The following is a 65,780-nucleotide window of genomic DNA, read 5'->3' on the forward strand; positions in this document are numbered from 1 at the left end:
TTTACAAAAAAAAAAAAAAAAAAAAAAAAAAAAAAAAAAAAGTCTATTGGTCCATCCTCTTACTCTAAAAATAGAGAAAATAGAGAGCAGGTGAAGCATCATCTTTCTTTGGAGTTTTCTTTAACTGTATGACAAGGTTTCCTTTTCCCTCCATTTCAAGGTCATGCTTGCTACAGGGATCCCTTAATCCTTGTGAGGTGAGCTTCCATGCCATGAAGATTCTTGGTAAGTGATCAATAGCTTGCTAAACTTAGTAAAAAGGTTATATCTTAGTTTGTGCATATATAATCCTTAGACATAAACCATTCACCAAGTCTGGGACTAGGAATGGATTCAGCTGCACCTAGGCTCATTACCTCTTTGGTTCAAAGAGTTTTGAAAGCAGGGGTGTCTACTCTGAACCTTGTGACTCAATGCGAGGATCTCCCTCATGGCATCTGTCTTACCGTGTCATCTATGCAGTAAATAATTAAGTGTACTTTGCCATATCAATTCTTGTAAAGTCACTATCTTATTTATGATTAAGCTTTGTTAGATCTTTATATTTTAACAGTAAATATAGTACTGCTTCCCTGAGTGAAGTGCATAATTTCATCTCTGACATCTACTAAGTTTCAGAATTATAGAAGACATGTCCTGAAAATGCAAATGTAAGCACTTACATGCAAATTACTGTCTTCAGTCAGATGCATTTTAAAGTGTTTCCCTGATACTAGAAAATAATTTTATAAAATGGGATGCACTGCACTTTTAAGTGCTTGAAGACTACAAAGACAGAGGTGACCAAATGCTTTTAATGGCTACCAAGTCCCTTTTAAGATATGCAATTTTTTAGAACTGCATTTTAAAATTAAAAAGAAAATTACATATGTGCCAAAATGTATGATGTAATGCCTTCATCAAAAGCAAAATTGCAACAGAGAATAAATAAAAATCTCTTTCATTGCAATCTTTATTTCAAAGTACAATGGCAAAGCAGAAAAAAAAATCCAGATTCAGGAAACTGATATGAAGAAAATATATTCACTTTATAAGAGATCATATATATCACTGAAAAAAATGAAGCTGACAAAAGCTGTTTAGGATACAAATTATCTGCATGAAGAATAGTGTATACCGAATTAGTAAGTGCAGTGTGGGTGCATGCCTGGGGAGACTTTTATAAAAACACTAGATCTCCCTGTATCTTAGAATGAGTTTTGTCAACACTTTTGTGTTTTCAGAACACTTCTGGCAGTAGAGCTCCTGGTGCCTGGGCCTTTCCTGGCATGAATAACAATTCTCTGGAAAAATCTAATGGCAGCTCAAAGAGCTCAAGCTTGGATATATTTTGAGTTTCTTTCCTTTCTTTATGCCTTTCTTTTATGGTTGTAGCCCTCTGTGAACTTTCATTCCTGCATGGAAGGCTTGTGCCCATGCAAGGATCACTGGGGCATCATACCAAACTGCTCAAAGCAAAACTGCAGGTAGTCATATTTCTTCCATTTACTGTGTTTGTCTTCACTGAGGATTTCTGGCACTGAGGTGGGTAACAGAGAGGCTGGGAGACTGAATTCCAGAGTTCTAGTCTGGGTGCGATGACACAAGATGCACCTCTAGCTTTGGGGTGTACCCCAACCAGCAGCTCTCACTTGCATTTTCCAGCTCAGCCCTGTGATGGACCTTGCCAAAGGCATTTCTCCACAGCATGCACCTTCTTTGTACAAAATATCTCCTTCCTACCAGTGTACTCAGGATCAGTACTCAGAATGTGCAATGCCAGGAGGTGGTGCCAGGACCATCCAGGTGAATTTTGCCATTTATTGCAGCTCCATACCAAGCTGACCTTGCCAGCTACTCTTCTTCTGGCATTGCCACCCTCAAGCTCCATTTCCACCTGAGACAGATGGGAATAATGAGCTGCAGGAGGACAGACCCTTCTGAGCAGCTGCAGGTGTTGCCAGGATGTGCCTTCCCTGTGTCTCAGTCTGAGCAATGCGTAGGGCACAGATTCCTATGTTACAGCCCCAAAGACATTATCACGTCCAGCAGTTGTGACTCTCAGCTGAGGTCATTGCCCTGAGTTCTTAAGAACATAAGAACAGTCTTGCAGTTCAGAGAAAATGTCTATTTAATCTTGCCATAAAAAAATGCCAGAGACAGAACATTCCTATGCCCCACCCGTGGTCCCAATGGTAAATTGTAGCCACAGTAAATGTGTTTCATGGTTGGACTCAACTAGCTTTAATAAGGGTAGTGGGTTCTCTAAGCAGAGACTTACAAGGAAGTTTTGTGTGGGAACACTGATGCACAAGGAAGTCAGCCCCACTGTCATCAGGAATGATCCCTTGTGCCCCAGAGCAACACAAGGAATCACAGAAGGCCCCAAAGACTCTCTTCATTGCCCTCAGACTTCCTGTTGAAACTTCTTTGCTGCTTGCCTGAAAATCAATAATGGGTGATAATCTGAGGGCTGCACCAGGGAAGGAAGCTGTCTCTTCACACCTCTAACCTGGGCCCCAGGGAGGCAGCAGACTTCCCTATGAAGTGGGTCCAGTCTGTAAATTGGGCCTTATGTTCCCTTCAGAAGGAAGTCTTCTATGGCAACTACCTGTCTTTTTTTTTTTTTTGTTTTTTTTCTTTTTTTTTTTTTTCTCCTTGGTGGGAGCTGTCTAAAGCATATGCTGGAGCGAGGATTGTGCAAGATCACAGAATCATTGAAGTTGGAAGGGACCTCTTGAGATCATCTAATACAGTTCCCTTGCTTAGGGAGGGTCAGCTAGAGGAGGTTGGCCAAGTACCATGTCTGGTTAAATGCTTTTATGTCAACATTGCCTTGAAGTGAGAGGCAGAGAGAGATTCTGGCCCCATGTACCATGTCTTTGTGGCTGCTCTGCCCATTTTGACTTGGGTTCTCATGGAGGACAAAAGTGGCTTAATGATGGTGTGTTCTCTGCCCCCCGCATGATATTAGTATGTCATTGTCATTTGTGATGTGGTGGAGCACATGATGTCCTGTTCATACAGTCCCACTTAGCTTGTCTTCCACTATATGCATCTATCCCACTCATCTTCCCCTTCTCTAGCCTGAACAAGCCAAATTACTTCAGCTGCTTCTTACACATCTTCCCCTGTAGACCCTTCACCATCTTTGTAACAGTTCATTGTAATGTGCCATCTAAACAGTGGTACAGCCATGGGGTGGTCTGAGCCTCTCCTACAGAAGTAGCCAGCCCTGGACTCCATCAGCTGCAGGGTATGTTCCCTGCTGTCAGATGCCCCCTGATGCACGTAGGTCAGGAGGGCGATTATGGCAGGCCCAGGAAACATTGTGTACCAAGGCCAGTTGGACAGGAAGGACGAGCAGAGACAGAAAAATTCTGAGCAGCAGTGGGAGAGAAAGGATGAAAGCATTCAACAGGTGGTGGCTGTGGGAAGTAGATGGTGCCCCTAGGGCAGAGCTAGCACAGGTGTGTGCAGAGTGAGCAAGCACCTTAGCAATGCATTAATGCAGTAAGCACAGCTCACTGCAGGGGGTCTGAGTGACAGCTGTGTGGTGATACAGCCTGACTCTGACACAGAAGTGATATTTGCCACTTGCCACAGCAGTCCTAGTGTTGCAGTGCTAGGACAGCACAGCAGGTGGGTGCAACCCTGCCTAGCCCTAAGGTGACTCTTCCCCCTGTACCTGGGCAACTGAGGCCCTCATGACCAGTAAGCAGGACAAGGCAGGCAGATGGTGCCATGAGACAACACAGAGCCACAGGGCAGTATGGCAACAGGTGTGCAGGTTGCAGAGAAGCATACTACCTGGGGGGCTTGGCTGCTGTTTCCTGGAGCTGGAAGGCAAGCAGGACACACAGATTTGGATGCAGGAGGAAAACACTTGCCTTGTTTAGGAGGTCTAGCACCTCCAGGCCAAGAGCCAGACCGACCTTCATGGGCTACTTCATCCTGCTGTTTCCAAAACCACATTGAGCTGACTCAGTAACCAAACTAGGAGGTACTGTCATGGCTGCAGGCACAGTGTCAGGAGCTACTTGACTGGTTTATGGAGTAAAGGACGCCCTGTGGGAACAGCTCCCACACAGGTAGGACAAGTTCAACCACTGCAGCATAGAGGCTGTGGGGGTGCTGGTGCTGTGGAAGGAGTAGGCTGCCTGCATCAGGCACTGGTGGCCACCCAGGGACAGCATGCCCAACAGTTGGGGCACATGTGGCAGGAGGCCGCAGCCCTAATGCAGCAGGTGTGGGAGCATCAGGCATGCCTGTGAGAAAAATCTCAAATAATTTTCTTCAGACAGGATCTTCTGTGAAGCTTATTTTATTCACAATTGCAATGGCAGACGTCCTGTCAATCTGAAACACATTTTAGTAAACAAATCATAACCTTTTATTCCCTATTACCTGATGCGTGATCACCTCCCCTGTTTCCTCATGGCTGAGTACTTCAGGTTCACAAGCTACTTGATGCTCCTCTGTACCATATATGTACAATTTTTCTTTTTTTTCAACCCTTTAATTTCTCCTTTCTTATGTTTTGAGATGTTGTGATCTTTGTTTTACTGTTCTCACACTGCTCATCCTCTTTTCCTCAAGCTTCTACCTTATTTTGGAACAGTGAGGCCTTCTACTGTCCACTTATCTACTTAGCATTTCTCCTTATTATGACTACAGAACTACCTTGGAATAAAGAAAAATAATTATCTACTGCAAAAAACACAACATTGTTTCTCACATGCCTGATGGAGGAAGCCTCTGTGGCAGCTACTCAGTGCACACGGGAGCATCTTGGCCTTAGGCATGGGGTGAATGCAGCACTGCAGCAGGAATTGGGGCAGCTCCTGGACACATGCTGCAGGTTGCCCAAACACAAACTGGAGGAGTGCATGCAGGAATTGTTGTGGGAATTGGGCTGGCTGCATGACATGGTGCACCATCTGTGGTCTCTGCCCTGAGCTGCCCAACATCTGCTCCTGCTCTGATCTGCAGGCACTGACACCTCCCAGACTGTGCCAGTGTAGGATGTTGGCAAAGTGCTTGTTCGTATCTACCCCTACAGCCACCTCATGCCAGAAGCCCCTGAAGCCCTGAAAAATGTCTCATAAAGACAATTTAACTCTCTCTTAAAAATCCATTACATGTTGGTACTTAGGGGGACCAAAACAGGTGTAAGGGGACCAAAAGCCCTCCCTGGTCATGACAAGCAGGGGCTGGAAAGACATTTGACAGCATTGCCCATCATTTTTGCAATCTTTTGTTTCTGTCTCACCTCAATCAGGAGGCTTGGCTTTCTGTTTATGGTAGTCCATTGTTAAATAAAGCCTTTATCTGAACAACTAACTGGCTTTTATCTGCTTCTGAAGAAAGGCAAAGGGGCTCACTTCTGAAGTGCAATCTTTTTTTTTTTTTTTTTTTTTTTTTTAATAAAAACCTCTGATTTAGGAAACCTTTGAGCATAATTCAGATGGATTATTGGAACTAATACAACATGCATAAAAAGAGACACTGCACTAATTAATGTCTAAGCAGAGCTGCTGAATATACTCTACACCCTGAATCTCTCTTAATCCTGCTATATTTGAATTATGAAATTGACCTACTTAATTTTGAAGAAAGCTGGCCTTCAGGATCAAGCAACACTTCGAGAAATAGACAATATCATGCTTAGTGCCAGTTTCATTCCTATTATCACAGCCAAGCAGCATCTCAGGCTGATGTCAGCCTTAGAGTCATATAATTACGATGCAGGTCACTGCAATCACTGCGGTCCATATTGCTTCAAGATCTGATCCCAGGCCCTGATTCTGTTCCCAACAACAATGTAGCTGTATGGTTAAACATCCAAGTTAGACATCCAAAGGGACCTGCACGGGCTAGAAAAGTGGGCTTAAGTGGCTTTATGCAAAAGTGGGCTGAAGCTTAAGCTTCAAGTCTAAGTGGAAGGTTCTGCACCTCGGTTTGGGACAATCCCAGACATGAGTACAGACTGGGGGGAACTCATGGAGAGTAGCCCTGTTGAGAAGGACTTGGGGGGTTCTGGCTGACAAAAAGCTTGACATGAACCAGCAGCATGTGCTTACAGCCCAGAAGGCCAACTGCATCTTGGGCTGCATCAACAGAGGAGTGGCCAGCAGGTCAAGGAAAGTGATTGTCCCCCCCTACTCTGCCCTTGTGAGGCCTCACTTGGAGTACTGTGTCCAGGTCTGGGGCTCCCAGCATAAGAAGGAGGTGGGTCTGTTAGAGTGGGTCTGGAGGAGGGCCACAAAGTTATCAGAGGGCTGGAGCACCTCTCCTGTGAAGAAAGGCTGAGAGAGTTGGGGATGTTCAGCCTGGAGAAGACTCTGGGGAGACCTCACTGCAACTTTTCAATACTTAATGGGGGCTTATAAAAAAGATGGAGAGCAACCTTTTGCTTGGTCAGATAATGACAGGACAAGGGGGAATGGTTTAAAATACAAGAGAGGAGATTTAGATTAGATGTTAGGAGGAAATTTTTCACTCAGAGAATGATTAAGGCACTGGAACAAGTTGCCCAGACAGGTTGTAGATGCCCCATTCCTCGAAGAGGTCATGGGCCTCACTGCCCATGGTAGGGGGGATTGGAACTAGATGATCTTTAAGGTCCCTTCCAACCCAAGCCATTCTATGATTCCATGAAAAATGCCAAGAGGTCTGCATGGATGAACTGGCCAAACTTAAACTGAAAAAGAAGGGCTACAGAGAGTGGAAGCAAGGAAAGATAGACTGGGAGGAATACAGAGACATTGTCTGAGCAGCCAGGGATCAGGCTGGGAAAGCCAAAGCCCTATTAGATTTAAATTTGGCCAGGGACATCAAGGGCAACGAGAAAGGGCTCTATAGGTACATCAGTGATAAAAGGAAGACTATGGAAATTGTGGGCCCTCTTCAAAAGGAAACAGATCATAGAATCATTAAGGTTGGAAAAGGCACCAGGTCCAACCTTTCCTTGAACGCTCCCAGATGGCCTGGTCACCTGGAATGTGGAGAAGGCTGAGGTGATCGATGACTTTTTTTTTGCCTCAGTCTTCACCTGCAAGAGCTCCAGCCACATAGCCTGTGCCGCAGAAGGCAAAGGCAGGGACTGGAAGAATAATGCCCAATGTAGGAGATCAGGTTTGAGACCAGCTAAGGAACCTGAAGGCACACAAGTCCATGGGACCTGATGAGATACATCCATGGGTCCTGAGGGAACTGATGGATTAAGTTGCTAAGCCACTATCCATCATACCTGAGAAGTCATGGTAGTCCAGTGAAGTTCCACTGACTGGAAGAAGGGAAACATAACCCCCATTTTTAAAAATGGAAAAAAGGAAGACCTAGGGAACTACAGGCCAGTCTCACCTTTGTGCCTGGCAAGATCATGGTGCAGATCCTCCTGGAAACTCTGCTAAAGCACATGGGAAATAAGGAGGTGATTGGTGACAGCCAACATGGCTTCACTAAGGGCAGATCTCACCTGACAAATCTAAGATGGGGTCACAGCGCTGGTAGATAAACAAAAAGAAACTGATGTGATTTAACTGGATTTGTGCACACCATTTGACACTGTCCCACACAACATTATCTCTAAATTGGAAAGATGGATTTGATGGATGGACCACTCGGTAGGTAAGGAACTGGATGGTCTGACTCAAAGAATTGTGGCCAATAGATCAATGTCCAAGTGGAAATCAGTAATGTGTGGTATTCCTCAGTGGTCAGTATTGGGACCAGCACTATTTAACATCTTTGTCAGTGACATGGACAGTAAATTTGAGTGGGCCCTCACCAAGTTTGCTGATGACACCAAGCTGTGTGGCATGGTCAACATGCTGGAGGGAAGGGATGCCATCCAGCAGGACTGGGACAGGCTTGAGAGGAGGGCATTTGCAAACCTCAGGAGGTTCAACAAGGCCAAGTGCAGGGTCCTCCATCTGGGCTGGGGCAATCCCAAGCACAAATGCTAGTCTGGATGGAGAATGGATTGAGAGCAACTCTGCTGAGAAGGACCTGGGGGTGTTGGTTGACAAGAAGCTCAACATGAGCCAACAATGTGCACTTGCAGACCAGAAAGCAAACCATACCCTGGGCTGCACCAAAAGAAGTGTGGCCAGCAGAGCGAGGGAGGTGATTTTTCCCCTCTATGCTGCTCTTGTGAGACCCTTCCTGGAGTGCTGTATTCAGCTCTGGGGCCCCCAGAACAATAAGGGCATGGAAGTACTAGACCAAGCACAGAGGAAGGCCACAAAGTTTATCAAGGGGATGGAGCACCTCTCCTACAAAGACAGGCTGAGGGAGTTGGGGTTGTTCGCCCTGGAAAAGAGAAGGCAATACGGAGACCAGAAGCAGCAGTCTTCCAGTACCTAAAGGGGGGCTAAAAGAAAGCTGGGAAGGGACTCTTCATCAGGGAGTGTAGTGATAGGACAAGGAGTCATGGCTTTAAACTAAAGGAGGGTAGATTTAGGTCAGATATAAGGAAGGAATTCTTTATTCTGAGGGTGGTGAGGCACTGGAACAGGTTGCCCAGAGAAGTTGTGGTTGCCCCATCTCTGGAAGTATTTAAGGCCAGGTCGGATGGGGCTTTGAGCAACCTGATATAGTGGATGGCTGGAACTAGGTGATCTAGTTCAGAAGTTAATGGGATGAGGTTCAACATGGCTAAGTGCCTGGTCCTGCACTTTGGCCACAACAACCCCATGTGACGCTACAGGCTCAGGGCAGACTGGCTGGAAAGCTGTGCAGAGGAAAAGGATCTGGGGGTGTTGGTCAATGCTTGCCTGAACATGAGCCTGCAGTGTGCCCAGGTGGCCAAGAAGGCCAACGGCATCCTAGCTTGTATCAGGAATAGTGTAGCCAGCAGGACAAGGGAGGTGATCATCCCCCTATGTTCAGCTCAGGGAAGCTGCCCCTCAATAATGTGTTCAGTTTTGGGCCCCTCACTTCAAGAAGGACATCGAGGCCCTGGAGCATGTCCAGAGAAGGGCTATGAAATTGGTGAAGGACCTGGAATCCAAGTCCTATGAGGAGCAGCTGAGGGAACTGGGGTTGTTTAGTCTGGAGAAGAGAAGGCTCAGGGGAGACCTTATTGCTCTCTCCAAGTCCCTGAAAGGAAGTTGTGGGGAGCTGGGGGTCAGCCTCTTCTTGCAGATAACTAGTGATAGGACAAGAAGGAATGGCCTCAAGTTGCGCCAGGGGAGGTTAAGGTTGGAAATGAGGAGACATTTATTCTCAGAAAGAGCAGTCAGACATTGGAATGGGTTGCCCAGGGAGGTGGTGGAGTCACCATCCTGGGGGTGTTTAAGGAAAGGTTGGACATGGTGCTCAGGGACATGGTTTAGCGGGTGACAGTAGTAGGGTGATGGTTGGACCAGATGATCTCAGAGGTCTTTTCCAACCTTAATGATTCTGTGAAATAACTGTATACTCTGGCAACCTGTAGAACAAATCTATGTTTACAATTATTTAGTAACTAACATTTAACGCTCTCAATTTATACTTGTGTGGAATATGGGACCAAAACAATGCCTTGCAGAAATTTAACATGTCAGTAGCTACTTTTACCAACCCAGACTTGTAATTTAATTTAAAAAATAATGTTTACAGTAAACTATTCTCTGTGAAACTTTATCAGATGGTTTTACTTATGACTTCCTTTAATGTCAACTGTTCTGTTGGTTTGCCTCAGAGATGTCAAACTGATAAGCTGTACTTACACCAACCACTCCGCTTGCCATTTTTTAAATACTGGCAAAATACTGAAATTCTGTTTCATTTGTTTTCCAGAAAAGGGAGAGAATATCTTGTAGTGGTTTTTGTTTGTGTTTTTTTTTTTTTTTGATTGGTTGATTGGTTGTTGTTTTGTTTCATTTGTTTTCCTTAATCCTAAAGTATTTCTTCAGTCTTCCAAGGATTTTTAAGAGCCATTAATAACCATTCAAATAACTTTTCAGGAGATTTTTTTTTATCATTCTCCTTTGTCAGTTTTCCAATACCATATATGTTGAGTTTTTTTAAGCTGTTTTAATGATGCCAGAATGTCCAAAAAACAAGGATGCACCTTTCACAAAGATGACAGGAGCAATTTGTCATTCTTGTCTGCTTGAAGCAGCCCAGCTTTGGTGTGTGGCAAATGAGAGCATTGTAGCACACATCATACACTCGATTATATAGATACATCTGTAAGGAAAAACTACAAGTTGTGGTTTATTTTAATCTCCAGTGGTGAGGACCAGTTGACCAGGTCAGCTCTTCCACTGCTTCACATTCCTTGCAGTATCATTATGTCATAGAATCATAGAATGGCTTGGGTTGGAAGGGACCTTAAAGATCATCTAGTTCCAACCCCCCCTACCATAGGCAGGGATGGTACCCAGTTGATCGGGTTGCTCAGGGCCTCATCCAACCTGGTCTTGAGCACCTCCAGGGATGTGGCATCCACAGCTTCCCTGGGCAACATGTTCAGTTCCTCATCATTCTCTGAGTGAAAAATTTCCTCCTAACATCTAACCTAAATCTCCTCTCTTGTATTTTAAACCATTCCCCCTTGTCCTGTCATTATCTGACCGAGCAAAAGGTTGCTCTCCATCTTTTTTATAAGCCCCCATTAAGTATTGAAAAGTTGCAGTGAGGTCTCCCCAGAGTCTTCTCCAGGCTGAACATCCCCAACTCTCTCAGCCTTTCTTCACAGGAGAGGTGCTCCAGCCCTCTGATAACTTTGTGGCCCTCCTCCAGACCCACTCTAACAGACCCACCTCCTTCTTATGCTGGGAGCCCCAGACCTGGACACAGTACTCCAAGTGAGGCCTCACAAGGGCAGAGTAGGGGGGGACAATCACTTTCCTTGACCTGCTGGCCACTCCTCTGTTGATGCAGCCCAAGATGCAGTTGGCCTTCTGGGCTGTAAGCGATCACTGCTGGCTCATATCAGGCTTTTTGTCCTTCAGAACCCCCAATTTTTTGCCCAACTAATTCTTTGTTGGGATGCATCACTCCTGAGCTTCGAGGGGGTTATCCTTGAATATTAACCAGCTTTCTTGGGCCCTTCTTCCCTCCAGGGCTTTGTCACATGGTACCCTACCAAGCAGATCCCTGAAGAGGCCAAGGCCTGCTCTCCGGGTAGTGAGCTTGCTGTGCTCCCTCCTTGCTACCTCTGAATCCAAAACTGCACCATTTCATGGTCACTGCATCTAAAGCTGCCCTTGAACTTCACATTCCCTACCACCTCCTCCTTGTTGGTGAGAATGAGATCCAGCATAGCACTTCTGCTTATTGGCTCCTCTATCACTTGGAGAAGGAAGTTGTCAGCAGTACATTGCAGGAACCTGCTGGATTGCCTATGTCCTGCTGTGTTATCCCTCCAACAGATACCGAGGTGTTTAAAGACCCCCATGAGAACCAGGGCTTGTGAATGTGAGGCTGCTTCTATCTGTCTATAGAAGACCTCATCTGCTTGGTCTTCTTGATCATGTGATCTGCAGCACACTCCCACTATAATGTCCTCCGTCCCTGCTTTCCCTGTAATCCTTACCCATAAACTCTGTCAGCTCCTCATTTGCCCCCAGGCGGAGCTCCATGCACTCCAGCTGCTGATTGACATAGAGGGCTACCACTCCTCCTCGCCTCCCCTTCCTGTCCTTGTCCGTATCCTTCCATTCCAACATTCCAGTCACAAGAGCCATCCCACCACATCTTCATAATGCCAGGGAGGCCATAGCCCTGCAGGCATGCATACGTCTCTAACTTGTCTTGTTTATTCCCCACTCTGCATGTGTTAGTGTAGAGATGCTTAAGTTTACTCAGTAGCTGGTCTCTGCATCTTGGTCTTCCCAGTTGCTAGTACATGAACACACTATCTCCTGAAGCCCACGGAGCCACTCCGGTTGCTGGTGTAGACATCCTTACAGACAGGCTCAGATTCTACTGTCTGACAGTTGTCTGGGATTCCATTCGTCCTGGTAGCCTGTTTCCACTGTGATCTTGCCCTTTGGCCCTGCTGCTACACACACGCTCACAAACTCTCTCTCCAGTTGGTGACACCACAGACACACTGGCCCTTATGACTTGTGGTGTCACTTCAGTTGCTGGCATTTAGACCTCTCTGCAGACACTTACAAACACGTGCATACAGAATACAGAGTCCCTCAGAGTCTAGCACCCAGGAACTCTGCTGATTCAGTGCGAGGCATGGGCAGATTTGTATGCTGACCAACCGCATGTTTACAAGCAGGTGGCCCTTTTATGCCCTTATTCCTTTGTTTTCCCATGTGTTCCTCCCCACATCATTCCCTCCCTTTCCCTGTCTTTGATACCACCCCTAAACATCCTTTGATGTCATGTGTAATACTTAAATGGTCTTCTCTTGTGTTCATGTGTCCCATAATCCTAGGCATTAAAACCACACTCACCACCACGCCAGTCTACCTCATCTTGGTGGTTTTCATACCTCAGCAGCGGGGCTGGTGAATCTCCTGGGATAGACCGGGGAGGAAGTTGTCTGTTTTTCTGAATTGCCAGTTTGTTTTCCCCTGCTTGCCATTGTGCTTTTGTACTTCTCTGTGCTCATGGAGAGATGCATGACTCACTATTTTCTGTGTGCATGTGTGCACAGGGAGGTCTGAGTGACTCCAACTTTTCAGGTCTTTGGTAGCCTAGGAAATAGTAAGGGTAGACAGGACATTATTCATGTTTCCCCACTTGCTATTGTCTCTCTGTTCGCCTTTTTATGTGTAGTTGAGCTTTTTATGATACAACCTAGCACCGTCTGTTCCTCTCTTCATGAGGAGTACAATTTCCCCAAACCATGCTATGGCACCATTTCTTCCATGTCGTCTGTATGGGAGGATTGCAGGCCATGGAGTGCCTAATGTTGCTGAGTCAGAAGGCTATATCTAGTACACTGGTGTCCAAGTGCCTCACAAAAACTATTTTTTTCTTCAGAAGTATTGAATATGAGAAGAAACTAAGGCAGCAGACAGACACAAAGATGTTATCCAGGCTGAGTCTTAATAAGACTGAAGCATTTCTATTCTTGCTTGTTAGCAGGAGAAGTACTTTTGAAAGGCAAGAGGAAATCTGAGCAAGGGGAAGATGAAGATCTTAAAGACTCTCCTAAGAAGAAGCAGAAGACTTCTGGTAATATAAATAACTGTAATTCCTAGTAACAGACCTTCAGGTACTTCAGACTTCCTTTCTGCCCAAATGCTATCCTCTGATAGCCTCCAACTCTATTTCTGATTCTGTGTATATTGTAGGATACTGATGAGTAGTGTCTATTTTACGGTGGGTGACGATTATTCTGATTTGTCTCTCTTAAAGTCCATCAGAGGGTGGAAAAAAGTAGGAAGTAGGGGAAGAACAGTCTAGGGTAGTTAAACAGTGGTTAATTGCAAAAGGAAGTGTACAAGAGGTGGAAGTAGGAGTACGTAACACAAGACAAGTATAGGGTTACTGTCTAATCTTTCAGGGATAACATTACGAAAGCCAAGGCCAACCTTGAATCTGGGGAAGGATGTGAAAGACAAAAAAAACTTTCTACAAGTAAAGTAGGTAAAACATGCATGCACTGCTGAATATATCTGGTTATATGTACAGACTGGGGGATGAGAGTCTGGAGAGCAGCCCCATGGAAAAGGATCTGGGGGGTTCTGATCAATGGCAAATTGTCAGCAGCATGCCCTTTAGCCAGAAGGGCCAACTGGATCCTGGGGTGCATCAAGCACAGCGCTGCAAGCCAGTCAAGGGAAGTGATAGTCCCCCGCTAGTTTGTGCTGATGTAATCTCACCTCGAGTGCTGTCTGTAGTTTTCGGCGCTATAATATAAGGATATATAGCTATTAGAGTGTGTCCAAATGAGGGCAACAAAGATGGTGAAAGGTCTAGAGAAGACACATGAGGAGCAGCTGAAATCACTTGATTTGTTCAGCCTACAGAAGAGACTGAGGAGAGAACTCATCATGGTCTATAGCTTCCTCAAGGGCGGTAGGAGTAGTGGGGTAGGCGCTGGGCACCAGCAATAGGACCGAAGGGAACAACATGAAGCTGTGTCAGGGGTGGTTCAGGTTGGATATCAGGAAAAGATTCTTCACTGAGGGGATAATTGGGCTCTGGAACAGACTCCCCAGGGAAGTAGTCGTAGCACCAAGGCTGCTGGAGTTCAAGAAGCATTTGAACAACACTCAGACATGATTTGATTTTGAGGTGGTCCTATCTGGAACCAGGAGTTCTATGAATAGAGACAAGGAACTGGTGGCAAATGACATGGAAAAGGCATAGGTACTGACTCCTCTCCTTCAGGCTTTATCAGTTAAACCATACTTCAGGAATCCCCGACACCTGAGACCAGATGAAAAGTCAGGAGCAAGGAACCCTTGCCCTCATGGTAGAGGAAGATGAGGTTAGAGAATTTAAACAAACTGGACATACCGAAGTTCCATGTGGCCTGATGGGTTGTGCTGAGAGATGGCTGATGTCATTCATAGAATCATAAAGGAAAAGACCTCCGAGATCATCTGGTCCAACCATCACCCTACTACCAATATCACCCACTAAACCATGTCCCTAAGCACCACATCCAACCTTTCCTTAAACACCCCCAGGGACAGTGACTCCACCATTTCCCTGGGCAACCCATTCCAATGCCTAACTAGTCTTTCTGAGAAGAAATATCTCCTGATTTCCAACCTAAACCTCCCCTGGCGCAACTTGAGGCCGTTCCTTCTTGTCCCATCACTAGTTATCTGCAATAAGAGGCTGACCCCCAGCTCCCCACAACTTCCTTTCAGGGACTTGGAGAGAGCAATAAGGTCTCCCCTGAGCCTCCTCTTCTCCAGACTAAACAACCCCAGTTCCCTCAGCTGCTCCTCATACAATTTGGGTTCCAGGCCCTTCACCAGCTTCGTAGCTTCTCTGGACATGCTCCAGGGCCTTGATGTCTTTCTTGTAGTGAGGGGCCCAAAATTGAACACAGCACTTGAGGTGCAGCCTCCCCAGAGCAGAGTATAGGGGGATGATCACCTCCCTTGTCCTGCTGGCTACACTATTGCTCATACAAGTCATCCTGTTACATTGAGTGCTATTCGCCTTCTTGGCCACCTAGGAACACTCTGCTGGTTCACGTTCAAGCAAGCATTGACCAACACCCCCAGATCCTTTTCCTCTGCACAACTTTCCAGCCCCTCTGCCCCCAAGCCTGTAGTGCTGCATGGGGTTGTAGCTTTATTGACAATGCTAATGAAAATATAACACTTACAAATAAAATCTGTGGGTTAAAAAAGCTGATCGCAAATGAAAGCAATGAAAAGCTGAATTATAAAACAAAGTTTTCTGGAAGAGAGGCTCAATCAAATACAGTCTCTTATAGAGTAATTGAGACACATCAGTGTTTTACAGAAGACAGATGAGTTCATCATATGCTGCTTGAACTTAAACCCTGCTAACCTGTATTTCTAGAAAACAACCACATTCAAACCCAATTTCAGAACAATTGAAAATATGCTTAGCAGAGCAGATTGCAACTGAATGTAAACAGTGTAATAAGAACTTGGGGGGGGGGAAGTAGCTAAGAACAGAGCAATGTTACTGTATTCTATTTAAAACAGACTACTTACATCTCTTGGTTTCTTTTTTGTGTTTCTGAACTTCAAAAGCCCAAAATACACTGTTCGATACATAAAATGTCAGCAAAGAACAGACAAGACCAACAAAAAAAGAGAAAAAACTATTTTAAATTAAACTAGAAATCTCTTCAGCTCACACAGAAAATTATGTGGAGTTAATTATAACTAAATATGTAGGAAAAAAATCCAATATTGCAAGGCTATTTGAGTTACCAGGATTAAGCAATGTGAGATGCAGAGGCTGAAATTAAAAATAATTCCAAGTAAAGTAAGGCACATAACTTTTAGAGTAATGAATCACAGCAACAACTATCTAATGACTAGCTGGTCCCTTTTATCACTTTTTTTCTACCTTCAAAACTAGATCTCTTTCTAAACATATACTTGCTCAAATAGAATTTGTAAAAGCAAGGCCAAGTTTGGTAGTATATGATTTTTGACCTGGATTTGCAGAAAGCTAGGCTAACTGAACTGTTAACAAAGGAGTGAACAATAGATTCACGAGTGCTTAAGCAGTATATCTTAGCATAGTAGGCTGTAGGGCACTGTTGTATTCATATAGGGTAGCCTGCTTTAGTCCACCTACAGTAGGAAGCAAGTGCTCCTAGACAGATCACACTCCTCAGAAATAGGGAATTGTGCTCGTGCAGAGAGCCACAAACTATTACCAGCTTGAGACAATCCAGCAAATGAAGTGCTGTAGCACTGATGGAGCCGAGTATGAACAGATCATGGATGGGCTGTTGGATAATTATTTTTCTCTATATGTATACATGCCATGTTTTGTGAGGGAATACATTGTTGAGGTAACTCTACAAAATCCACAAGCTTGTGAAGAAGTATACACATCTAGAAAACAGGGCTGGTTAGTAACTCATCAGTGACAGTAAACAGGAGTCTAGACTGACATCCACTAAGAAAAGCCTCCTTTAATTCATGGGTTTATCTTGTTGCCCATTTATTGGGCAGTAATGTAGTAAACGTATGGTCAAAGTACAGTTCTGTAGAATGGAGTACAGAGGAGAAATGGGGTGGAGAACTGAACATGCATGACAACCAAGTGGGCAGGCTGGGGTGTTGTGCAAGTAGGGATGGTGCCAAGAACACCACAAACCAAACAAACAAGAAATCACTTTCTCACACTGGTAACATTTTATTTTGTCATCTTCTGATCTTGGCCCTTTTGCTCCAAGCCTTCTACACCCTGTACAGAAGTCCACGTATTTATAGTTTGAGTGCAGCACTGCACACATGGTGACAACCATTTCCAAAAGGCAGTGTGTAACTACTGTATGTAAATCACAGTAGAGCACTGCATGCTTACTACTTCCTGACTGCTTTGCTTATTACATGGAAGAGGCAGCTCTTGAAAACACCATACAATGTTTCCCATCATCACAGCTGATGTGATTCTGGTAATAACACATACATATAAACCTGCCTATTCACCAGGCATTGCAATGGCTTCCCTGTGAATTTCAGTGCCAGATACCAATTTTGGTAAACAGGAAAAATTCAAAGGGAGGCAACATGTAGCCTATTTTCCTGCCTGCAAAACTGCAAGGAAAAAGTCAAGTTTTACAACTTTCTGGGATAGTGGATCTTTGGATAACAGAGATTCTGTAGAAAATATTCTGTCAAAAGATGGAGTAGCGTTGCTTGTGCTGCTTCTTACTATTTCTGTAACATCTGTTTAATCTCTGGAGCACAGGAAGATATTCCCTGTGACCCAGAGATCATATCATGTGACTTTACAAAAAAATGAACCCTCTTTTGACCTTTTCCACACAGGAAAGCCACTGCTAATCTACCTCATCCATATAAAGGAAGCAGTATTGAAAAAAAAACAGGTGATGTAAGATAAGACATCTACAGTGCTCACTTGCAGATAAAAGGATGCTATGGGAGTGTGGGCATGACGAAGAACAACACACTGGGGCAAGGCAGTTCAGTGGATTCCACGCTGCACCATTACCAACACCGCAACTGTAGATATGCACCATCTTGCAGCAAGTTTGCTTCCCAGTTGAGTCTGAAACAAGCTGTCTTCAGAAGACCCACATAGGCCATCATTTTACATTGTCAGGTGGTCCCCAAAAGGCCAGTGAATCTCCAAAAGGCTGGAGAGTATTTATTCTGCACTGGGTGGGAAAACCTTCCTTATACATTCAATGTCCAGTACTAAAGAAGACAGATACCAGGGGAGTGTCAGGTTCCTGACAAGGGAGATAATGACGTCCCATCACTTCCAAGCAGACCAAAGCTCATATGCTACTGTCTGGTGCCACGGCTAGACATCAGTGCATGAATTACAGACAGTGCTGTGTGCAACAGATGGGAGCAGTAAGGTATTTGCTCTTCTGTGGTATCCTTGCTGACAACAGATAGGACAGCTAAGGGGCAAACTAAAGCCTTTGTGTTCTGCATGGTGCTGCTTAGTTTTCTGTGCATACTGTGCAAGAAAGGTTCCTCCCTTAAAGGGACCTAAACACTGTGCTAGTCAGATGCTTACAAGGAGAACTGCTTAGAAAGAACCCTGGTCTCACCAATCAGGAAGATGACAAAACAGAGCTGCTGTGCTGGAAACCATTAAACAATTAACTAATGTGACCCAAACTGAGACTGCAACCAGAGCAAAAACCACATGGGGTACACAGCTAGTCCCACTGTTCATGGGAACTACACCAGGAGAGGTTGCTTCTGTACCACAGCTTTGGTTCATAGTTTCTCACAACTGACCAGATTCAACAGTTTCAAAATCTAGGTCACAGAACGGAATGAAATCACAGTTCCAAAGGCATTCAGTTGCTTATATTAGTGCTGTGGGTTATGAGACTGACAGAAGTGGGGCTTGTAACTGAAAAGCTTTAGGATTACTCTGTCCCTTCTTCCAGGGATTTATTTCCGGCCTCGCTTGTGGCTGGATTTTGGAAATTTGGCTCTCTGTGCAACTTGGGGCTCCCCCTCCTCACTACTCTCGCTCTCGTTGTCTACCCGCCGTGGACGACCTCTCTTACTTCTCCTCATTTTCTCAGCTCCAGCGCTGGAGAGCTTCTTGGCAGCCAGGGACCCAGTTCTCTTCTTTTTGCCCCGGGTCAAGGGATGTTTCTTCCGTTGCTTCCTCTGCTCTTCTCTTTGGCGGATTTTCATTAGCTTCTCAAAGCTTTTCGTGGTACTTGTGTTCACATCAAACCAATCCTAGAGGGTTAGAAGGCAACAGGTTGGTACTGATGGTGGAAATAACATACAAAGACTATCAGAGCTTATAATAAAGGTGCCTCTGTGGGACAAGGGTTGTTGAAATGTGAGATCTGGAAAAGCAAATGACTAAGACAATTCTCTGTTATTTGAAGTTCTTCCTAAGGTGTCACTGTCTCAGAGGTGTCATATTTGATTTAGAAATTGGCTGACTAAAGTTAGGGAAAATGCTGAAAAGCTGAATTGAACAGCAGCAGCTTGGGACGAGACCTATGACAGGACACAACATTTGCTCCCCAGACCAGCACATAACAGCTATGAACCCAGGTCCCTGTTTAGAACAGTAAGCAAGGAAAGAATATAATAGGGCAGGCATCTAGCATTTCCTTCCCAAGACACCCTCCTCACCCTCAACAAACAGGTTTGAGGACTTCAATTCTGCCTGCCTTACCTCAGCATGCACAGAGTTGATGTGATACTTGACCCCACTCTCTGAAACGAATTCTTTCTCACACAGGAGACACTTGTATTTGCCAGCCACAAAATCTCCCTGGCAACAAAACAAAAAAAAAAGAATACATTACCAATCGCTGCTTAGGAGGCTGATACACCTGTATATTGTACTTCAGTCTTTCTCAGCGGTAAGAAGTAAAGTCTCGTATTCATACTAGACTGTGCTTTATCTGTAGAGCACTGACATTATTGACCAGTTATATTCGCAAAGCATAGAACTGCCCTGTGAGATGTTGTAAGGTCTCGAGCACTGTATTTGGAAAAACGTTCTTATAGCTGTGAAAATACAGGTAGGACTGCAACTTCACTAAAATGCATGCCATTAAGATGCTCCCTCCTTCCTTCAGACAGTGTTTGCAACGGCAACCTCATTAGCACATATGGAAGCACTGAAGTTCTGAGGAATTCAGATTAGATGGCAGGACAACAGCTTGAACAAGGAGATATCTGATGGACAAAGACAGTTAGGATGTTAAAAGATGAGTACAGGAATGCTACCAACCAAGGTACATGTGCCAAGATGAGATTTGAGTCCTGAGACACTGCCATATACAGATTCACAACCCTGAAACAGAAAAAAAAAATACCAAATGTCAGTATCAGCGTCAGCAAAACTCTATTTAGAAATCACTTCTTCCTGGATAAAAAAAGACACTCTCTGGAACAAAATTCCCAAAGGGCTGAGAGAGGTAGAGGAAGGTAGACAAGTTGTAAAGAGAAGAAAGCTTCTTGTAAATAAGACCTTCAAAAGGGACTTAAGATTTCAGTAAGTTAAATGTTTCCACTTTCTGAGCACATTCAGACATAATAAACTGACTTCTGTCACAGTTACAATCACTCTCTATCTAAAGCCTGAGTAAAATCGTAAGAGTTTACATTTTGCCTAAAAGGCAGCAAAGATTCATTTGAACAAAGTACAGGGGCAAGTGCAAGACTCTACAATCTCTCCTGCCCTCATCTTGTATCTAGTGGCATAGAACAGAAGTATTGTATCTAACATCAATAGTCCCAGTTAAAGGGCAACTTTAAGGGCCTAACCCATGTGGGTTAGGTATCAGTCTCGGGATACTAGAACTTGCTCAGCCAGCAGCCCATGATCTGAAACAGAAGGTTAGGTGCAAGACATGCTTCTGGGTTACTTGACAGTGAACTAGAACAGCTGCTTTCTGGGGTCAGCTCCATATAAAACATCATGCTGCAATTCTTATACTTGGAAATGGCACAAGCCTGAAAACTGGGGAGGGAGATCTGAGAGTGGGATAGGGATGGGATAAGTCCTGTCTCTGTATCAAACCCAGATGAAAGCCACACTACTGACCCTTGACTATCTAGCAGTATGCATCACATGCATCGTGTGCACTACTGGTTTCTACCAATGTGGCCATTTCTTCTCACTGAATCTGACTGGTGACCGCTGCACAAGATCGTAAGAAACTATGTGCATATGCATAAGCAACCCTAGACCAGGATGCCATGCGTGAGTCTTTCATAGCCCATTTCAAGCTTTCAAAGTAAAACTAAAGTGCTGTGCCAAAGTTCCTTTAATCTCAAATTTTTGTCTCTACTTCTCCATCCATTCCTCCATAATCTGCTAGACAGCAGGAGCCTATCATTTTTCCACTGCTCAGTCACACCTTCAAATGGACCAGCACCTAGCTGGATGTGAAAGCTGCATCAGTCTGACACAAAGGTACCAGGTCTGAAGGGGACAAACACATCACCAAAGGGTTCATCCCTAGGGCAATAGTACAAATACTAACTGACCATACTGAGATGAAGCAGAACTTGTCTCCCACAGAAAGAGAGACAAACTTCAGTTTCAGGGCTGTGGAAAGCTGTAGGCTCATACAGACCTACCATCTGCCCCCTTTGAGGCTTCAGAAAGACTTAAGGATTACCTGATTTGGACAGTGGACTCTTCGGTACATTTTTATCTCCGTTTTCCATTTGCACAGCACATCTTGACTAAATGTGGGCAGTCCAGGACGAGTGTATTTCAGCTGAGATGAAGAAATGGAATAAAAAGCTGGAAGCAATGCTAGCTACACATTGTGACAAGCACATTCCTTTCTCTCCCATTTTTTTCGACAGGAGTGCTATTTCTTTTCCTATTCTAACAGACAAATTCTCAATAACCAATCTTCTCCCTTCCTACTGCTTTTAAAAGCATAACTGAATCTGGAAATCCCCTATAATACCAGAATGCAAAACTTCCCACACCTTTGACTACAATTCCTTCAAACGTACTTACCCCGTTAAAATCATGAATCATCCTTTCCCCTTGGGTTTCCCTTACAGTCTAAGAGTTGTTGCTCCTGGAGACTGCGTGAAGCCTGACAAGCTATGAAATACCACTGCATGGTGGCAGCAATTTGCAGCCTGATTTGTGAGCAACGTGCTGCCTATAACTGCTTTCACTGCTTGTGCCCATTGAAAATTACAGCTCCTATAGCAATAGGACTTTAAAGTCATTATAACCTACACCACAACAATTGCTAACGTAGCAATACCATAATCTAAGATCAGAGAGGGCAAAACCTGACCTCTTCCACAAGAAATTACTTCTTCAATATTAATTTCCATGGGCCATTAAACACTGGCAACTTTGGGTAGATACCAGTGAAAGACTCATCTGATAGGCAGAAAGACTCAAACCCTGTAGAGTGTTTTTAAGGCCTTGTACCTTCCGATCATCTGGAATCAAGTCCTGCAGCACTTTTCTCTTGGGCCACTCTTTGGCCAGCTCTTCTCCAGCTAGCTCGTGGAGGTAGTAGATTGCCACCTTTGCAGATCTCCTCTGAACTCTCCCTGTATTATTTGGCTCCCGTTTTATTTCCTTCAGGCTTTCTGTTCTTCTCTCCTCGTGGAAGAAAGTGACCTGCAATGAAGGCCAAAAAAAGGTGAGCCTCATTCACCAGTTCCTATTTCAGCTACAGGAAGTATTATGAATTACTCTGCCAAATCCCTCAAAAAAAAAAAAAAATATGCTGAAGCAGCTGTGGTTCACTGACAGGAGTGCATCCCACTGCCAAGACAGACCCCAGAATCTACTCAGGGACACAGCAGTAGGGTTGAAGTAGAAAGTTTCATGCAGCCACTGGTCTGGAAAGGGTAACACATCTTTCGCTGTAAAATTTGCGTGGACAAGCATGGTATTGCCTGTTCTGCTTCAGCGATGGGTCTTCTAAGAGCAAAGAACAGCAGAATAGGAAGCTCTCAAAAGTTACATGTGCATTGGTTTTGGTTGGGATAGATCTAATTATATTCACAGTAGCTTATATGGTACTCTATTTTGGATTTGTGACTAAAGCAGTGTTGATAACACACCAATGTTTTAGATATTGCTGAACTGTACTTACACAGCATTAAGATATTTTGTTTCTCACACTACCCCACCAGTGAGTAGGCTGCTGGCATACAAGCAGCATGGGGGGGAAACAGCCAGGGCAGCTGACCCCAACTGAACAAAGTGATATTCTGTACCATGTGATGTCCTGCTCAGCAAAAAAAGCTGAGGAGAGAAGGAGGAAAGGGTGGATGGGGGGAATGTTTAGAGCCATGGCATTTTATTCTCAAGTAATCATTACATACGAAGCTCTGCTTTCCTGGAGATGACTAAACACCTGACTACTGGTGGAGAGTAGCGAATGAATTCTGTATTTGTTTTTGCTTGTGCACACAACTTTTTCTTTACCTATTAAATTGTCTTTGTCTCAATCCATGAGTTTTCTCACTTTTACTGTTCTGATTTTCTTCCCCATCCCAGCAGGGGTGGGTGAGTGAGCAGCTGTATGGGCTAACCCACAACAATGTTAGCATCGTTCTTCCATGGAGCAAAAGCCAAGCTGCCAAGTTTACTGCTGACAGAGACTTACTATTAAAAACTTCATTCTAGTTACAAAGGAACAAGGACAGAATACTACAGAGATACAGGAAAATGCAGAGATTTGCTATCTCTAATTACCCACCCAAGAAGCAGACAGAAGCCTACGTGAGTCTCAAGTATGAATGGTCTGAATTATCACAATGCTATCCTGATAGCTATGGTAATTTGCACTTACCGGCCCATGCTTAGATCGGAGATGGTAGACAAGACCTGCCTTTGATTTGTATGCTTTCCCACAATGATGGCACTTCATTGCCATTTTCTCCAGCTCAGAAGCAGCTTTCCCACATTTTTTAACATGATATAGGTATCCCATTATGCTAGTGAAGCTGCCTGTGCAGCCCTGTCAATGCAGAAGGAAAAACACATGGAACAAATTCCTTCCTGTTGCTTTCCTGGTAATGCATCATCCCTCCGAAGTCTCTCATGTCTTAAAAACATTAACTAGAATCTTGAAACAAAGCCATCTTTTTCCATCATCAAAAGCATATCCAGCAGAACTTTCATAATATTATATATTCATACATCTGATGTTGTTCAACTTAAGATACTTCAACAATGCAGCTTACCTCCCTTGTACACTTTAGTTTTCCCATACGCTTCAAAACCTTCCGAAGGCGGTCTCGTTCAAGCTGTTCATCCAGTTCTCCTCCCTCCTTCACAACTGGCTAAGGCACAGCAGAAGGATGAAAGAAAAATACAGGATGCTCAGCATTTATACTGAAGGAAAGCTTTTAAAATAATCAAATCCCTGCAACTTGTGATTTTACAAAAGTGTATTTAATACGATGATCCCAGAAAATCTGAATTATCTTTAAGAGGAGTAAACTGTCTGAAAACCACGTTGCAGATAGCTGTGTATGAACAAAGCCTTGAAAAGACATGGTCTCAAACTACAGTTGCTGGTAAGGACATGGTTGGGTATTTCTATAATTACTTTTCTCCCCTTCTGCCTGTGGAAAATATTGACTCGCACCACTATTGACTTGCACCAGAACATGATACTTGGCCTCTTTCATTTACTAGTACAGCTGTAGCTTCAGAAACCACAGTACTGATAACTATGTAAATATAACACTAATGAATTTTCTAAATCTTACCCAAACTCCTGAATAACCTTTCCAAAAGTTATAATGTTTCTTTAAAGTAAGAGCAAAGAAGAAAACCAGAATGAAGCATTTGTAACTTTACAGCAAATAGGTAAGAACTAAATACCTTTTTTCTGCTTTTTTACCTTTGAACTTGGTAAAGAACTAAAATCTCATCTGGTCTGCTCTGGATGCAGAAAACTTTCTAGCAAAAAAATGAAAAGTGCAGTCTAACGAGTAATGAACTTTTTCTGATTGAGAATGCCTTTTATGTGTGACATATAACCAGCCTAAACAGAAATTAATCTCTTCTTTCTACGATGCAGCATCCCTATCTTTTCTGGTAACGTGTTACAGTTTTTCCAGATCTCCAATCTTAAAAGAATGATAATAGGTAAATGAGAATTGGGCACCTACAACATTTGCAAAAACACAAAATATTCCATTTCTGTGTGCAGCAGTGAAGGAATAAAAGACTATCTTGCCTGTAAGACTTTCAGATGCAGAGCAGTCATGTTACCTGATTGTTATGGTCTGCCATGACATGGTATTTCATCCCTCCTAAAGACTTCAGCTGCTTCCCACAGTGATGACATGTGAACATTTCCTACAAATTAAAAAGGACATGGTATGTGTAACTGCAAATTAAACAAAGCAGTGGGAAAGTCTCTGGGAGAAAGGAGCACAAGAGCAGAACATTTTATTCAGGCCTGGTAATTGCCCATTATGAACAGAACAGATTTTACAGAAACTAAGATTTAGGGGAACAATGAAATACGTATGCCTCTATTCACTACCATAAAATTCCATCAACATGCTGAGCAAGAAGCACTACCTGCAGCTTCTTAGAGATGTATAAAAGGCTCTTGCTTAGGATTAAACTTGTTTTAAACGCAACACAAAAAACAATGTGCAGGCATTTATACCAGTAATATGAAGAGAATACAGAAAAAAATCTCTCTTGTCCTCACCTGCCTGCAATTTAACATATGTTTCTTCAGTCCTTCTACAGTCTTTCTCACCACAGCCCGGCATGTTGGACAGGTAACTCGACCTTTGTCCTGAATTTCCAAAGACCACTGCTCTTCCATACTACCTGTCAAAACAAATGATTTGCAATAAAACGGCAAACGCGAAATCTTTTTCCGTCAGTATGCACAATGTATCCTAGAATGAAATGAATCACATGCTACCCAATTTGTATCCTTCTACACTTCAACAGTTTTAGTTAATTTGCAGCTTTAAATGTGTCATGTGACAAGGCATACATCTCTCTTTTTGGAATATAAATTGATAAAAACTCCTAACGCTATCATCCTCGTGTGAACAGACTTCTGTTTGTTCAGCAGAGATTTTTCCTTCATTTATTTTTATTACACAATTACTTTCACGTGTAGGTTAAACTCTTCTTTTGGCAAAAGGCTTTTGAAAAAGTAGGCACAGATGTGACTGAACAATTTTGGGACAAAATCCATGGTTCATTCTACTAAATACATGTTTAGAACTTTACTTGCGTTAGACTGTGGTTTTGGCACTAAAAGTGAACACAATTGCAACACCACACCAAGCCACTCAATGGCCAGGGGAAAGTACCCTGTGAGGCATGGCTTTCAGTTCCTGGTCTCTTTTTGAAATGTCATGCACTCACTTTAGCCAAAAGGATTATGAATTACTGAAACATGGTCTGGGAAGAAAGTGGCTTATGAAACACCTACTTGAATTCTTATCATAAAAATATCTAAAAGCTTTTCTGCTTGCCCAGAATAACAGGAAGGGTTTGTCTCTCCTCAGTGGTTAGCAGAAAAGTCTGCAAGTCAAACAGCACTTGGCAGAAAACTGCATAGTTAATGAGTGCTGTGAGCTACGCATACACTTGATGAGTAAAGGCTACAGTGTTAATTTTCTAGCACAGACTTCTTCTGTCTCTGGCTACCAGAAGAAATGATATGGCAGCAACAGCTTAAGTTTTTCCTGTAAACATATTCTGCTGAATAAAAAAGTACAAATATTTTTATAAGTTTTGCATTGAAATTATCTAAACAGAATTCTTAGTTCAAGAATGATTCCTCCATCACTGTCCCATTATGCGATTTTTTAGGGTTAGGCCACGCAAAACTCTTTTATCAGGCAGCAGGCAGTCCCTCCAATACTGCTCTGCAATCTTGCAGCAAGATAGCAGCCACTTCTTTCCTGTCAACAGCAAATTGAACACCAAAATGGAAACATTAGAAACACAGATGTTACACAGACTCAACTGATAGAATTACACTTATCTCTTATCCACTTTATAAACCATTCTGAGCAATTACTCCTTCTTACCTGTGCCATAGGCTTCTGGTTCTTTCTGAACACAGTGGCCTTTCGTCTTAGAGTTTTGTTGTGCTCCAGCTTGCTGTTTTTTTCCTGCTACAACAAATAAGAAAGACCAAGAGACTTAAATTCCGTGAGCCATCTTGAAAAAAAGGAGAGCTTAGCTAGCAGTTTGCTATTCAGTCTGCTGTCTCAAACTTACATGTTCAGACAACTCAGACATGTTCAATGTTTTTTTTTTTTTTTTTTTTTTTTTTTTTGAAAATCCATAAAGGAATTTAAAGATTATAAACTCTTCTCCCTGTCAAAACCCATAGCTATTTACAGCTGCAGTCATTAGTCTAATCCAGATATGTGGGATCTGTGGCTGTTGATATGCAAAGCTTACAGGATGGGAACTCTTTAGACTGAAACACATCCTCTGTCTGGAATATGGCTAAGCCAATCTAATGAGTTGTTGGTAACAAAACAGACAGTCCCATTCCTCTATTCACTGTTTTGTCTTTTTCAAAAGTATGACGCTGTTGGTCCCTATGCGGCTTTTGATGTTATAAAGCCCAAATCCTTTTCTGAAGAACCAATACCTAGATTTTTGTCTTTCATCCATGCTAATATTTCTACCTATAGTATCTTTTACACACTGTATTTCATTCACTTTTAAAACGTTTCTGTAATGTCACAACCACTTTCAATTTAAATCTTTTCTCTCCGTTTTGTGTTGTCTACATACTTCATATTCTTTAGACTGGTGACAGAATCAATAGAATTGAATCTAGAACACACTGTGACCCCTCATTCAATTCTTCTATTTTACAGAACACAGGATTGTTAAAGTTGAAAGGGACCTCCTGAGACCATCCAGTCCAACCCCCATGTTTAAGCAGGCTCAGCTAGAATAGGTTGCCCAAAACCATGCTCAGTCAGGTTTTCAGTATCTTCACAGGTCAAGACCTCACAACCTCTATGGGCAACCTGTACAAGCGTTTGAACAGCCTCAGCAAAAATGTGTATTCAGTGTGTTCAAATAAAATTTTGTGTTTTAATTTGTGTCCATTAACTCTTGCCCTCTCAGTGGGCACTACTGAAAAGAGTCTGGTTCCCTTTTCTTCATTTCCTCCCCTCAGGTATTTATACACACTGGTAAGATACCCCCCTGAGCCTTCTCTTCTCCAGAATCCCAGCTCTCTAAGCATCTCCTCATATGCTGGCTCACAGTCAGTGTACTGTCCACCAAGATGTCAAGGTGCCTCTCTGAAGAGCTGCTTTCCATCCAGTTAGCCCCTGGCATGTGCTTATACATTACCTTATTCCTGCCCAGGTGCAGGACTACGCAATTCCTCTTGTGGAACCTCATAAGATTCCCCTCTACTTAGTTCTCCAGAATGTCCAAGTCAGTGTGAATGATAGCACACCCATCTGGCCTACTAGCCACTCTTCCCAGTTTTGTATTGGTGGCAAACTTAGAGAGGGTGCAAAATGTCCTGTTGTCCACTCAATTAACTGAAGTGTTAAACAGTACTGGCCCCAGTATTTATCCTGGGGTACAACAGTAGTAACTGACCACAATCCTTCGGGCCCAGATTTTCAACTGTTTTTCTGTCCACTTCACTTACCTAACCTGTACTTTGTTAGTCTGTCTATGAGAATGCTGTAGGAAACAGCAACAAAAGTCTTACTAAAGTCAAGGTAAACAACATCCTCTGCTCTCCGTTCATCCACTAATTTAGTGCTCTCATTACAGAAGACTACCGGATTGATCAGGCGTGATTTCCTCTTTGTAAATCCATGCCAATAACTCCCAATCACAATCTCATCTTTCAAGCAATTGGCAATGCTTTCCAGAAGGATTCTCTCCTTAACGTTGCCAGTAACTGAGATGAACCTGACTGGCCTGTAATTCTCTGGATTATCCTTCTTTCTGACCTTGACGACAGGAATGATACTTGCTCTCTTCCAGTCTTCAGGAACCTCTTACAGTCACCACGACCTTATAAAGATAATCAAGAGTGGCCTTGCAAAGCCGCATAGAGGAAAAGGATCTGGGGTGTTGGTCAATGCTTGCCTGAACATGAGCCTGCAGTGTGCCCAGGTGGCCAAGAAGGCTAACGGCATCCTAGCTTGTATCGGGAATAGTGTAGCCAGCAGGACAAGGGATGTGATCATCCCCCTATACTCTGCTCTGGGGAGGCTGCACCTCAAGTGCTGTGTTCAATTTTGGCCCCTCACTACAAGAAAGACATCAAGGCCCTGGAGCATGTCCAGAGAAGCTACGAAGCTGGTGAAGGGCCTGGAATCCAAGTCCTATGACAAGTGGCTGAGGGAACTGGGGTTTAGTCTGGAGAAGAGGAGGCTCAGGAGAGACCTTATCGCTCTCTCCAAGTCCCTGAAAGGAAGTTGGGGGTCAGCCTCTTCTTGCAGATAACCAGTGATAGGACAAGAAGGAATGGCCTCAAGTTGCGCCAGGGGAGGTTTAGGTTGGAAATCAGGAGATATTTCTTCTCAGAAAGACTAGTTAGGCATTGGAATGGGTTGCCCAGGGAAATGGTGGAGTCACTGTCCCTGGGGGTGTTTAAGGAAAGGTTGGATGTGGTGCTTAGGGACATGGTTTAGTGGGTGATATTGGTAGTAGGGTGATGGTTGGACCAGATGATCTCGGAGGTCTTTTCCTTTATGATTCTATGAATGACATCAGCCATCTCTCAGCACAACCCATCAGGCCACATGGAACTTCGGTATGTCCAGTTTGTTTAAATTCTCTAACCTCATCTTCCTCTACCATGAGGGCAAGGGTTCCTTGCTCCTGACTTTTCATCTGGTCTCAGGTGTCGGGGATTCCTGAAGTATGGTTTAACTGATAAAGCCTGAAGGAGAGGAGTCAGTACCTATGCCTTTTCCATGTCATTTGCCACCAGTTCCTTGTCTCTATTCATAGAATACCCAAGTTGGAAGGACCATCAAGTCCAACTCCTGGTTCCAGATAGGACCACCTCAAAATCAAATCATGTCTGAGTGTTGTTCAAATGCTTCTTGAACTCCAGCAGCCTTGGTGCTACGACTACTTCCCTGGGGAGTCTGTTCCAGAGCCCAATTATCCCCTCAGTGAAGAATCTTTTCCTGATATCCAACCTGAACCACCCCTGACACAGCTTCATGTTGTTCCCTTTGGTCCTATTGCTGGTGCCCAGCGCCTACCCCACTACTCCTACCGCCCTTGAGGAAGCTATAGACCATGATGAGTTCTCTCCTCAGTCTCTTCTGTAGGCTGAACAAATCAAGTGATTTCAGCTGCTCCTCATGTGTCTTCTCTAGACCTTTCACCATCTTTGTTGCCCTCATTTGGACACACTCTAATAGCTATATATCCTTATATTATAGCGCCGAAAACTACAGACAGCACTCGAGGTGAGATTACATCAGCACAAACTAGCGGGGGACTATCACTTCCCTTGACTGGCTTGCAGCGCTGTGCTTGATGCACCCCAGGATCCAGTTGGCCCTTCTGGCTAAAGGGCATGCTGCTGACAATTTGCCATTGATCAGAACCCCCCAGATCCTTTTCCATGGGGCTGCTCTCCAGACTCTCATCCCCCAGTCTGTACATATAACCAGATATATTCAGCAGTGCATGCATGTTTTACCTACTTTACTTGTAGAAAGTTTTTTTTGTCTTTCACATCCTTCCCCAGATTCAAGGTTGGCCTTGGCTTTCGTAATGTTATCCCTGAAAGATTAGACAGTAACCCTATACTTGTCTTGTGTTACGTACTCCTACTTCCACCTCTTGTACACTTCCTTTTGCAATTAACCACTGTTTAACTACCCTAGACTGTTCTTCCCCTACTTCCTACTTTTTTCCACCCTCTGATGGACTTTAAGAGAGACAAATCAGAATAATCGTCACCCACCGTAAAATAGACACTACTCATCAGTATCCTACAATATACACAGAATCAGAAATAGAGTTGGAGGCTATCAGAGGATAGCATTTGGGCAGAAAGGAAGTCTGAAGTACCTGAAGGTCTGTTACTAGGAATTACAGTTATTTATATTACCAGAAGTCTTCTGCTTCTTCTTAGGAGAGTCTTTAAGATCTTCATCTTCCCCTTGCTCAGATTTCCTCTTGCCTTTCAAAAGTACTTCTCCTGCTAACAAGCAAGAATAGAAATGCTTCAGTCTTATTAAGACTCAGCCTGGATAACATCTTTGTGTCTGTCTGCTGCCTTAGTTTCTTCTCATATTCAATACTTCTGAAGAAAAAAATAGTTTTTGTGAGGCACTTGGACACCAGTGTACTAGATATAGCCTTCTGACTCAGCAACATTAGGCACTCCATGGCCTGCAATCCTCCCATACAGACGACATGGAAGAAATGGTGCCATAGCATGGTTTGGGGAAATTGTACTCCTCATGAAGAGAGGAACAGACGGTGCTAGGTTGTATCATAAAAAGCTCAACTACACATAAAAAGGCGAACAGAGAGACAATAGCAAGTGGGGAAACATGAATAATGTCCTGTCTACCCTTACTATTTCCTAGGCTACCAAAGACCTGAAAAGTTGGAGTCACTCAGACCTCCCTGTGCACACATGCACACAGAAAATAGTGAGTCATGCATCTCTCCATGAGCACAGAGAAGTACAAAAGCACAATGGCAAGCAGGGGAAAACAAACTGGCAATTCAGAAAAACAGACAACTTCCTCCCCGGTCTATCCCAGGAGATTCACCAGCCCCGCTGCTGAGGTATGAAAACCACCAAGATGAGGTAGACTGGCGTGGTGGTGAGTGTGGTTTTAATGCCTAGGATTATGGGACACATGAACACAAGAGAAGACCATTTAAGTATTACACATGACATCAAAGGATGTTTAGGGGTGGTATCAAAGACAGGGAAAGGGAGGGAATGATGTGGGGAGGAACACATGGGAAAACAAAGGAATAAGGGCATAAAAGGGCCACCTGCTTGTAAACATGCGGTTGGTCAGCATACAAATCTGCCCATGCCTCGCACTGAATCAGCAGAGTTCCTGGGTGCTAGACTCTGAGGGACTCTGTATTCTGTATGCACGTGTTTGTAAGTGTCTGCAGAGAGGTCTAAATGCCAGCAACTGAAGTGACACCACAAGTCATAAGGGCCAGTGTGTCTGTGGTGTCACCAACTGGAGAGAGAGTTTGTGAGCGTGTGTGTAGCAGCAGGGCCAAAGGGCAAGATCACAGTGGAAACAGGCTACCAGGACGAATGGAATCCCAGACAACTGTCAGACAGTAGAATCTGAGCCTGTCTGTAAGGATGTCTACACCAGCAACCGGAGTGGCTCCGTGGGCTTCAGGAGATAGTGTGTTCATGTACTAGCAACTGGGAAGACCAAGATGCAGAGACCAGCTACTGAGTAAACTTAAGCATCTCTACACTAACACATGCAGAGTGGGGAATAAACAAGACAAGTTAGACGTATGCATGCCTGCAGGGCTATGGCCTCCCTGGCATTATGAAGATGTGGTGGGATGGCTCTTGTGACTGGAATGTTGGAATGGAAGGATACGGACAAGGACAGGAAGGGGAGGCGAGGAGGAGTGGTAGCCCTCTATGTCAATCAGCAGCTGGAGTGCATGGAGCTCCGCCTGGGGGCAAATGAGGAGCTGACAGAGTTTATGGGTAAGGATTACAGGGAAAGCAGGGACGGAGGACATTATAGTGGGAGTGTGCTCTAGATCACATGATCAAGAAGACCAAGCAGATGAGGTCTTCTATAGACAGATAGAAGCAGCCTCACATTCACAAGCCCTGGTTCTCATGGGGGTCTTTAAACACCTCGGTATCTGTTGGAGGGATAACACAGCAGGACATAGGCAATCCAGCAGGTTCCTGCAATGTACTGCTGACAACTTCCTTCTCCAAGTGATAGAGGAGCCAATAAGCAGAAGTGCTATGCTGGATCTCATTCTCACCAACAAGGAGGAGGTGGTAGGGAATGTGAAGTTCAAGGGCAGCTTTAGATGCAGTGACCATGAAATGGTGCAGTTTTGGATTCAGAGGTAGCAAGGAGGGAGCACAGCAAGCTCACTACCCGGAGAGCAGGCCTTGGCCTCTTCAGGGATCTGCTTGGTAGGGTACCATGTGACAAAGCCCTGGAGGGAAGAAGGGCCCAAGAAAGCTGGTTAATATTCAAGGATAACCCCCTCGAAGCTCAGGAGTGATGCATCCCAACAAAGAATTAGTTGGGCAAAAAATTGGGGGTTCTGAAGGACAAAAAGCCTGATATGAGCCAGCAGTGATCGCTTACAGCCCAGAAGGCCAACTGCATCTTGGGCTGCATCAACAGAGGAGTGGCCAGCAGGTCAAGGAAAGTGATTGTCCCCCCTACTCTGCCCTTGTGAGGCCTCACTTGGAGTACTGTGTCCAGGTCTGGGGCTCCCAGCATAAGAAGGAGGTGGGTCTGTTAGAGTGGGTCTGGAGGAGGGCCACAAAGTTATCAGAGGGCTGGAGCACCTCTCCTGTGAAGAAAGGCTGAGAGAGTTGGGGATGTTCAGCCTGGAGAAGACTCTGGGGAGACCTCACTGCAACTTTTCAATACTTAATGGGGGCTTATAAAAAAGATGGAGAGCAACCTTTTGCTTGGTCAGATAATGACAGGACAAGGGGGAATGGTTTAAAATACAAGAGAGGAGATTTAGATTAGATGTTAGGAGGAAATTTTTCACTCAGAGAATGATTAAGGCACTGGAACAAGTTGCCCAGACAGGTTGTAGATGCCCCATTCCTCGAAGAGGTCATGGGCCTCACTGCCCATGGTAGGGGGGATTGGAACTAGATGATCTTTAAGGTCCCTTCCAACCCAAGCCATTCTATGATTCCATGAAAAATGCCAAGAGGTCTGCATGGATGAACTGGCCAAACTTAAACTGAAAAAGAAGGGCTACAGAGAGTGGAAGCAAGGAAAGATAGACTGGGAGGAATACAGAGACATTGCCTGAGCAGCCAGGGATCAGGCTGGGAAAGCCAAAGCCCTATTAGATTTAAATTTGGCCAGGGACATCAAGGGCAACGAGAAAGGGCTCTATAGGTACATCAGTGATAAAAGGAAGACTATGGAAATTGTGGGCCCTCTTCAAAAGGAAACAGATCATAGAATCATTAAGGTTGGAAAAGGCACCAGGTCCAACCTTTCCTTGAACGCTCCCAGATGGCCTGGTCACCTGGAATGTGGAGAAGGCTGAGGTGATCGATGACTTTTTTTTGCCTCAGTCTTCACCTGCAAGAGCTCCAGCCACATAGCCTGTGCCGCAGAAGGCAAAGGCAGGGACTGGAAGAATAATGCCCAATGTAGGAGATCAGGTTTGAGACCAGCTAAGGAACCTGAAGGCACACAAGTCCATGGGACCTGATGAGATACATCCATGGGTCCTGAGGGAACTGATGGATTAAGTTGCTAAGCCACTATCCATCATACCTGAGAAGTCATGGTAGTCCAGTGAAGTTCCACTGACTGGAAGAAGGGAAACATAACCCCCATTTTTAAAAATGGAAAAAAGGAAGACCTAGGGAACTACAGGCCAGTCTCACCTTTGTGCCCGGCAAGATCATGGTGCAGATCCTCCTGGAAACTCTGCTAAAGCACATGGGAAATAAGGAGGTGATTGGTGACAGCCAACATGGCTTCACTAAGGGCAGATCTCACCTGACAAATCTAAGATGGGGTCACAGCGCTGGTAGATAAACAAAAAGAAACTGATGTGATTTAACTGGATTTGTGCACACCATTTGACACTGTCCCACACAACATTATCTCTAAATTGGAAAGATGGATTTGATGGATGGACCACTCGGTAGGTAAGGAACTGGATGGTCTGACTCAAAGAATTGTGGCCAATAGATCAATGTCCAAGTGGAAATCAGTAATGTGTGGTATTCCTCAGTGGTCAGTATTGGGACCAGCACTATTTAACATCTTTGTCAGTGACATGGACAGTAAATTTGAGTGGGCCCTCACCAAGTTTGCTGATGACACCAAGCTGTGTGGCATGGTCAACATGCTGGAGGGAAGGGATGCCATCCAGCAGGACTGGGACAGGCTTGAGAGGAGGGCATTTGCAAACCTCAGGAGGTTCAACAAGGCCAAGTGCAGGGTCCTCCATCTGGGCTGGGGCAATCCCAAGCACAAATGCTAGTCTGGATGGAGAATGGATTGAGAGCAACTCTGCTGAGAAGGACCTGGGGGTGTTGGTTGACAAGAAGCTCAACATGAGCCAACAATGTGCACTTGCAGACCAGAAAGCAAACCATACCCTGGGCTGCACCAAAAGAAGTGTGGCCAGCAGAGCGAGGGAGGTGATTTTTCCCCTCTATGCTGCTCTTGTGAGACCCTTCCTGGAGTGCTGTATTCAGCTCTGGGGCCCCCAGAACAATAAGGGCATGGAAGTACTAGACCAAGCACAGAGGAAGGCCACAAAGTTTATCAAGGGGATGGAGCACCTCTCCTACAAAGACAGGCTGAGGGAGTTGGGGTTGTTCGCCCTGGAAAAGAGAAGGCAATACGGAGACCAGAAGCAGCAGTCTTCCAGTACCTAAAGGGGGGCTAAAAGAAAGCTGGGAAGGGACTCTTCATCAGGGAGTGTAGTGATAGGACAAGGAGTCATGGCTTTAAACTAAAGGAGGGTAGATTTAGGTCAGATGTAAGGAAGGACTTCTTTACTCTGAGGGTGGTGAGGCACTGGAACAGGTTGCTCAGAGAAGCTGTGCATGCTCCATCCCCAGAAGTGTTTAAGGCCAGTGTAAATGGGACTTTGGGAAACCTGGTCTAGTGGAAAGCATCCCTGCCCATGGCAGGAAGGTTGGAACAAGATGATCTTTAAGGTCCCTTCCAACCCAAGCCATTCTATGATTCTATGAAACAGAGTACCTAAGTCCAGCTACAGGAGGGATCCACACAGAGATACACAGATATGTTTTTATACATATATCATAGAATCATAGAATATCCTGAGTTGGAAGGGACCCATAAGGATCAAGTCCAACTCCTGGCACTGCACAGGTCTACCCAAAAGTTTAGACCATGTGACTAAGTGTACAGTCCAGTCTCTTCTTGAATTCAGACAGGCTTGGTGAAGTGACTACTTCACTGGGGAGCCCGTTCCAGTGCGCAACCACCCTCTCAGTGAAGAGCCTCCTCTTGATGTCGAGCCAAAACTTCCCCTGCCTCAGCTTAACCCTGTTCCCGCAGGTCCTGTCACTGGTGTTTATGGAGAAAAGGTCTCCTGCCTCTCCACTCCCCCTCACGAGGAAGTTATAGACCGTGATGAGGTCCCCCCTCAGCCTCCTCTTCTCCAGGCTGAACAGGCCCAGTGACCTCAGCCACTCCTCGTAAGTCCTTCCCCTCTAGGCCCTTCACCATCTTCGTCGCCCTCCTCTGGACACTCTCCAACAGTTTAATGTCCTTTTTGTACTCTGGTGCCCAGAACTGCACACAGTACTCGAGGTGAGGCCACACCAGCATATGTATATATAAAATGCTTTTTTCCCCCTCATTAACATGTCTTCATCCTGATCAGCCAGAGAGGGAAACAGGATGGATGCCATCGCTGTTGTTTGCATGAGTGCTTTGAGCATGTATGTTTGTATTAATCTGTGTGGCTGGCTGTATATACATATGTTGCATGTATGTGCTTGTACCTATGGGATTAAATGCTCAGTCTTGTTACTGGTTGGGCCTGAGAGCATGGAGCTGTAGCGACGTCACCTCGCTGTAGCGAGGTCACCTCTATCAAGCTACCAATTTTGGCTCTCTCTGCAATGCGATGGAATACAGATTTTGGTTTAGAGAGGAAAAAAAAATGCATTACAGAATGAAAAGCCACATGGGAAGTTTGAGATACGGTTCTGAAGTCAGGAAATCTAAATGTCCCTTCAACAAAAGCTCCCATCCACTCCACATCAGAAAAACCTTAAGTAACGAAAGTGGGAAAACAAATCAAAGAAAAACATGTGTTGCTTTGTTCTATTATTAAAGTTCTCACAGCATATTCCTGAATCAATTGCCAGAACCCCTACATATCTCTCTTCTACAGATAAAACTGCAATCAGTCACAGAATCATTACTTTTAAGAGACAAGTCACTCAGAAGTAACTGCATAACACCAGAGAATTTTACCTATGTTTCTGCAACAGAGGAAATTTGTCTCTCCTAACACATAAGCATCATTACCAAGCTTGTAATTTGTGGCTGAACTGCAGCATGTCTTTTCCAAAATCATCAAATCTCTCACAAAAGAACTGAAGAGAAAACCAGTTTCGCATTGAGCAAAGAGTGTTGAGTACCTTTTTTTGCTGAAGATTTGTTAATGCTGTTTTTTATGCCTCTCATTTCCAACCAGTAAGCAGGCCTGCGAATGGTCCGCTTGCTTCTGGACTCTCCACTTCCGTTCACTTGACTCTTTGGTGAGCCAGAAGAAACGTTGCTGGTTGTCTCATCATAATTACTGTTCAGTTCTAGGACAGTAGTTTCCACCTCCTCGAATTGCTTAGACCTGGAAAAGATCACCTTGAAATTATTTATATATATATATATACACATATATATATGCAACCATAACGACTTGACAGACAACATTCCTTTCATCTTCCCAAGCACTCTAAAAATTCAGCTCACGTCACCGAATATCTTGAGTTTTGTACACTGGAAAGTACTAACAAGGCAAAATGTAACAAGTGGTATTATTCAATACTGTATCTTTTAGCGTTTGACATTAGAAAGCTACCCAAGAACACTAGAAAAAATAAATAAAAATTCACCCTATCTCAGCATTTCAGCTTACGGATTAGGCACCAGCTCATCACAGTTTAAAAATAAACATTTAAGCAACCAGTGTGGATCTCACAAGATCCTCATCAAACAAACAAAACAAAAAATGTTGCAGCTCTTACATTTAGACAACTATGTAAAGACCAGATATAGTTTTTCAACAGGAATCTTTTACTTCCTCCCCCCCCCCCCCCCCAGTGAAATTTGACATGAAACGTTCACATACTTTTTATTTCCCAGAGACCTCCTGGCTTTCTGTTGTCTGTGATGCACAGGCCTGGTATCCTAACGAAGTAGAACAATTCACATTAGCAATATAATTTTTCTTCTTGTGTGCTTGTTTTCCGACTAAACACAATCACCTGAATTTTAAGGATGTGCATACCATCCTTTGGCAACTTGTGTCTTTGGCAACCAGAAACTTGTTCTGGAGTGAGGAACCCTTCCATTTCCAGCTAAATTAGAACTGTAATCAAACAGGGATGAGCTCCTCTCTACTTCCCAATCATACCTTTGGACTGGGGCATGAAGGAGTTTTCTTGGTCTCCAGTTAATTCAGTGGTACCAACTTTCTACCTATGACTTACAACATCACGATAGTAACTTCCTGTTTTTTCTACAGTGCTTTTTTCCTTAACAATTCTTACATTTTCCATGCCAAGGATGTTGCCTCCAGTCACTTTCAAGTTTTCTTTCCATTTTTATCTTAATTGTTTTTTCATATTCCATCAGTTATTGTTTCCTTTATCCACATCACAGAAACTTTTTTTATTTAACAAAGATTTTTCGTCATTTACTGATTGCTACTTCTTATGCTCACAGAATGGTTTGGGGTGGAAGGGACCTTACGATCATCTCATTCCAAGCCCCCTGCCATGGGCAGGGACACCTCCCACTAGACCAGGCTGCTCAAAGCCCCATTCAACATGCCTTAAATACTTTCAGGAAGGAGGCATCCACAACTTCTCTGGGCAACCCGTTCCAGTGCCTCACCACCCTCAGAGTAAAGAATTCCTTCCTTATATCCGAACTAAACCTATGTTTTTGTTTTGTGTTTGTTTGCTTTTGTTCTTTTTGTTGTTTAAAGCCGTGACTTCTTGTCCTAACACTACACTCCCTGACAAAGAATCCCTCCCCAGCTTTCCAGTTTCAGAGCTATGTAGGAGGTGTTAGTAAAAGCAGGAAGTGTCCCACATTACCACGACTATCCCTAATCCCAGAGGAAAACCCCTGGGACCTGGGGCAGGTATGACAGGCTTAGCACCTTTTAGAGGACTCCCTGTTTCAGTTACCCATTTTCATTTTATTCTCTGTACTTCACAGATAAATAACGGTCTCCTACAATAAAAGCCTTTCAGACAAAACGCACGATCAGCGCCAGAGGAGCCAGCAGCGCGCTGCTGCCGCTCTCGCTCTCGGCCGGACAGCGCTAGGCACAGCAGTCCCGCAGACGTCCCGCTGCTGCCGGGCTCCAGGCTTTCAAACAGAAAGCTCGCGACTGCGCGTCGCGGGCCTCTCTCCCGGCGGCCCAGAGCGGGTCCCGCCTGCTGCCCGCCCCAACACTCGCTCTGGGACACAGCCCCAGCCAGCGGGCGGCGATGGAGGAACCGGGCCCGCTCACCAAGCAGAGGCCCGCGCCCGGCCGGGGCGCACCGCGCCGGACCTCCTCTCTTTACAGCCCAGGGCCCAGCAGGACCCTCGGGGAGAAGAGGAGGTGCCTCCGCGCCCCACCGCGGGCTGTTCCGGTGCCGCCGGCTCGCTCCCGCCGCCGGGCTCCATCTCGCGGCGGCTCCCGGCGCCGTGCGCGCTCCCCACAGCCCGGCCGCACGTCCCCGGGGCAGCTGCCGACGGTGCTGCTGGCGAGGCCCCCACGGACTCACCGAGCTGCCGCCACCCCTCATGGTGCCGCCGCCACGTCAGCACGCGCCCCGCACGCACGCGCACGACCGCGAGGACGCTCCTTCCCGGCCGCTTCCGGCCGCCTCCTCACGGCGACCACCGGCCCCGAGCGCCGCGGTGCCGCGCCGCCGGCTGCCGTCAGGCCGCGATCGGGCCGCCCCGTGTGGGGAGACCGCGCGAGCCTACGGCGCGTAACGGGCCGGCGGCGGAGCGACGACGCGCGTCATGGCGGGAAGCTGTGAGGCGGGTCTCAGTCTCCCCCCCGCGCCCCGGAAGAACAAGCGGCTGCTGGCAAGATGGCGGCGGCGGCAGCGCCGGTGTGCGTACTGGTGCTGGGTATGGCCGGCTCCGGGAAGACCACCTTTGTGCAGGTGAGAGATGGCAGTGGGGAGGTGTCGGTTTTCCTGCCGCTGTCTCCACGTCGAGCGGGGCCTGATGCCTTCTCGTGTCCCCTTAGCGACTCGCGGCTCACTTGCACGGCCAGCGCTGCCCTCCGTACGTGATCAACCTGGACCCCGCCGTGCACAGCCTGCCCTTCCCCGCCAACATCGGTGAGTCCTGCCGCGCCGACGCGAGCCCGGTTCGCTGGTGCTGTGCTAGGTGGTCGGCAGCTTGAGGTTGGTGCAAGTTGGAAGGGAGGTCCCAGATCAGAGCTGGCGCGTATTTCTCGAGTCCGCAAGAACAGAGCAAATACCTTTTGCCGTAAGGAAATTAACCCTTTTTCTGGTATACTGTTTTTCTTATGCTTCGCGGAAGGAGAAGGAGACTGTGTTATGTAAGGCATTTGATTAGGCTATTTATCTTCTCTTTAAGAGATACCAAGTCCTACCGTGAGGACGACTTAATTTTTTTTTCTTGGTTATGAATGTTTAGGACGGAAACCGTTCTACCATTGCGTTTGTATATATTTGGTATTATTTTGTGTGGTTTAGTGTGCACCTTTTCTTTTCCCCCTTCGTTTGCAATGAGCATTTTAGCAGATTCGATCAGGTTTCATATTTTCAGAGCTGTGGTAGCTGTATGTGCAACCAAATAACTTTTTAAAGCTGTTTAAAAGACGTTGATTTTAGAAAAAATACCTTAACAATAAACAGACTTTATGTCTGGCCGTTTCAAAAGATTTGCTGTTCCTAAAAGCTTACCATACCAATCCTTAGGTTTGTGAGGGTTCTCTCTTTCAAACTTTCTAAGGTTTGTCAGTCTGTCTCTGTAGAAAATATGAAAGGTAGTAGTACCAAAATGTTTTATTGATGTCAGATGAAGAATTCCATAACACATTGTAGTGCTGGATCTTGCATAAAATGGTTAAATTTATATGCTGCATTAACTGGTGTTGATGAGCTGAGAAGAAAATTCAGTTTAAGTAGTTACTGCTCAAAAACTTAACCTGGTGCTGTTTCGCATGAGTTACAGTGAATTTCATGTATATGATGACAATCTGTTGGATTTTATTTATTCTACTTGTGAGATTTTTCCTGTTGGTTCTTGATCTATTAGTGAGGAAAAAGGAGACTCGCTAGAAAGGGAAAGGCTTTTACTAGTCAGCAAATCGGTAAGACGGTTTTAAAAGAAATGTATTAAAACTATTTATATGTATTCCCACTTTAGATATCCGGGACACTGTAAAGTACAAAGAAGTCATGAAACAGTATCCTTTTTTTTTGGTCTTACAGTAATCTTTGAAATCTTGGATTTTGTAAAAGTTGCCTGTCACTTCTGCACATCAATGTGAAGGGGACAGGGGGTGTTGGGGATTGCTGTAATGCAGACTAGTGCATGATCAGAATTTCTGGCTGTACTTCTTACATGAGAGATTAGAAATACACGTTAAACAAGATTTGATACTTAGGTGTTAAAAGTGGACTAAAAGTTTTTCTGTCTAGTAGTACCTTTTTTACAAATAGCATGCAGTCCATCTGCTTCTCTTGTGTTTTTGTTTTTGTTTTTGTTTTTTCAATGAGCTTTTATTTTTCATGGGGGAAGCCAGCAGCTTTTCCCCCATGTATTTACAAATCTCATGTTATTTATTATTAAAAATATTCAAATTACTATTTGCTTGTAGTAAGTGAAGAAAACTATTTACACATTGACGGTAATCAAAGCAGTGTTGTCTCTGAATCTCTAAGACATTGGACTGGTGGCTTACACTGTACAGTAATTTGATAACTGTAGTTTGGTAACATTACTCTAAAATGACTGCAGTTCTAGAGAGGTATGGAGGTCCTTTGTTTCTCAAGTAATAGCCGTTGCAGATGGAGTTAATATACAGTGCTTGGATTTGACATACTAATATGACTCTTACATTTACTCTTTTAGGGGAAAAGAAGGGATGATGGAAGTTAGGATTATGATTTTGGCTGTTATTTGATTAGGAGTTGCTAGCAAAACATCCAAACATAAGTTTGAATTTGGTATATAGATGCGTTACTTGCTTTGCTGTCTCTGTTAGCCATCACTGGAGTTTAAGTATCTCATCAAATAGCGCTTAAGGGGCGTGTCTGTCAGCATGTTTGGATATTTAGAGCAGTACCCCTAGAAGACTGTATGCACTGATGAATCAGTGCTGGTTCTTGTGCAGTTAGGAAAATACAGGATGTAATTAGTCTTTGTTTCCATGAACATAATTAGTATAGACCCATATGTGTGAAAAATAATTTTGAAATCTTCAAGACATTTTGAGTGTCTCTACAAAGTTAATTCCAATTCTTTCCATTTAAATTCTTCTGTGAATGATTTGTGTAAGAAATCTTTTAACTGTATTTTTGAAGTACATAAAAATGAACTGCATTCAGAACATTGTTAAACTCTGAGTTACTGGCTGTGATGTTAATCTTTTTTGGAAAGACAATGATGGCTTTAGTGTATAAGTGCACTTTTTTTTTTTTTTTCCTTAGCCTGAGATGCCAATGCTTGAATAATGGCAAGAGGAAGCCACGGTGTAGCTTCTTTTCCTTTTGTCAGTCACATGTGTTTTAACAAATAGCAAGTAGTCTTTCTCTTGCACAGGTACTGCATCACTTAAAAGACTCAACTGTGTATGGGGAGAATTGTCTTTTGCTGCAAGGTATCCAACATACATTGTAAATGGCCAACTACTATCGGAATTTAAAAATAAGCCCTCTGAAGTCTGTATAGTCATCTGCTTTCCTAAATGGAGTGCCTAGATATGGGCTGGGCCCAAATGGTGGAATAGTGACCTCTCTCAATCTTTTTGCTACAAGATTTGATCAGGTATGAGGTTGTTCCTATGTGATACCGGGCTATGGATACTGTGCTGGGGACTGAATTTTTTTGTGTAGCTGGAGCTTCAGAAATCACTGTCGTTTAATCTTTATATATTTTTTTGAGAGTTAATAGTATTCGCCGTGTTTTGGAAAGCAGCCAAATTTCATTAGGTTTCATTTAAGGGAGATACATATTTTTTTCCCCAACTCTTTTCTTATGTAAAATTTGGAAGTTGTATCTACAGAATGTCAATTCTTAAGTCTTTGTATATAACTATTCTGTTGCATGATGTTCAGTATAACATCTCTTATATGATTGCTCAGATTTTGAAGTAGGGAAGCTCATTTCTGGAAATGAGCTAAGTTTTCTTAGGGTTATTTGATAATTGACTATTCTCATAAATCTTAATGCTAAATCAGCACTGAGATGGGATCCTTATTCACAATATTAAAGCAATGCACAATCTCTTAGGAAATAGTTAGGGAACAACTGCATTTATTATACCATTTCTTTCACCAGGTACTAGATTATGGGTAAAATTAAGGTCGTTTTTGGCATATGCATTGTCTGAGTATTTTCAAGCCATCTGTTTTCACACAGTGAAAGGCGACTTCTAGCTTTTTTGATACCTACATGTGTGGCTGTGCAATTTAATGTTTCTGTTATGAAATGACTATTCGTGTTTCCTGTTCTGAGCCTAAATACAATGTATACTGCTTCTTTTTCAATCAGGTGATGAAGTTTATCGAAAAAAGACAAAATGCATCCAAGTAAGTATATTCTACCAAGTTTTACTATTGTGGAATCAATATGGAAAAACACGTGAAATGGTTTAAATATTCTAATCCTAAAAAAAAAGGATCTCTGCGTGTTTTAAATACCCTAATTGTATCCTAATCCTATAAAAGGATCTCTCTGTGTTTTGTAGTTGTCTTTCAGCCTTGGTATAAATTTTATCTGTAAAAGGGCATAGAATTAGCACAGGGTACTAGACTTGTTTGCATACATCAAAGAAATGTCTACTGATTCCACATCTCCTTTTCTCGTCTTTCTTTAGACCTTCGTTTTTTTTCTTACGTACTGTTCAAATGGGCAACAATTAATTTTTCTTCTGAAGAGTTTGTAATAGTCAAAAAAAAAAAGCCAAATTGATGTCTTTGAGTCTAACAGAATCTGAGGAGAATAAATGCTTCTTAGTCACAAAATTCACTCAGGAATTTTTCAGGCGTGTCCTTAAATCCTGTCACTGTTTGGGAAAAGCTTTTCTGTTTTGATCAGAATAATCATGTGATTTGCTCTTCTGTGCCTGTGTTAGTCTAGTCATGATAGGACCTTGTGCTTGACTAATTTTTTTCCCTTTTTGTTTGTTGCGGGTGACTTCTTTACAGGTATGTCATTATTGACACACCGGGTCAAATTGAGGTGTTCACATGGTCAGCATCAGGAACCATTATAACTGAAGCTTTGGTAAGTGTATTCTGCATAACTTGACATTGAGACTATGTGGAAAAAGTGCCTATTGAATAGTGTGTACTTCTAATTAAATTGTATTTTTCCGTGTGTTTCCAGGCTTCCTCTTTTCCTTCTGTTGTTGTTTATGTGATGGACACCTCTCGCAGTACTAATCCTATCACCTTTATGTCCAACATGCTGTATGCCTGTAGGTAAGAAAAGCTGGAAATGCAATCCATTGATTGCTTTGTCTCCTTGCTATTTATCAGAGAGGGATGGGGGGCAACCATTTGTTTAGACTTGATGTGAAGAGCTTTTCAGTTGAGGAGAATATGTCCACCTAATTTCTTGGAAATGTGGCTGAGAAGAAGGACCATGGCTTTTTGTCCATGGCAAAGGCATAGTCAGAATGTTAAAATGGCTATGTCCAATTTGTTTTCTGACTTGAATAATGGATTTATTCTGTTAAAGTAAAAATGGAGCATACATTATTAAATATGTGAATTCCAACATTAACTCTTTTTACCACATTTCTTTAAGGTGTTGACTGTAGTTAAGTTTGAGACATGATGATTCAAACTTAAATTTTTGACAAGTAGAGATTTAGCATACGGAATTTCTGCCTGTAATCTTTTAATTTGCAAAGTCTACAGATCTACAAAGTCTCTAAAGAGATTTAAAGGTGTTACACATCTTTATAGTTACGGCTATGACAATGTGTAGGGTTGTCTACACCTACAAGTCCTTCTGATGCTTTTCATGCTGTGATTTATACTTGTGTGAGCACTCTTGTGTATTGCTGTGTTGTCCTGTTCACCCCAATGAAGAATGTACAGGTGGGGACACATCCCAAAAAAAGAAAACAGAGAACAGAAGTAAGAAAAATGTGTCATTTTTAGATTGTGATTGTTCATAAGCTCTTTGTTTTTTTTCCTTTGTTCTTCAACTGTTATGCAAATCAGACAATAGTGTAACAGTATAGCATCTCCTGCTAATGTGTGTTCAGAAGTTGTTTGAGTTTATGGCTTACTGTAGCTTGTCTCTTTTAATACATAGCAGCTTGTTGGTGAGAAAGCCCTGTCTTTGCTCTCACTTCTTAAAATCTGTGACTTTTGCTCTTTCTGGCAATGTTACTCTAGACTCTTCAAGCGTACTAGATATGAAACCACTCACCTTTCCCAGTCAAGACTGAATTTAGTTGTTGATTATAAGTACCATTGTGGATAAATCTTGCTGAAGTCTGGGATTTGTCTTTGTTTAGCATCTTTCTGTCTTAAAAGCTACTTTGTTGCAATAGCACTTATATGCTAGTTTTTTGTTTGTTTGTTTGTTTGTTTTTCCAAATCAGACAAAACTGTTACTGGGAATTAAAAACAAACAAACAAACCAACCAAACAAAAAACATACTTGTTCCCTTTTTAGTGTTACGATACCTCCTATTGAGATACTTAATCTGCTGTTTTGGTTATTGTCTGTCTTGGTGGTTTCCCCATTGGGTAAACAAAATAATTTAGGTACCAAAGGAGGTCTGGAGGTCATCTGGTCAAAGCTCCCACTGAAAACATTAAATAATCCATGAGACTTCAGTTTGATGATGGATAGATTACATCTAACTAATTGCCTGTTGCTTATAAAATCATTTATCTAAAGATGTATCAAGATAGGCTAGTTTGAGCCCCTTCTTGTAAACCCACAATATGATGTCACTCCTTTTTTATTATTCTTGAGGTTTTCAGTGACTCTTCTAGATTTGTCTTGAGCTTGGCATGGTATGAGGTGGTGTGAACACATTCTGTCTCCTGATTTATTGACTTCCTCCTCATACATGGTTTTCTCTGCTTTCTCTTACGTTAAACCAGGGACTGAATACCTATGTAAAGATCATATTTAGAGCTGTCTTAATTTATGGTAAATGTTGGTAAATGGTTTTAAAAAAACTATTAGTCCTTCTACCAAGGTCAACTGCTGTATCACTGTGATAGGAGTATGCAAATATGTCATGTGACATTGCATTTTCTGAAATTAGAGTTGAGCAGAGGATATTGGAATACATATAGTGACATGACAATGTAAATTCATGTTTCAAGGTAGTCTTGCTTTACAGATATTTTGAGTTACTTGAATTCATTGATCAAGAATAATTTCTCAAAACTGATTTCGACTTGAGTCAAAATAATTAGAAACTGCAAGGATAATAACTGGGATCTGAGAATCAGAAAGCTAATCAAAATCAATTGGGTGTGTAGAAGGAGATTATATATTTTACAGATGTGTGCTCGTATCTGTTGGGAGACATACTGTTCAACTTCAGTATGCAGGATCTGGTTGAAAATTATCATACATCATTTATAATTGATGCAGAGAAAAATATTTTATTTTCAAAGCCACATGTATGCAGTTTTGTACAAGTCTTATCTGCCTTATGCTTAATATTTTTTCTATTTTAATGAGTATTAAATTATTTTTAATGGTTCTTTTTTTTTTTTTTAATTTTTCCTTCTAGTATCCTATACAAGACAAAACTACCTTTCATTGTTGTCATGAACAAGGTAAATTAAATCTATGGTTCATGTGTTCCAGTAGAACATTGTTCTGCTTAGCTTGCTTTAATGTAGTGTCTTCATCTTACTACAATACTATATTTTTTTTTCTGGAAAAAGAAAGGAAAAATGCTGAGAAGGAAAAAAGGCTGAAAACTGAATCTAGAAGAGGTCTTTAATTTGGCAATGAAAGGCAAAAGAAAAATCAGGGACAGGCAGTTACACTGAAACATTGAAATCAGACATGATACTAACAATTTGAAAAATGTTTTGCAGTGTCTGTTACAGGTTTGATTTCTTGAGGTTTTCGGATTATTCCTAAATCTTTTTGTGTCTGTGTGTGTTAATTTTGTAAAACTATGTTTCAAATCTATTTCTAGTGCTTATGAAACACTAAATGTCCATATTACAGATGTAGATTTTCCCTGCTTTGAAGCTGGCTGGGTGACTGATGCCAGTCTTTGCATGTATAATGTTGGGACCCTGGCCAAGAGAAATCCCCACTGCTTCGGCATTCCTTTGATGGTTTTATGTTTTTCATCTGTGCTTGGTTTTAAGTATGCTATCCATGGATGGGCCTCCCTTCCTAAAAGCTTAACCTTACGCTATAAGGAACTTAATTTCATAAGTTGATTACTGAATCTGCCCTTACTTTCCACTGCTTTCTCAAAACAAATGCCTTAATCCTGTGTTCTCAGCACTAAGCTGATGACTTACAGTAGAAATTGTGTAACACCTGCCTGTTTTCAGGAAGGAGTCCCATGTTTTTTAGCAGACAAAACTTAACAGAATGTGTATGGTTCTAATTGCTTACACTTAAAATGTACCAGTATCTGCTAGAAAGCAGGTACTTAATAGGATGAGGCTATGCGTCCATTGCTGTGTAAAGTGCTGTTCTGGAGCCTGAAAAGAATGCTTTTAAACTTGACAGCTAGCCAGCTCCTTTAACATAATTTCAAGTGTTAGAAGACTCTCATTAGATTTCTGTTGTGAGTGTTCTTTCTTCTCCCCACAGGCATCCTTCCATCCTCCCTATTAAGTTAGATGTTCCCCAACATAGCAATTTTTGTGTGTGCGTATGTGTATCTTGCGTGCTTCCTTTAGCAGGCCAATGCTTTGAATGCAAAATTTTACTTCACCCCTTCTTACTCGGTGATTAGTGTCTGATGTGCTCCAACTACACTCATGTTCCCAGTGATCCCTACCATGCATGTCTTTAATACCTGTGTGCTTACTTAGCAAGTTTTTTGTACGCTGTTTTCTTTCTAACTCTAGACAGTAATTGTAGAATAAACTGTTAAGCATTTTTATAGAAAAAGGCATGAGGTAAGAAAATCAGTCTTAACAAAACTAATTTCTGGAAAGACTAACAATATATGTGACTTCTTTAGTATGTGTAAAGAAAGGTAGGCCCAAGGTTTAGGATTCATAACTTCATGGTGCACATCCTATGAAGAAAGGCTGAGAAAGCTTGGGTTATTTAGCCTGAAGAAGAGAAGGTTTGGGGGAGACCTTATAGTGGCCTTCCAGTATTTTAAGGGCCTACAGGAAAGATGAGGAGAGACTCTATCTGGGATAAAACAAGGGGTAATGCTTTTAAACTAAAAGAGGGTAGGTTTAAATTAGATATTAGGAAGAAATTCTTCACTATGAGGGTGGTGAGGCACTGGAACAGGTTGCCCAGAGAAGCTGTGGATGCCCCATCCCCAGAAGTGTTCAAGGCCAACATGGATGGGGCTTTTGGCAACCTGGTCTAGTAGATGTCCCTGCCCATAGCAGGGGGGTTGGAATGTGATGATCTTTGAGGTCCCTTCCAACCCAAGCCATTCTATGATTCTGTGACATAGATTTACTACTAAATTATAGAATTGATTCAATTTTCTGTATAGAAATTAATCAAGTTGTCTCTAAATAGGCTTTGGACCCTTGATGGATTCAGTTCCATCACAAATATTTTACTTAATAGTAGGAAATACTCCTTCCTACTGGTGCTGAGAAATTAAATGTATCTGTTTAGATGCTTATATTGTAATAATTGAGGTTTTGCATGAACTGCGGTTTATAAAATTCTTTAATAGACTGTTGACTTACTAATCCATGTAAAATTATGGAACCATCTCACCTGTTTTGTGACCCTGGTCTTGCTCTGAGTTTAGATTATAGCTTCTTGAGGTCAGAGCACAGTTCCATTTATAAAGTTTGGCCTTAGTCATACAATGTAGTATTTACAAATTAAGCTGTTTTGAACAGCAATTTTTGGATGCACCTTTCCAGTAAACCATAGAAACTTTTATAACCAGACTTTCAGTTGTTTCCTTAAACACTCCTTCAAATTGAGATAGTGCTTTTTTTTTTTTTTTTTTTTTTCCCCCCCTCTTCCTGTATTGAAGTAGTTGGTTTGACTAAAAACAGACCTTGGAAAACTTCAGACCAGGGCTGAATATTTTGAAAAGATCAGCTTTATGAGAGTAAGTTTAAAAAAGGTTATTCTTTTTTTAATTACCCTTAGGCTGTCAACAAAGAATGAATCATTATTACTTCTGAAAGCTCTGTCTTGTTCCAGACTGACATTATTGATCACAGTTTTGCGGTAGAATGGATGCAGGACTTTGAGACTTTTCAAGATGCCCTGAATCAAGAGACATCCTATGTCAGTAACCTGACTCGTTCTATGAGTTTAGTGTTGGATGAATTTTACAGTTCATTGAAGGTAAGTCTCCTCTTTTTTTTAACTAACTGTCACAAAAGCCTAGATAAGAGAAGGAGCTCAAGGAGGAAATCACCTATATATATAAATTCCTGATGGAAGTTCAACAAGGCCAAGTGCCAGGTCCTGCACCTGGGGCACAACAACCCCAAGCAGAGCTACTTGCTGGGAGATGAGTGGTTCGAAAGCTGCCTGGCAGAGAAGGACCTGGGAATATTTGTTGATAGTCGGCTGAATATGAGCCAGCAGTGTGCTCAGGTGGCCAAGAAGGCCAACAGCATCCTGGCTTGTATAAGAAGCAGTGTGGCCAGCAGGTCCAGGGAAGTGATTGTCCCCCTGTACTCAGCTCTGGTGAGGCCGCATCTCGAGTACTGTGTTCAGTTTTGGGCCCCTCACTACAAGAAGGACATGGAGGTGCTTGAGCGAGTCCAAAGAAGGGTGAGGGGTCTGGAGAACAAGTCTTATGAGGAGGGGCTGAGGGAGCTGGGATTGTTCAGCCTGGAGAAGAGGAGGCTCAGGGGTGACCTTATCACACCCCACAGGTACCTTAAAGGAGGCTGTAGTGAGTTGGGGATTGGTCTATTCTCCCACATGCCTGGTGACAGGACGAGGGGGAATGGGTTAAAGTTGTGCCAGGGGAGGTTTAGGTTGGATATTAGGAAGAATTTCTTTACCAAAAGGATTGTTAAGCATTGGAACGGGCTGCCCAGGGAAGTGGTTGAGTCACCATCCCTGGAGGTCTTTAAAAGATGTTTAGATGTAAAGCTTAGTGCTATGATTTAGTGAAGGACTTGTTAGTGTTAGGTCAGAAGTTGGACTAGGTGATCTTGGAGGTCTCTTCCAACCTAGACGATTCTGTGATTCTGTGAAAGAAGTAAAGATGACAGAGGCAGACTCTTTTCAGTGGTGAAGAAAAAGAAGCAACAGACATGAAGTGAAATTCAGGAAGCTGTTTAAACAGAAGTGTGTGTGGGGGGATTTTTCTGTAGGGGTGATTGAGAACTGGAAAAAGGTTGTCCAGAGAGGTCGTGGACTCTCTACCTTTGGAGATACTCAAAGCTTGCTTGGACAAGATCTTAAGCAGCCTGTTCTAATTAATCCTGCTTTTTGAGCAGAAGAGGTTGGGCTAGGTGATCTCCAGAGGTATATTCCAGCCTCAACCATTCTATCCTGTAAAAGAGCTTTGTACCACTCTTTTGAATTGAAATTTGTTCCCGAACCTTTCTTTATGGGAGATTATTTGTTGGTTTGAACATAAAGCAATTGCAGTTCCTTGTCACGCTGAGTGGCATTTAAATTGTGATTAATCATTGGAAAAAAAGTAAGGCTGATAAAAGGCAATGTTCTGTGTTGTGAAGTTTCCCATCTGAGATAATGTTCCTTGTTCTGGAAGTGTCAAGTACAGCTGGGCAATTTTCTATGTAGAAAGAAGGCAAATAATCTCAAAAGCAAGCCAAAAAAATGTATATTTGCTGAGACAAGTGAAAGTTTTTTACATTTATCAGGTGTTGAGAGGATGAATCCATTAGGTTTCTCTGAAAACACCTTAAGTTGGATTATGATAATGATTCCATAGCCTGTGCCAAATGGGTTCAGACAGTTGTGCTTTGCATTAGCTTTTACTTAAGAAAGAGCAAACAATTGTGTTTTTATGGATATTACAAGAACGACGAAATAAGTGATTCCATTTATATAGGTTAAATAGAGCTAAAACAAGAATATTTTAAATGTCTATGGCGAAGAATATAGTGTATTTCAAAAATGACTGGAATGGTGTCATATACATGACTAAAGTACTTCCCAGTCCTTATTTGCAGTTCGATTGCATACATTCTTTAAATGTGCTTCAGCTAAATACAGACAGAATTTCAGAGACAAAAGGTCAGTTCTTGTGGTCTGTTTTGCTGCTTATTTTTAGTACACGGATACTGCAGCAGTTATACTAACAACTTAAAATACTATGTTCTGAATTACAACTTTGGTTGCTAACAGTAAAGAAGTAAATAGAAGACAGGCTTGGTTATTATTATTATTATTGTTTATTGCCTGTATTGGGCTTACGTGGCAAGATTTTGTTTGTGGGATGGGGGGACTGCAGGATTGGCTGCTGTGAGAAGACCCTAGAAGTTGCCACGTTAGGTAAGAATCAGTTCCAGCTGGCTGCAAAAGGGACCCACTACTGTCCAAAGCTGAGCCAATGAGCAACACTGATTGCACCTCTTTTGAGAGTATATGTTTATGAAAGGAAAAAAAATACTGTACAACAGCAGTTGGGAGAGAGAAGTGAGAAAATGTAGGAAAAAGCCTGCAGACACCAAGATCAGTGAAGAAGGTGCTTTAGGTGCCAGAACAGAAGTTTCCCTGCAGCCTGTGGAGAGAACCATGGCAGAGCAGGCTGTCCCATGCAGCTTGTGGTGTACCATGGTAGAGCAGATATCCATGCTGCAAGCCCCTGGAAAGCCCATGCTGTAGCAGGGGAAGAGAGTGAAGATGAAGGAGCAGTAGATGATGAAGCCATTATGGACTGACCACAAATCCTGTTCCCCTCTGCTGCTTGGTGGCGCGTGTGTGTGTGGAGGTAGAAGAGGGTTGATTAGGAGAAAGGTGTTTTTAGTGTGTCACTATTCTACTCTGTTAGTAGTTGGCAATAAATTACATTAATCTCCATATGCTGAGACTGTTTTGCCTGTGATGGTAACTGGTGAGCAATCTCCTGTCCTTCTAATCTCTTGAGCCCTTTTTTTATCGTATTTTCTCCCTCAGTTCCCTTGAAGAGTGGGGGGTTGAGAGATTGGTGAAGCTTAGCTACCCATCAGTGTGAAACCACCACAGTTTCCCCATCTTGTTCATTATGTTTAGGTGCTGTATTGTCTTAACTCTGTTTGTGGGGGTATTGAGACTGGAGGCACAAGAGTGGTCTGTAAAACCAGGCTTTCTTTTCTTAACTGTTGCATTGTTGTGTTTGTTTTCTCTTTTTCTGCAATAAACTTTATAAGAGACAATAAAGCCCAGCTTCCTGGGTTAAATAAGAGCTTAGGTAAAAGGGGGTGGGGAGCAGAGGAAGCAAATGTTAACAACTAGGTGGAGAATGAGGTTGAAAGTAGGAGTGACAGAAGTACAGTATTACTGCTTACTCTCATGCTGCTGATTACGTGGTTATCACTAGATTCCCTTAGGTATTTTTTCCAATGCATTGTTTAGTCTTCCCAGCTCTCATCATCCATCAGTTACCTAAAAACTTGATTCAGTTACTGTTCGGTTCTGGTATATGGCTTTCTTTTACAGGTGGTTGGTGTTTCTGCTGTCCTAGGCACAGGACTGGATGATTTTTTTGTTCAGCTTTCTAAAGCTGTAGATGAATATGAGAGGTAAGGTGATACTTTGGTTCCTGACGCTCTGAATACTTGCTGAAGTTACTGATTCATTAACACACTCCTTTGATTTGAAGGAGTGTTCACTTTTCAAGCCAAGGTAACATAAGGTTTATAATACTCTTAAATCTAAGAGTCAGCATAAAATGAAGCAATTAAAATAACCTATGCAGTGGTGAATTTTTGTGCTATTCAGTGATAAAAAGTAAAAGCCAGCTATGCCAGCAAACCTGTGAAGCTAGGTCTTTGATTTGGTTCCATATGATGATCAAGCTTTTAATTGCCCTTGGAAAGAAGTAGATAGAGAAGGTGAACTAGTTGAAATTCAGTAATTCTTTGAGAATGTGCTGTTACTGGATTCCTCCTCATGAAATACTGCCAGACTGTTCTATAAAATTAGAAAGCAAATCCACTAACTTGGGTTACATGGAAATAGCTAAGACAGACCATAGATTACTGTTAGAGGAAAATATATCATGCTGGATCAGACAACCTGAGAAAGGCTGCTACAACTTCATGTCCCCAGGTCGAACCAGTAGTGAGGCTGGAGGTGTACTCCCAGTAGGTACATGCACATAAGGCATATGTATACACCACATAAATGTTTACATCAAGCCATGCAGATCAGACAGATACAAAGAGCACTCACATGAACATAGCTTCAGTGGCCTTATTCTGTCCCCATCTCCAAGCAGGATGAAGGTCTGTTAGTGGGAATTTATATAGATATGTACAACGTGGATCCCTCCAGCAGCTGGGCTCAGAGGCTCAGTCTGCTCAGTAGCTACCTCTGGATCCTTTTCTCGCACTTGCTGCTACCTGGATATATGAGCCTTTGAGACTCTAGCCCTGCTCTGGTTGATGATACAGACTCTCTCCCATGCACTTGCTGGGATTCCCCAAGTCCCAGTAGCTGACTCCCATGTGCTCTTGCCCCTAGAGATACACAGGCACTCTAACATCCATAGGTGTCCACCTCCCTGTTGCACTGACTCCCAGACCACTTTACCTACCCTCCAGCTACTCTGGCTTGATCTTCACCTGCTCTTCAGCTAGTTAAGCTTGATCTTCACTAACAATCACATGCTCTCTGATGAACCTGTGCTTGTTTAGTCACTGATACCACAGACCCCTATACACACATGCACACAGAGCAAGTCTTCTCTTACTAGAAAGTATTTGAAGGTGGAGTTTAATAAGGTGACAGGACAGACTGTTTTTATCATGTGCAGGGCTTGACCAGACAAGCATGCTGATTAGTTACTGCTTACTATGAACAAAGCCTTTTATTCCCTTATCCCTCTATATCTCATGCTTGTTTCTCCCCCAGTCTCAATCCCTCCCTTTTCCTGCCTTTGGTTCCTTCTCTAAACATTGCATAATAAATCCCATGCTCTTACCCTGAACCCCATAATGTGTTCCACACACCTAGGCAGCTACCCCCAACCTCATAAGGTGATCCAGATAGCTATTTCTTAAGACTTGTTATGATGGATTTCATGCCTGGACCATGGGGGGTGATGGCCTACCTGTGATGTGCTTGGGAGTAGCTGAGCAGGATAATATGTGTGGTCTTCCTGTATGAGTTCCCATTGAACTAGCTGTCTCTGGATGCACAGGTGCTGGCAGAGAAAGCTATGTCTGTAGTTAGAGGAGAGTAAGTGATCTGCTGTTTAGGTATGGTAGTGAAACAGCTACCTCTATTGGGCTCTTTTTTTTTATTACTATTTTATCCAACAAAAATGTGTGAGAAAGGCTTGGCATTTTAATGAAGTATGTTTGTTTTTACTTATTTTGCATCCTCTAGTTTCAGAGTCCAAATGCAGGTAAAAGTACCATTTGTCTTTTTGAAACCTCTCAAGCATGAAGGACTAAAAATACTTGTTTGGGATAGAAACAAACCTCCAAAATGTTTTGTACTTAATATGAATGATGTATTAATTGAGAGTGAATGCACTCCATGTATTTATCTTTGCAGGGAATATCGTCCAGAATATGAGCGTCTGAGGAAAACATTGGTAGGTATTTTTAACTATCATATACTGAGGCAGTGTATCTTGGGGGTCAATTTTATACGTACAATTGCCTCTGCATTGGGAGGATCTAATATTTCATTTACTATTCATACATGGTGTGGAAAAAGTGTTATCCTAAAGCTCACAATCTGTCTTTTTATCCCCAAGCTTGGTAGAACATATCTTTACAAAAACGCAGATGTTTTGTAAAATAGATGTTGATCAATGTTCTATTAAAGTTTATTAGGGCAGATTGTGAGAAAATGATTGTGAAAGATTGTGGCATTTTCTGTTCAGAAGGATACTTTTTTAAAAACAAAACAAAACAAAAAACATTCCAAGGCAGTTTGTTGAGAATATCGCTGCATCTTTCTGCACCAGTCAAGTTTACTGTTTTGACTGTAATAATGAAGACTGGAGTACCAAAATGAGTAGCTTTGCTTATCTTGAGTTCTGACTCTGCAAGGGTAGTTCTCTGCAGGCACAACTTCACCAAGTTTGTTTTCCAGATGTTGCTGAAAGCTTTCATTAAATTCATGCTGGTGGTTGCTTTTCATGCTTAAACAAAAGTTCTGTGTAACTTTAAGGATCAGGGGATGATCAACAAGGCAGACATCCTGGTGGGGGTCTGTTACAGACTGCCAAACCAGGATGAAGATACAGATGAGGTGTTCTACAAGCAGCTGGTGGAAGTCATGCAGTCGCCAGTGTTTGTTCTCATGGAGAACTTCCTGGACATGTGCTGGAAAGACAATACAGCCCTTAGGAGGCAGTCTAGGAGGTTTCTGGAGTGTGTGGAAGACAGCTTCCTGACTCAGTTGGTCAGTGAGTCTAGTGGGGGGGTTGCACCACTAGACCTACTGTTCACAAACAGAAAAGGACCGGTGGGAGATGTGGTGGTTGGAGGCTGTCTTGGACAGAGAACTCTACCGTTTTGTGGTCAATTCTTGGTGTAGTCAGTGGGGGGGGGGGGCCCGGGGGCAGTAGAGCTGCTACCTTGGACTTTCAGAGGGCAGACTTCGAAGTGTTCAGGACACTGGTAGGGAAGGTCCCTTGGGAGTCGGTCCTTAAGGTCCAGGAAGGCTCGATGCTCCTCAAGAAGGAAATCTCAAAGGCGCAGGAGCTGGCTGTCCCCATGTGCCATAAGATGGGCTGGTGGGGAAGAAGAGCAGCGTGGCCAAACAGGGAGCTTTTGCTGAGTGTCCAGGAGAAAAAGAGAGTTTATGTCCAGTGGAAAATGGGACAGGCAACTCAGGGAGAGCAGAAGGAAGTTAATAGTTTATGCAGAGAAAAAACAGGAAGTCTAAAGCCCAACAACGCAAGCTCAATCTGGCCACTATGGTTAAGGATAACAAAAAATGTTTTTACAAATATATCGGCGGTAAAAAGAGGACCAAGGAGAATCTCCATTCTTTACTGGAAACGGGGGAACATGACTACTGAGGATAAGGAGAAGGCTGAGGTTCTTAATGCCTTCTTTACATCTGTCTTTACTAGTCAGACCACGTATCCTCAGGGTACTCAGCCTCACGAGCTAGAAGTCTGGGATGGGGAGAAGAAGAAACCACCCACAGTTCGGGTGGAAACAGAGACCTGCTGCTCCACCTGGACTATCACAAGTCCATGGGGCCAGATGGGATCCACCCACGGGTGCTGAGGGAGTTGGCGGATGTGATTGCTGGGCTGCTTTCTTTCATCTGTCAGCGGTCCTGGTCACCTGGAGAGGTCCCGGATGACTGGAGACTTGCTGATGTGACGCCCATCTATAAGAAGGGTCATAAGGAGGACCCAGGGAACTACAGACCTGTCAGCCTGACCACAGTGCCAGGAAAGGTGACAGAACAGGTCATCTTGAATGCAGTCATACAGCATATGCGGGACAACGGGGGGATCAAGCCCAGTCAGCATGGGTTCATGAAAGACAAGTGCTGTCTGACCATCCTCATCTTCTTCTGTGACTGGGTGACCCACCTGGTGGATGAAAGAAAGGCTGTTGACATAGTCTACCTAGATTTCAGCAATGCTTTTGACACATTCTCCCACAGTATTCTCCTGGACAAGCTGGAAGTCCGTGGCTTGGACAGGTGTGCTCTTTGCTGGGTTAAAAACTGGCTGGACGGCCAAGCCCAGAGAGTAGTGGTGAACGGAGTGAAATCCAGCTGGTGACCGGTCACGATTGGTGCTCCCTGGCAGTCGGTGTTGGGGACCGTACTCTTTAGTATATTGATGAGGGAATTGAGAGCACCCTCCGTAAGTTTGCAGATGACACCAAGCGGGGGGGAAGTGTCGAGCTGCTGGAGGGTAGGAAGGCCCTGCAGAGGGACCTGGACAGGATGGGTTGATGGGCAGAGGCCAGTAGGATGAGGTTCAACATGGCTCAGGGCTGGGTCCTGCACTTTGGCCACAACAACCCCATGTGACGCTACAGGCTCAGGGCAGACTGGCTGGAAAGCTGTGCAGAGGAAAAGGATCTGGGGGTGTTGGTCAATGCTTGCCTGAACATGAGCCCACAGTGTGCCCAGGTGACCAAGAAGGCCAATAGCAGTCTATGTAACAGGATGGCTTGTATGAGGAACACTGTAGCCAGCAGGGCAAGGGAGGTGATCATCCCCCTGTATGATGCTCTGGGGAGGTTGCACCTCCAATACTATGTTCTGTTTTGGGCCTCTCATTACAAGGACATTGAGGCCCTGGAGCATGTCCAGAGAAGGGCTATGAAGCTGGTGAAGAGCCTGGAACCCAAATCCTATGAGGAGTGGCTGAGGGAACTGGGGTTGTTTAGTCTGGAGAAGAGGCTCAGGAGAGACCTTATTGCTCTCTCCAGCTCCCTGAAAGAAAGTTGTTGGGGGTCGGGTTCGGCCTCTTCTTGCAGATAACCAGTGATAGGACAAGAAGGAACGGCCTCAAGTTGCGTCAGGGAAGGCTTAGGTTGGAAATCTTCTCAGAAAGAGCGGTCAGGCATTGGAACAGGTTGCCCAGGGAGGTGGTGGCATCACCGTCCCTGGGGGTGTTTAAAGAAAGGTTGGATGTGGTGCTTAGGGACATGGTTTAGTGGGTAATATTGGTGGTAGGGTGATGGTTGGACCAGATGATCTCAGAGGTCTTTTCCAAGTGATTTAGTTGTAAGACATGCTTGTTGACTCCCACTCCCCCCCACCCACCCCAGAGCACAGACTGCAAGTATTGGGTGAGGTTTGTTTTAAAAGTGTTCATAAGCCAAATGTAACTTTGTATCCACAGGAGAAAGTTCAAAATAAACAAAAGAGAGATCAGCTGGAACACTTGTGGAAGGACATGGGCACTGTGTGTATGCAGGGCGACACACTTGCAGGTAGGTATCTTACTAGCAATATTACATTTACTGCAGAAGTTCTCTGAGGAGCCTGCCTTGAAAAGTAGCATGATGTTTTTGTCTTCACTGTAAAAGCATGAAAGCAGCTTCATCTTAGTGGAGTGGGACATCAGTTCCTTTGGGATGGGTCAGACTTAGCTCTCCCATGTGTTAGTCACAGACATGAGAAGAGGAAACCCTAGTGTGTAGGTTAAGCAATGGGCATGCTGTGAGTAATCAAGTATTTTAGAAAAGGTGAAATAGTTAAAATAGACTATCAGAAAGCGCTGCTCTTGGTTGAGCTGTTACCTTATGAGTTCAGTATGGTGTTGATACAGGCTGTTCTGTATCTTTGGAACCTGTAAGTAAGTAGCTTTCTGTCCCTTTAGAGTAGGTACTCGTTCTTGTTGTATGTAAATAGAAGTTGTCAGGGCGTGAGCTAACTTATTGTTAGCATGCTGTTTTGTGTATAGCCATTTTTGTTCCTTCCAAGGGTCTGATGCTTCTGCAATGGGTCCCTCTGAGCTGATCCTAACACGAGGAACACTTGATGAGGAAGAAGAAGAGAGGGAGAGTGATACTGATGACATTGACCATGAAGGTAAGAGAAGGAGAGATCTGTTTTGATCTAAAAGCTGCTTGTCTAGGCATGAAATACTACCTGATTTCATTAGCTGTATTAGCTGTAACAAGAGCCTAGGAGACAAGTAAACATTTGGTCACTTAAATATAAGCGTATGATTTATAGCAGTAGCCCAGGCACACTGCTCAGTCCAGCGATTTCACACTGTAATCTTTGTGAAAGTTCAATTGTAAATTGTGTATTCAAGTAATTATTTTTAATACAGCAATGCATATAACAATGTGTGTTCACCAGAGAACTTGTTGTATGGACCATGCATGCAGTGTCCCCTGAACCTGTTTAACGCACATTCCATCTTCTTTATGGTCTTACAGTTCTCGTCCCTGTCTTTTTTCCCTTTTCATGTCACTCTTGGTCTTAAAACAATCTTTTAGGTTCATAACAGTGTGTGATATTGTGTTATATAGCTCACAGACTATCTTCATACTTTCCCTGTTCCATTCATATTTAGGATCACTTCTTTCTTTTCCCTTGTAATGAAATTGAAGACCAAGTAGACTTTCAGTGTTACTCTGACTAGCCTGACTCTAGCTCTCTTTTGGAACACAAGTAGAATGAATGCTGAAATAGTGAACTGTGTTGTTTGTTTGTTTGTTTACTCACAGTTACTGAGGAGAGTCATGAAGAACCAGCCTTCAGAAATTTTATGCAAAAGACACAGATGAAATACCGGAGAAGAAGCAATCAGAATGAATGAGACCCTCAGAAATAAAGGGTTTTGAATCAATTATAATGGAATTAACAGTAAAGAAACAGCAGAAAGAAACTTGCATGGAACCATGCATGAAGTCTTACATCTATGAACAGCTTCCTATGATACATTGATACTGTATCTATCTTTCTTCCTGCAGTAACTGTTGGTCGTTTAAGTAGGTTTTTATATCCAACTGACTGTACATTTGGTCATCTGCCACTGTGACTTCCTAAAGCTGAAGGAAACAGATTGCACTTTCTTTTGTTCCAAATTGTTTAGGTATGTCTGTTGAGAGCTTAGATTTTGAGTTTTGAGAGCATTATAATCTTAGTGGTTTCCAGAAGTGCAGTCTGTTCACCTCATGCAGACAGGTGTGGTACATTTAGGACAGAAGTAAAACCTCCACAAAATGAAATGCTTGATATGTACATGTTCTTTTTTTCTGAGATAGTGATCTAAAGGGCATCTCTCACGTTTTGTTCCCTGCCACCCCCCAAATATTATGGTTTTGGAGATACAAATGTAAGGTCTTTTAGAGAAGTAGACAAGCTTAATTTAGTCTATAAATAATTGAAAGCAAAGTAGTTTAATAATATTCCATCAACCTAGTGTTTGATACTTTAATTAAATATGTTTTATGGAGTAACATGTGTGATGGTTAATAGCAGTTTTCATTTCACCTTTCTAATGTGAGATTTTTTTTCTGTCCTTACAATACTTAAAGCCCACCCATCCGGATGCACAGCGAATGCATCTTACTTGCATTACATAGACACAATACAGATGACTCTTAAGAAAATACCGAGAAAATAAAATTCCCATGAGAACTGTCTTGATTCTCAGTAGACTAAGAACTGAACCATGCATGGCTGTGTAATGGCTGTACATATCTGTATGTAACTTGAAACCAAGGAGTTTCTATAGATGAGTGTTTACATGACATGTAGAGAAATACTCGGACATGGGCTAATACTTGTTTTCTTGATAGATACCAGTGGGGCACAGATGTTCTCTTGCTGTTTACCATTCTCAACTCTGGAATCTCTTTCTTTCTACTGTGGCCTTGCAAGAGAGATTTCTCAGTGAGGCTCTGGCAGCTAGATCTGCTAGTACAAGTTGTACAGGTTTGTGGAAAAAGAATTTTTGTGAATTTTAGAAGCATAGATGGGGCAGGAGGACACAGACAACCAGCTGTTAAGTGCCACCTCTTATATTACTGCTTTTACTAAAGTTACTGCTTTTACTAAAGCAGAGTTTTCCAAGAGCATCACAATTCCAAATTTAGATAACACTTCTTACTAGGTTCACTCTAGTTTATCAGAAGCAAAGCTAAAACAAAGTGAGTATTATCCTTCTATTTAAATTCACCTTTTAAAGTATTCTTTCTGCAGAATCCTGTTGGTGGTTTAGCTAATTGATTTGCATCAAACAGACACAGACTTTTCTATTAACTAGCATCCTGATTTAAATTCTCTGTAGTCAGAGAACAAGAGTTATAAATGGTGTTTGGCAGTTTAAAATCTCTTGGCTTCTACAAAGGCTAACATGCCAAAATGACTAGGAAGTAGCCTAAATTTCAGTAAAGACACTGAATACAAGATCCTCTTCTCAATAGGAAAAGAGCTTTGCAGAACATAAGCTCTGTTTCCCATAGGGCTTCCTACATACTTGTTCAGTGATTGCAGGCTTTGAGTGGTCCCCTCGGGTCCAATATCGCACAAGTGTTGTGCTGCAGAAAGTACCTTAGCTTACTTTCCGTCTTGTGCTATGTTACTTGTACCTCCAGGAAACCTACTTCAGTGTCAAATAAACCCCCTGGGAAGCATCCCCAACTCATGCCTTTAGGACCATCCCATTGTGGCTGTCTCTGTACTCAGCTCTGGTGAGGCCACATCTCGAGTACTGTGTTCAGTTTTGGGCCCCTCACTACAAGAAGGACATGGAGGTGCTTGAGCGAGTCCAGAGAAGGGCTACGAAGCTGGTGAGGGGTCTGGAGAACAAGTCTTATGAGGAGGGGCTGAGGGAGCTGGGATTGTTCAGCCTGGAGAAGAGGAGGCTCAGGGGTGACCTTATCGCACCCCACAGGTACCTTAAAGGAGGCTGTAGTGAGTTGGGGATTGGTCTATTCTCCCACGTGCCCGGAGATAGGATGAGGGGGAACGGGCTAAAGTTGTGCCAGGGGAGGTTTAGGTTGGATATTAGGAAGAATTTCTTTACTGAAAGGGTTGTTAGGCATTGAAATGGGCTGCCCAGGGAAGTGGTTGAGTCACCAGGAGGTCTTTACAAGACGTTTAGATGTAGAGCTTAGTGCTATGATTTAGTGAAGGACTTGTTAGCGTTAGGTCAGAGGTTGGACTAGGTGATCTTGGAGGTCTCTTCCAACCTAGATGATTCTGTGATTCTGAAAATCCAGAAACAGGATGATGCTTGGAAGAACTTCTCCTATGGAGGAGAAGGGCCATCTCTCATTAGGCAACACGTTTGAAAGGCTGTTTTCCCCACCCCCCTCTGCATTTTGAATGAGGCAGTCTCTAATCTGATGCAATCTAAATGCATCTAAGCTGTAGATTGTTATTTCTATAAGCTATAAATGAACTTAACATGTTTTTTAAATTGAGGCTCATGTGCATGTGTTTGGCTTGTCCTGACAGCTGTTGTAGATGATTGCTCACGTGCCCCAAAACTCCTTGTGCCGATGTTAGATCTGCCACTCGGTAAAAGACTGCATCCCATGTGTTCAGCTGTTCTTCCATACTGTCTTTTTTTTTTTTTTTTTTTTTTTTTTTTTTTGTTGTTGTTGTTGTTTTTCTGAAAGAAAAAGAAAGACGACCATGAAATCCGAGGGCTGTGGATGACCATCTACCACATGGTTGTTGCAGATGCCTTTGGTCACGTTGTCACTCTAACTTTCCATTTCCTTTATCTTGAGTTGAATTTTGTGCAGCGCTATGTTTGCAGTGGTAACATTGCTGCTGAGGTGTTTCTGATTAAAAACGGTCTTAACTCTAATAGCTGTGGCCTTGTGTAATGACTCCTATGATCACAACTTTTTTTTTTTTTTTTTTTTTCCTTTGTCACAGATAGGAGAAAATCTCTTTCCAGAGAGATGGAGAAGGAATTAATTATACATCTGCCTTATCCTGTGAGACCAGAAGACATGGTGTAACAACTGTAAGCTGCCATTCTCAGAAGACACTAAGAGTCTCGGGTTCTTCTCTGCCTGCCCCCCAAGGCCTTAGGGATGAGAAATCTTAGGCTTTATGTTTTTCCCTATGAAATACTGTCACTTTAAGGGACGTAGCTGGCTAACTGTTACGGGTCTGGTCAAATTCAGGGTACTGAACTGTCACGGTCACGGATTCACCAACAACATAGCACGCCCTCGCTCTAGTCACGTTCAATGAGAACTGTCACGGCTAGGAACAATGCAATGAAGGGCAGTTTATTACAGCAACAGGACACAGGTTCTTTGGATTGCTGGCGTTAAATTCACTACCCACAAAAGCAAGTGAGCATGCATGAAATACACAGGTACTCATCCTGGCTGTTAATGTGTTAAAAGCCACAAAGACCCTAGAGATTTCTAAGTTTCCACAGAGACACCTGGTATAACCAAGTGTTCAAATGTTACCCCACGGTGTCCCAATGCTGGGAAGGGGGGAAGAGAAGCTCAGCCTATCGACTGATCCCGGAAGTCAGAAATGATGGTATCTTCCCTAACATTCCCTTTCTCTTAAGCAAATTTATATTGTTTTCTGTCTTTTAGGTGGAATTTGAGTGACTCTAGTCAGGCATATATTGGTTATGATTGGTGAAAAGTTTTCTCACTTTCGTTCAAAGGTGTAGGCTCTGAGAAATTCAGACCGTGTGCTCAGTGAGCGATGGTCACACCTTGGAGACAGGGACCTTTTGAGGTGGAGGTGTGTTTTGGTATTCTAATGATACTAGAATGAGCAAAAGTTCCCTGGAGTATAGTGTTTTGTCAAAACCATGATAGGTCCTTGGCTCCAGGTAGCAAACGTGCAGCTTATCAGTCTCGGTGTGCACAAGAGCATCGGGTCCCCGTCTGGTTGCAGACCCTATCCATGGTGTCTCCACTCTGCTCTACACTCTGTCCTGTTCCTTAGTCAGCACACCAGGTTCCCCTTGTGCAATATAGCATGTGTTGGAGGCCTAGGGAACATTTAGGTAGTGCAGCTGCCCGCCACTCTGAAAGCTTCTTCCATGCTGTACCTTTTCTTTAAAAGGTGAATATTAATTTAATTTGCCTAGTTACTTCAGGCAATTACTCCACAACTACCAAAGGCACCAGTAGTGAGAAGCCCACTTCCAGCATCTGTTCCCCAGGGGATGGACGCAGGGACGGATGGACAGACAGACGCCGCTCGATGCCTTGCTCCCTAGGGGGAGAATGTCTGTCTGGGCAGGGAGCCCCACAGCAGCCCCCCTCCTGGGAGTTCTGCGCAGCAGTTTAATGAAGTTTGCTTTCTGGCATGAGCCCCCCTTGGTGGTTGTGGCCCCAGGAAGTGGCTGTCACCGTATGTGTGGGTGCAGGTTCTGTAGTGACGTGCGTGTGGAGGGGGCAGGGGCCGGGAAGGGGGGATGGCACCCTCCGTTCGCCGCTGGATGCGGACGGCCCTTCGGAGTGCGGGGGCAGTACTGCCTATTGTGGGGGCAATCCTGTGCTGTCTTTGCTCGCGGGGCCGGGGGGCTGCTCTGTGGCGGGGGATGCTTGCGGAGGTGCAAGTGTGTGGGGGGGCTGGGGGTTCCCGATAGAACCCCCAGGGCAGGGGAGGGCGTCGGGGGGACCGGGTGCTGCGGGACCGGCGGCCGGGGCAGGGAAAGCCCAGGCAAGGGGGGGGGGGGGGGCGGGAACCGCGAGACGGGAACGCCGGGCTGCGTCTGGGGCGTCTGCAACAGCTGGCCCCTGGGAGCGTCTTGCCCCGCAGCATGCTGGGAGCGGATGTTCTCGGAGTGGCGGTCGGCCACCTTGGCTTCCGGGGCATGCCGGGAAATGTAGTTCCGCCTCGCCGTTCAGCTTCCAAGCCGGGAGCTGCTCGGGGACAGGCAGGAAGGGCGGCCGCCTCCTCCACGACAGCAGAGCCGGGCGCTTCTTCTTGCCGCTTCCGTGTGGTTTTCTGCGCGGGTCCCGCCGTTTCCGTCAACGACGAAACGGTTCGGGAAGCCGTGCTGGTACCTCCCATGCGGGGAGTCTGCCGGCGGAAAGGCCAGCGCGCGTGCGCAGTCGCGTCGCGTCGCCGTCTGCCGTCACCTGCTGAACAAAGCAGCTACATGAGTGCGGGGCGGTGCCACGCATGCGCACTTACGCCATGTCGCCCCTCTGCCGCCACCTGCTGGCGAGAAGCTGGTACTGCAGGCGGAGCGGCTGGTGCCGGCAACGTCCCGGCGGGCGGCACCGCGGAACAGACGCGGGTCTGCGGGCTCCGGGCTGCAGGTCGGGAAGCCCGGGGCTGGCTCCGTGGTGTCCGCAGTGTCAGGCCGCCGGGGGCGTCTTGTCCCGCAGCATGCCGGGAGTTGTAGTCTTTGGGCTCTGAGCTTCCCGTTGGCCACGTTGGGTTCGTTATTATCTCCCTGCCTTTTTTGTCCTATTTAAAAATGTAGTTTTTCACGTTACCGCGGATCAGCTCCCCAGCCGGGAGCGGCACGTAGATCAGGGTAGTTATTTCGTCCCTGAGACGGCGGGGGGTGCATTTTTCTGTCGTTTTCCTTTGTGGTTTCCCGGGTAAAGTTTTGGGAAGCCGTCCTCGGGACGAGCGCGGTAGAACCTCCTGCCGCCACCTGCTGGCGAAAATGAGGCACTGTAGGCGCAACGGCGCGGCTCATTCGCTGGTGTGGTGTATTAATGACGTCTACCGCCACCTGCTGGTAAGATGTGAAATATGTTTTATTTGATTCGTGTCAGGATGAAACAATGCTAGGGCCACATGATGAAATGTAACTGTCTAAGAAAAACAGAGTGGTTAGTGTAGATAGTTCTTGTATTGTGCTAACTAAAGGCCTAGCAATTTGTGTAAATAGAGGGCTTGAAGGACGAACACTGAGACTCGAGTCTGAGAGATAAGAGGACCAAGAAGTTTTTTTTTCGGAAACTGCTGATTTCTGCATGAGACGCTGCCCAAGCCTCTGATGTCTGGCAGAGGGATTCACCAAATAAGGAGAAAGGGGGGAGCTGAAGGACAACCAAAAGACAAAGCTTGGGAGGCTACGAATCTCAGCACAAGAGACCCCCAGGAAGACCACCAGAGACTGATACGCATGCGCCCAGAGGGGGTCCGGATTCTGGGAACTAATTATAATAACCCTGCCTTTTCTAGGAATAGTGATGAATATGTATTAGTCTAATAGTATAAAAATCAACCACGTGATTTAACAGGTGTGCGTCCTGGTGGAGCAGAGACTCCTGGCACACCCAGCGCTGTTTGCTTGCCTCTAATTACTTAATAAATCACAAACTTTGATTAAAATCCTATTTGGAATTTTAGCATTTATCACAA

At 43.8% G+C, this 65,780-nt stretch overlaps 2 protein-coding genes across 10 annotated transcripts; one reads left to right on the top strand and one right to left on the bottom strand.

Moving 5' to 3' along the window:
- Positions 1–16,510: 16,510 nt before the first annotated feature.
- On the bottom strand, positions 16,511–39,405 carry ZNF512 (zinc finger protein 512). 6 transcript variants are annotated; one of them, XM_035321542.1, is made up of 14 exons: positions 39,269–39,405; positions 37,615–37,673; positions 36,905–37,113; positions 30,644–30,736; positions 26,601–26,687; positions 25,253–25,377; positions 24,802–24,888; positions 23,763–23,861; positions 23,369–23,536; positions 21,991–22,185; positions 21,206–21,307; positions 19,810–19,872; positions 19,246–19,344; positions 16,511–18,794 (listed from the first exon to the last, which is right to left on the bottom strand). In XM_035321542.1, the coding sequence occupies exons 1-14, from the start codon at positions 39,287–39,289 to the stop codon at positions 18,495–18,497; spliced, it is 1,707 nt and encodes a 568-aa protein (XP_035177433.1). In that variant the 5' UTR covers positions 39,290–39,405; the 3' UTR covers positions 16,511–18,494. The 6 variants fall into 6 exon arrangements, with proteins under 6 accessions (XP_035177433.1, XP_035177430.1, XP_035177429.1 ...); XM_035321539.1 differs by having other exon boundaries at positions 26,601–26,684; positions 30,644–30,733; positions 39,155–39,323; XM_035321538.1 differs by having other exon boundaries at positions 30,644–30,733; positions 39,155–39,323.
- Positions 39,406–39,519: 114 nt separating this feature from the next.
- Positions 39,520–60,080, top strand: GPN1 (GPN-loop GTPase 1). 4 transcript variants are annotated; one of them, XM_035321545.1, is made up of 14 exons: positions 39,520–39,658; positions 39,745–39,838; positions 40,896–40,935; positions 42,452–42,518; positions 43,245–43,282; positions 43,901–43,979; positions 44,082–44,176; positions 46,468–46,513; positions 49,068–49,214; positions 52,497–52,579; positions 54,561–54,600; positions 57,838–57,928; positions 58,422–58,529; positions 59,177–59,913. In XM_035321545.1, exons 1-14 carry the CDS (start codon positions 39,584–39,586, stop codon positions 59,266–59,268), a joined length of 1,095 nt encoding a protein of 364 aa, XP_035177436.1. In that variant the 5' UTR covers positions 39,520–39,583; the 3' UTR covers positions 59,269–59,913. The 4 variants fall into 4 exon arrangements, with proteins under 4 accessions (XP_035177436.1, XP_035177438.1, XP_035177437.1 ...); XM_035321546.1 differs by lacking the exon at positions 39,520–39,658 and having other exon boundaries at positions 39,766–39,904; positions 59,177–60,080; XM_035321547.1 differs by lacking the exons at positions 40,896–40,935; positions 42,452–42,518 and having other exon boundaries at positions 39,642–39,658; positions 59,177–60,080.
- The last annotated feature ends 5,700 nt before the right edge of the window (positions 60,081–65,780 follow it).

Source organism: Oxyura jamaicensis, chromosome 3 (assembly GCF_011077185.1).
Source record: "Oxyura jamaicensis isolate SHBP4307 breed ruddy duck chromosome 3, BPBGC_Ojam_1.0, whole genome shotgun sequence".
NCBI lineage: Eukaryota > Metazoa > Chordata > Aves > Anseriformes > Anatidae > Oxyura > Oxyura jamaicensis.

Bases quoted from the DNA above. Each gene is read 5' to 3' on its own strand.
- ZNF512 (XM_035321536.1), bottom strand. From the start codon at position 39,289: ATGAGGGGTGGCGGCAGCTCGGTGAGTCCGTGGGGGCCTCGCCAGCAG. The intron at 30,737-36,904 runs GTACTCAACACT...CTTGCTTGTTAG, and splicing joins CAAATCTTCAGCAAAAAAAG to CAGGAGAAGTACTTTTGAAA. The intron at 21,308-21,990 runs GTACAAGGCCTT...TCTTCATCTCAG, and splicing joins TGATTCCAGATGATCGGAAG to CTGAAATACACTCGTCCTGG.
- GPN1 (XM_035321545.1), top strand. From the start codon at position 39,584: ATGGCGGCGGCGGCAGCGCCGGTGTGCGTACTGGTGCTGGGTATGGCC. The intron at 42,519-43,244 runs GTATGAGGTTGT...TTTTTCAATCAG, and splicing joins TTGCTACAAGATTTGATCAG to GTGATGAAGTTTATCGAAAA. The intron at 54,601-57,837 runs GTAGGTATTTTT...TTGTATCCACAG, and splicing joins AGCGTCTGAGGAAAACATTG to GAGAAAGTTCAAAATAAACA.